This window comes from Rhinopithecus roxellana, chromosome 1 (genome assembly GCF_007565055.1).
Source record: "Rhinopithecus roxellana isolate Shanxi Qingling chromosome 1, ASM756505v1, whole genome shotgun sequence".
Lineage (NCBI taxonomy): Eukaryota > Metazoa > Chordata > Mammalia > Primates > Cercopithecidae > Rhinopithecus > Rhinopithecus roxellana.
Window position 1 is genome coordinate 189,276,187 of NC_044549.1, and position 72,089 is coordinate 189,348,275.

At 37.6% G+C, this 72,089-nt stretch overlaps 1 protein-coding gene across 1 annotated transcript; it reads left to right on the forward strand.

Moving 5' to 3' along the window:
• Positions 1-13,346: 13,346 nt before the first annotated feature.
• SLC25A36 (solute carrier family 25 member 36) lies at positions 13,347-48,488 on the forward strand. The gene is made up of 7 exons (XM_010378259.2): positions 13,347-13,630; positions 28,244-28,408; positions 31,204-31,281; positions 34,804-34,904; positions 42,888-42,954; positions 45,576-45,865; positions 48,112-48,488. The coding sequence occupies exons 1-7, from the start codon at positions 13,590-13,592 to the stop codon at positions 48,303-48,305; spliced, it is 936 nt and encodes a 311-aa protein (XP_010376561.1). The 5' UTR covers positions 13,347-13,589; the 3' UTR covers positions 48,306-48,488.
• Positions 48,489-72,089: the final 23,601 nt, after the last annotated feature.

Below are 72,089 nucleotides of genomic sequence, written 5' to 3' on the forward strand. Positions count from 1 at the left end.
TGTCCTTTTGTGTCTGATTTATTTCACTCGGCATTATGTTTTAGTTTCACCCACATTGTAGCCTGTGTCAGAATTTCCTTTCTTTTTAAGGTTGAATAACATTCCATCGTATGTATGTACAACATATTGTTTATTCACCTGCTGATGGACATGTTGACAAGTTATTTCCTCTCTGAGCTATTGTAAATAACGTTGCTATGAACATTGATGTGCAAGTATCTGTTGGAGGCTGCTTTCAAGTCTTTTGGGTGTAGACCAAGAAGTGGAATTGCTGGGTCATATGGCAATTCTATGTTTAACTTTTTAAGGAAATGTCATACAGTTTTTCACAACAGCTGCACCATTTTACATTCCCAGCAGCAATGTGCACGAGTTTCCAATTTCTCCACATCCTGGTCAATACTCTTGTATCTTCTAGGTTTTTAAAAATATGCACATTTGTTTATAGCCATCCTAATGGGTGTGAAGTAGTATCTCATTGTAGTTTTGATATATGTCTCCCTAATGATTAGTAATGTTAAGCATCTTTTTATTGGCTTATTGCCATTTGTATATCTTCTTTGGATAAATGTGAATTCAAGTCCTTTGCCCATCTTTGGATTGGTTGGTTGTTTGTATTATTTTTTCAATAAAAACAAGGAGTTAATGTTAAAAGCAAGATCTAAATGCCAACAGGGAAGCTGAGTTTCAAAGCAGCGGCTCTTGATGAGGCCCCTAGGTGGGTTCCTAAATGGGAAGCAGGGTACTACTCTATTACCACAGTGTTGAAGAACTAGGTATGTCCACACAAAATTAAAAAGTGTGTTACACCCTCTTCTCAGTGAAATCTATGTATTTCTTTGCAAGGCCTTCCCTCTTTTCTAATACCCTTTTCCTGAAAGATAAGAAAAATCATGTTGGTTAGTTGGTTTGTTTTTCCATGGCTCCTGGGACACTGTCCTGAGAAATACAAGGAAAATGTTGAGTGATTATGGGGAAAATCCATTTTTACAAGTAAAGCTTCTTATCTAGCTCCAGTACTACTTCTGTATGCTTGCCACCATTGTATCTAAGAACCATTAAACATTATTGATTCAACCTCATTCTTGTTGGAAAAAGAAAAAAAATTTTTTTGAATACACAGAGCGGCTGATGGGAGTGGCAGCTCAAAAAGGAGATTAAGTCCGCATTAGGGAACAATTGCCCTCATGACTTTCATCTGGAGCTCAGATCTAAGTGAACAGTTTGTCTTCTTGCGCACCAGTTTCTCATTGTTGGTGGTGGTGGTGGCGGTGATTGTAGGAACTACAGCTTATATTTTCATTCAACGAAGAAAACTATTGAGATGGTGTAGAAGAGAAAGTAAGAGTGCGACTTTGGAACCAAACTGCCCATGTTTCCATCCCAGCTCAGTGACTTTCTAGCTAAGTCACCTTAACAAATCCCCTGACCTCTCAGTTTCCTCATCTATAAAATGGCACCTCATTAGGTTGTAGAGAAGATTAAATACTGGCAAAGGGCTTGCAACAATGCCTCTAAGTGCTACATAAATCTGAAGCACTTTGAGATAATTACCAGCTTGGCACGGAGAGCACCCACAAAAACATTCGCCCAACTGTTGGGATTCCCCTGAGGAGTGGGATTTAGGAAGAGAGGTTGATGGGAGGATTTTAATTTCTATCTCTTACACCTTTATACTCTTTGAATTTATTAGTTTTTACTAAAAGTAAAATGGAAAAAAAATTAAATAACACATGGCTAAGAGAATATGAACAAATATCTTCCAATCTCCCACTAAAATAGTGAAGAAGACATAGAAATAAGGATAAATAATAGAAATAAAATCAATAAAACTTTTAAAAAATAAGGATTTTTTTTTTTTTTTTTGACCCTGGATGCTGACCCAGTGCTAACATTTTACCAGGTACTGCAGGGAAGAAAAAATATCAAGCACAGTTTTTGGCTTTTCTGAAAAGCCACAGGAATTTTCTGAACCCACAAGACCAATAGAGGCCAACGGGTAGGGGTTGGGGAGGATGACATCCGTGGTCCATCTAAGCTCTACTCCACCATAGATAGGTATTAACGACTTTTCTTCGGCTTATTAGCAATTAAAAGTTGAGACCAGTACTAACCTGCAAATCTAGTCCCTTTTACTTCGCAATGAGTTTGCTTGTTTGTTTTAGGCTGGCACTAGGTTGAGAACACCCTGATAGCAAAGATCCGTTTCTTTCTTTATTCAGTAAGAAACTACAACTCCCAGAAGTCCCCTCGGCAGGAATAGGGGGCGGAAGGAGGTGAAGATGAATCTAATACCAAAGCGCTGTCTTAGTCCCACCCACCCTGCCCTAAGGACTTTCTCCTGGAAGCATGTTTGTGCAAGGGGCACAGGCACCAGAAACCTCGCGTTTGTACTGATCTTGAAGGAACCACTTGAAGAAGCACTCTAAACAACACGAACGAGGAGGAAGGTTATAACAGAGTGGGCAGATCACGCTTGCACCTCAGCAACTCAACCCTGGAATCCCAGCAGGAATGACGACTAAGGCAACCACACCCGAGTGGGCGGTCCCCAGGGATACCAGCCAGAATGCGCAGAGGGCACAGTCGACTTCCACGGTGGCTTCTGAATGAGGTTCAAAAGGAACCCGTCACGTTAGGAATTGTCATTGCCCATGGAAATAACTGTTATTGCACATAAGAACTCTGATTCCTTCCTTACCAGTTTCAGACACTTCATTAAGTGTAATTACTATGGCATTCACTATGTCAAAAACATGAGCTACAGCTATTGTCTTAAATGAAATACACCTAAAATGGTGCAGCCACTTTGGAAAAGCTTGGCAGCACCCCAAAAGGTTAAACATAGGGTTATATGACCCAGCAATTCCACTCCTAGGTATATGACCAAGAGAATTGAAAGCATATGCCCATAATAAAGCGTGTACAAGAATGTTCATAGCAGCATTATTCATATAAACGGATAACAAATAAGCAGAAACAATCCAAAGAGCCATCGATTGAGAATGGATAAACTAAATGTGATATATACATATAATGGAATGTTATTCAGTCATAAAAGGGAGTGAAGTACTGAAAAACACTACAACATGAATGAACCTCAAAAACACTATGTTTAGTGAAAGAAATTAGATACAAAAATGCCTCATATTGTGTGATTCATTTGTATGAAATGTCCAGAATAGGCAAAACCAAAGAGTTAGAAAGTAGATTAGGCAGGAGATAAAAGAGGGAAATGGAAGTGACTGCTAAAAGGTACAGGGCAGGCTTTTGGGTGAGAAAAATATTCTGGAATTAGGTAGTAGTGATAGTTGCATAACCTTGAAATATACTAAAAACCACTAAATCATACACTTTAAATTGGTGAATTTTATGTTATGTGAATTGCATTTTGATAAAGCTTGTATAAGAGAGAAATAGCCCTCAAATGTTAATGCAGCATGTTTTTGGAAAGTATGTCCAGGATTGCCCCAATTTTTATTTCTACTTTTCTGTTTTTGACAAATTTTGTCAAGTTTTCCCCTTCTAATGGCAGCTTGTTTACCAACTGAAGCCATGGAGTCAGACAGACTGGTGAATTCAAATTCAAGCTCCCCTTCAATGAACTGGGTAATCATGACCAATTCACTTACTTATTCTAAATTCAGTTTTCTCATGTGAAATTAAGGGGATTATATCACTTATCTCATAGGGTAGTTGTGAAAGTTTAATGAAAAAATGTTATAGCTGGCCATGGTGTTGTGTGCCTATTGTCCTAGCTACTCAGGAGACTGAGGCAGGAGGGTTTTTGCATCCAGGAGTTTGAGGCCAGCCTGGACAACATAGCAATGTAGCAACTCTGGGCAGCAAAGAGAGATCCCATCTCTAAAATAACAAAGGGAATGTTATAAAGTGCTTAAAGCCTGGCACATTAGTAAGTCCCCAATAAATTTCAACTACCATTTTTAAATTTTTGTTTATGAGACAGGGTCTCACTCTGTTGCCCAGGGTGGAGTGAACTAATGCTATCATAGCTTACTGCAGACTCTAACTCAGCCTCCTGTTTTATTTTTTGTAAAGACAGGGGCCTCACTGTATTGCCCAGGGTGGTCTCCAACTCCTTGCCTCAAGCAATCCTTCTGCCTTGGCCTCCCAAAATGCTAGAATTATAAGCATAACCCTATGTTTAACCTGGCCCATTTTTGGAAGGATCTTGAAAAGGTTCACGGAAAATGCATATTATAAAAACAACTATGCATTCCCAGGCAAAATGGCCAAATAGGAACGGCTCTGGTCTGCAGCTCCCAGCAAGACCAAAGCAGAAGGTTGGTGATTTCTGCATTTCCAACTGAGGTATCCGGTTCGTCTCACTGGGCCTGGTTAGACAGTGAGTACAGCCCATGGAGGGTAAGTGAAAGCATGGTGGGGCGTCATCTCACCCAGGAAGCACAAGGGGTTGGGGTACTCCCTCCCCTAGCCAAGGGAAGCCACGTGGGACTGTGCTGTAAGGGACGGTGCACTCTGGACGAGATACTACACTTTTCCTACGGTCTCCACAACGCACAAACCAGAGATTCCCTCGGATGCCTACAGCACAAAGGACCTGCGTTTCAAGCACAAAATTGGGTGGCCGTTGGGGCAGACACCGTGCTAACTGAAGTTTTTTTTTTTTTTTTCATACCCCAGGGGCACCTGGAATGCCAGCAAAATAGAACTGTTCACTCCCCTATAAAGGGAGCTGAAGCCAGGGAGCCAAGTGATCTAGCTCAGCGAATCCCATCCCCATGGAGCCCAGCAAGCTAAGATCCACTGGCTTGAAATTCTCGCTGCCAGCACAGCAGTCAGAAGTCAACATGGGATGCTTCAGCTTGGTGGGGGGAGGGGCATCTGCCATTACTGAGCCTTGAGTAGGCGGTTGGTTTTCCCCTCACAGTGTAAACAAAGCTGTCAGAAGTTCCGACTAGGCAGAGCCCACCACAGCGCTGGAAAGCCACTGTAGCCAGACTGCCTCTCTAGATTCCTCCTCTCTGGGCAGGGCATCTCTGAAAGAAAGGCAGCAGCCCCAGTCAGGAGCTTATAGATAAAACTCCCATCTTGTTGGGGTCCGCGTGTTTCCTAAACAAAGGAATGAACACACAAGACAACACAAGACAAGACAAACATGGCGGCCTCCGCAAACGACAGGCTCCGCTTTATTTTATACAGTTGTTTGTGGAATGTTACCAAGTCACAAGACACATTGTTGTTTTTCTGACCTTTCCCTGACTTTCTGGATTTTCAAGATGTTTACACATAAACAAGCTCCCAGGGTCTGCTGTTTGCAGCTGGCTCCTTTGTCCTCCCTGCAAACAGAAGGAACACCCTGCTTCGTTTGCAAGAGCAGGACTTATCGGGAACGTCTCGTTTGCGAGCACGTAGTCCTCTACACATCTCCCTGGGACAGAGCACCTGGGGGAAGGGGCAGCTGTGGGCACAGCTTCAGCAGACTTAAACATTCCTGCCTGCCAGCTCTGAAGAGAGTGGCAGACTCTGCTAATGGACAGACTGGCTCCTCAAGTGGGCCCCTGACCTCTGAGCGTCCTGACAGGTTGACAATTCCCAGCAGAGGTCAACAGACTCATCATACAGGAGAGCTCCGGCTGGTATCTGTCAAGTGCCCCTCTGGGACGAACCTTTCAGAGGAAGGAGCAGGCAGCAATCTTTGCTGTTCTGCAGCCTCCGCTGGTGATACCCAGGCAAACAGGGTCAGGAGTGCACCCCCAGCAAACTCCAGCAGACCTGCAGAAGAGGAATGTTAGAAGGAAAACTAACAAACAGAAAACAATAGCATCAACATCAAAAAAAAAAAAAAGGACAACCAAGCAAAAACTCCATCCGAAGGTCACCAACAGCAAAGGCCAAAGGTAGATAAATCCTTGAAGACGAGGAAAAACCAGTGCAAAAAGGCTGAAAATGCCAAAAACCAGAATGTCTCTTCTCCTGCAAAGGATCATAACTCCTCACCAGCAAGGGAACAAAACTGGATGGAGAATGAATTTGACGAATTGACAGAAGAAGGCTTCAGAAGGTGGGTAATAACAAACTCCTCTGAGCTAAAGGAGCATGTTCTAACCCAATGCAAGGACGCTAAGAACCTTTTAAAAAGGTTAGAGGAATGGCTAACTAGAATAACCAGTTTAGAGAAGAACATAAATGACCTGATAGAGGTGAAAAACACAACACAAGAACTTTGTGAAGCATACAGATTATCAATAGCCAAATCAATCAAGTGGAAGAAAGGATATCAGAGATTGAAGATCAACTTAATGAAATAAAGCATAAAGACAAAATGAGAGAAAAAAGAATGAAAAGGAACAAACAAAGCCTCCAAGAAATATGGGACTACATGAAAAGACCAAACCTACATTTGATTGGTGTGCCTGAAAGTGACAGGCAGAATGGAACCAAGATGGAAAACACTCTTTAGAATACTATCCAGGAGAATTTCCCCAACCTAGAAAGAGAGGCCAACATTCAAATTCAGGAAATACAGAGACCACCACAAAGATACTCCTCGAGAAGAGCAACCCCAAGACATAAAATTGTCAGATTCACCCAGGCTAAAATGAAGGAAAAAATCTTAAGGGCAGCCAGAGAGAAAGGCTGGGTTACCCACAAAGGGTAGCCCATCAGACTAACAGCAAATCTCTCAGCCAAAACCGTACAAGCCAGAAGAGAGTGGGGACCAATATTCAACATTCTTAAAGAAAAGAATTTTCAACCCAGAATTTCATATCCAGACAAACTAAGCTTCATAAGTGAAGGAGAAATAAAATCCTTTACAGACTAGCAAATGCTGAGGGATTTTGTCACCACCAGGCCTGCCTTACAAGAGCTCCTGAAGGAAGCACTAAATATGGAAAGGAAAAACTGGTACCAGTCACTGCAAAAACAAACCAAAATGTAAAGACAACCAACACTATGAAGAAACTGCATCAACTAATGGGCAAAATAACCAGGTAGCATCTTAGTGACAAGATCAAACTCACACATAACAATATTAACCTTAAACGTAAATAGGCTAAATGTACCAATTAAAAGGCACAGACTGGCAAATTGAATAAAGAGTCAAGAGCCATTGGTATGCTGTATTCAGGAGACCCATCTCATGTGCAAAGACACATGTAGGCTCAAAATAAAGGGATAAAGGAATATTTACCAAGCAAATGGAAAGCAAAAAAAAAAGCAGGGGTTATAATCCTAGTCTCTGATAACACAGACTTTAAACTAACAAAGATCAAAAAAGACACAGAAGGGCATTATGTAATGGTAAAGGGATCATTGCAAGAAAAAGAGCTAACTATCCTAAATATATATGCACTCAATACAGGAGCACCCAGATTCATAAAGTTCTTAGAGACCTACAAAGAGACTTAGACTCCCTCACAATAATAGTGGGAGACTTTAACACCACACTGTCAATATTAGACAGATCAATGAGACAGAAAATTAACAAGGATATGCAGGAGTTGAACTCAGTTCTGGACCAAGTGGACCATCTACAGAACTCTCCACCCCTAAATCAACAGAATACACATTCTTCTCAAGACCACATAGCACTTATTCTAAAATCGACCACATAAAACACTCCTCAGCACATGCAAAAGAATGGACATAATAACAGTCTCTCAGACCACAGAACAATCAAATTAGAACTCAGGATTAAGAAACTCACTCAAAACCACACAACCACATGGAAACTGAACAACCTGCTCCTGAATGACTACTGGGTAAATAACAAAATGAAAGCAGAAATAAATAAGTTCTTTGAAACCAATGAGAACAAAGACACAATGTACCTGAATCGCTGGGACACAGCTAAAGCAGTGTTCAGAGGGAAATTTATAGCACTAAATGCCTACAGAAGGAAGCAGGAAAGATCTAAAATTGATACCCTAACATCACAATATCACAATTAAAAGAACTAGAGAAGCAAGAGCAAAAAAATTCAAAAGCTAGCAGAAGACAAGAAATAACTAAGATCAGAGCACAGCTGAAAGAGATAGAGAAACAAAAAAAAAAACCCCTGAAAAAAATCAATGAATCCAGGAGCTGTTTTGAAAAGATTAACAAAATAGATAGATCGCTAGCCAGACTTATAAAGCAGCAAAGAGAAAAGAATCAAACAGACACAATTAAAAATGATAAAGGGGATATTACCACTGATCCCACACAAATACAATTTCCATCAGAGAATACTATAAATATCTCTATGCAAATAAACTAGAAAATCTAGAAGAAATGAATAAATTCCTGGACCATACACCCTCCCAAGACTAAACCAGGAAGAACTCAAATCCCTGAATAGACCAATAACAAGGTCTGAAACTGCGTCAGTAAGTAATAGCCTACCAACCAAAACAAGCCCAGGACCAGACGGATTCGTAGCCGAATTCCACCAGAGGTACAAAGAGGCACTGTTATCATTCCTTCTGAAACTATTCCAAACAATAGAAAAAAAGAGACTCCTCCTTAACTCATTTAATGAGGCCAGCATCATCCTGATATCAAAACCTGGCAGAGACACCACAAAAAAGAAAATTTCAGGCCAATGTCCCTGATGAACATCGATGTAAAAATCCTCAATAAAATAGAGGCAAACTGAATCCAGCCGCACATTAAAAATTTATCCACCACAATCAAGTTGGTTTCATCCTTTGGATGCAAGGCTGGTTCAACATACGCAAATCAATAAACATAACCCATCACATAAACAGAACCAGTGATAAAAACCACATGATTATCTCAATAGATGCAGAAAGGCCTTTGATAACATTCAACACCCCTTCATGCTAAAAACACTCAATAAACTAGGTATTGATGGAACGTATCTCAAAATAATAAGAGCTATTTATGACAAACTGATAGCCAATATCATACTGAATGGGCAAAACCTGGAAGCATTCCCTTTGAAAACCATCATAAGACAAGGATGCCCTCTCTCAACACTCTTATTAAATGTCGTATTGGATATGCTCTGGCCAGGGGAATCAGGCAAGAGAAAGAAATAAAGGGTATTCAAATAGGAAGAGAGGAAGTCAAATTCTCTCTGTTTGCAGATGACATGACTGTATATTTAGAAAACCCCATCATCTCAGCCCAAAAACTCCTTAAGCTAATAAGCAACTTCAGCAAAGTCTCAGGATATAAAATCAATGTGCAAAAATCACAAGCATTCCTGTACACCAATAATAGAAAAACAGCCAAATCATGAGCAAATTCCAATTCACAACTGCTACAAAGAGAATAAAATACCTAGGAATATAACTTACAAGGGATGTGAAGGACCTCTTCAAGGAGAACTACAAACTACTGCTCAAGGAAATAAGAGAGAACACAAACGAAGGGAAAAATATTCCATGCTCATGGATAGGAAGAATCAATATAGTGAAAATGGCCATATGGCCCAAGGTAATTAATAGATTCAATGCTATTCCCATCAAGCTACCATTGACTGTCTACACAGAATTAGAAAAAACTTCTTTAAATTTCATATGGAACCAAAAAAGAGCCCATATAGCCAAGACAATCCTAAGAAAAAAGAACAAAGCTGGAGGCATCTTGCTACCTGACTTCAAACTATACTACAAGGCTACAGTAACCAAAACAGCATGGTACTGGTACCAAAACAGATATATAGACCATTGGAACAGAACAGAGGCCTCAGAAATAACACCACACATCTACAACCATCTGATCTTTGACAAACCTGACAAAAACAAGCAATGGGGACAGGAGTCCCTATTTAATAAATGATGTTGGGGAAAACTGGCTAGCCATATGCAGAAAACTGGAACTGTACCCCTTCCTTATACCTTATACAAAAATTAACTCAAGATGGATTAAAAATTTAAATATAAGACCTAAAACCATAAAAACCCTAGAAGAAAACCTAGGCAATACCATTCAGGCATAGGCATGGGCAAAGACTTCATGACTAAAACACCAAAAGCAATGGCAACAAAAGCCAAAATTGACAAATGGGATCTCATTAAACTAAAGAGCTTCTGCACAGCAAAAGAAACTATCCAGAGTGAACAGGCAACCTACAGAATGGGAGAATATTTTTGCAATCTATCCATCTGACAAAGGGCTAATATCCAGAATCTCCAAGGAACTTAAACAAATTTATTAAAAAAAAAAAAAATTAGCCGGGTGCAGTGGCTCATGCCTGTAATCCCAGTACTTCGGGAAGCTGACGCAGGTGGATTGCCTGAGGTCAGGAGTTCAAGAACCAGCCTTGCCAACATAATGAAACCCTGTCTCTATTAAAAATACAAAAAAAAAAAAAATTAGCTGGGTGTGGTGGCGGGCACCTGTAATCCCAGTTACTAGGGAGGCTGAGGCAGGAGAACCACTTGAACCCAGGAGGTGGAGGCTGCAGTGAGCTGAGATCGCACCATTGCACTCCAGCCTAGGTAACAAGAGTGAGACTCTGTCTCAAAAACAAAAACAAAAACAAAACAACAACAACCACCCTATCAAAAAATGAATGAAGGATATGAACAGACACTTTTCAAAACAAGACGTTTATGTGGCCAACAAACATATGAAAACAGCTCATCACCACTAGTCATTAGAGAAATGCAAATGCAAACCACAATGAGGTACCATCTCATGCCAGTTAGAATGGCGATCATTAAAAAGCCAGGAAACAACAGATGCTGGAGAGGATGTGGGGAAATAAGAATGCTTTTACGCTGTTGGTGGGAGTGTAAATAAGTTCAACCATTGTGGAAGACGGTGTGGCGATTCCTCAAGGATCTAGAAATACCATTTGACCCAGCAATCCCATTACTGGGTATATACCCAGAGGACTATAAATCATTCTACTATAAAGACACACGCACACATATGTTTATTGCAGCACTATTCACAATAGCAAAGACTTGGAACCAACCCAAATGCCCATCAATGTTAGACTGGATAAAGAAAATGTGGCACATATACACCATGGAATACTATGTGGCCATAAAAAAAGATGAGTTCGTGTCCTTTGGAGGGACATGGATGATGCTGCAAACCATCATTCTCAGCAAACTATCGCAAGAACAGAAAACCAAACGCCCCATGTTCTCACTCACAAGTGAGAGTTGAAAAATGAGAACACATGGGCACAGGGAGGGGAACATCACACTCTGGGGCCTGTTGGGGGTTGAGGGGCAAGGGGATAGATAGCATTAGGAGAAGTACCTAATGTAGATGACGGGTTGATGGGTGCAGCAAACCACCATGGCACATGTATACCTACATAACAAATCTCCACATTCTGCACATGTATCTCAGAACTTAAAGTATATTTTAAAAAAAAAAAAAGGAACTGGTAAGTAGCAAAAAAAATCTCAGAAACTTTTTTACTCTTTCAGTTAAGGATGGAATATACGTAAATTTAAATTTATATAAACATTTTCCCTAACTAAAAAAAAAAAAAAAAAAAAAAAAACTATGTATGAATTTCAAACTTTTTTGCACCAAAAATTCATACTCTCTTGTTATAACGTATGTGAACAAGATCTAGTTTGGGGCACTAAAAAGGATAAGACATCAGCTTGAAAACAGTCCCTATCAGAGCAGCATGAATTGAAGCAAGAACAAAAGCCAAATTTATGGTCAAGATTGGGTGGAAGAATGGGGAAATCAAGGATGCTTTACAAAAGTTTGATGGGGAAAATTCCCCCAACGAAATCTGAAGTTTACAAATGGATAACTTGTTTGCAGAAGGGATGAGATAATATTGAAGAGGAAGCCTGCAGTGGCAAACAATCCACATCGATTTTTGAGGAAAAGATTATTCTTTGGTGTGCCATAATTGAAGAGGACCTGCAATTAACGGCACAAATAATAAACAACACCATAGACATCATCTCAACTGGTTCTACTTATACATTTCTCACTGAAAAACTGAAGTTGAGCAAATTTTCACGTGATGGGTGCAAGACTGTTGCACCCAAATCAGCTGCAGACAAGAGCAGAGCTTTCAATGGAAATTGTAAACAAGTGGGATCAATATATTGAAATATTTCTTTGAAGAATTGTAACAGGAGATCAAACATAGCTTTCCCAGTATAATCCTGAAGCCAAAGCACAATCAAAGCAATAGTTACCAAGAGGTGCAAGTGGTCCAGTCAAATCAAAAGTGGACTGGTCAAGAGCCGAAGTCAGAGCAGCAGCTTTTTGGAATGCTCAAGGTATTTTGCCTGTCGACTTTCTGAAGGGCTGAAGAACAATAACATCTGCTTATTACAGGAGAAAGTGAAGCAAAGCTTTAGTAGAAAAACACCTGCGAAATCTTCACCCGAGAGTCCTTCTCCACCAGGACAATGTTCCTGCTCATTCCTCTTTAAATAAGGGCATTTTTTCCAGGGATTTCGATGGGAAACTATTAGGAGCAGCTTACATTCCTGACCTGGCTCCTTCTGACATATTTTTGTTTTCTAATCGTGAAAAATCTGTAAATGGCACCCATTTTTCTTCAGTTAATAATGTAAAAAAGCCTGCATTTTCATGATTAAATTCCCATAACCCTCAATTCTTTACAGATGGACTAAACAGCTGGTATCATCACTTACCAAAGTGTTTTTAACTTGATGAAGCTTACCTTGATAAACAAAGTTTATATTTTTAAATTGTATCTTTTAATTCCATTTTCTATGAACTTTTACTTTATTATTTTAAAAATAAACCCGAGTGTTTAAATTCTACTTGCCTTTTTTACTTATTACACACCTCGGGAGATTTTTTGCCATATGGAGTAACCTCATCCCTTGTCACGATTGCATAATATTCCATAGTAGGAATGTTCCATGATTTATTTCTTCATTCCCCCACTGATTTCAATTTTCTGCTACTACAAGCATTGTTCATAATTCTGTACTGTTTGTGAGCCTGTACAGGAGTATCCATGCACAAACCTTTTTATGCATTGTGCGAAATGTTACTCTGAGATAGACACCAAGGGAATTGCTGGGTCATAAATCCAATTTTTTCAAAGTAATTCTCTTGTGAACCCGGAACCAAGGCGATTTTTCCCGCCCCGCCAGTTCCCTGTTCAGGAGAGCGCAGCCGTGATTGTCGCGTTCATTCTGGTCCGGGCGCCCCAGGTCTGGCGCCCCAGGTCTCAGGTGCGAGAGGCGCGGTGACCTACCACCCTGCGGGCACGCGCTCTGGCCACGCCTCGTGGCCCCTTTCATTGAAAGAGCCCACGGGGATCACGTGAAAGAGCACTGCAGAGTGCGTGACGTCACGACGCTCAGACCAATGGGAGCCTCTGTTTATGTCGGGGGCCATCAAATAGTCATCTTTCCCCTACCATCCCCCGCCCACCCTCTGTCGCGCTGCGCCGGGTCGCTCTCGGCCTTCGGTGGAGGGCGGCGCGCTTAGGCAGGCGGTGGGGCGGCTAGAGTGCCGCGGGGAGGGCTGTGCCGGTTGCTTTCTGCAGCCGCGTCTCGGCCAGCTCTCCTCGCCGTCCCCTGGGCGCTGTGCGTCTCCAGTCCGGGACCAAAGCCGCCTGCCGTAGCGGGCGGCCAGATCCGCGTCCCGCCTCAGCGCCCGGAGGACATGCGGGAGAGAGAATGAGCCAGAGGGACACGCTGGTGCATCTGTTTGCCGGGGGGTACGGTCCTGGTGGGGCGTGCGCACTGGGGCTGAGGGTGCTGGGGCCGAAGACGCAGGCGAGAGGGGCGAGGGGGGTGAAGGGGGACGAGGGGGGGCAGGGGTGAGGCCTGGGCGGGGAGCAGCCACTGGCCGCGGGTGAGGGGAGAGACCCAGCCCGTGGGTGGCGTAGAGGGCTCCGGTTCGGGGAAGCGGGGGGGTGAGGCTTGGGCCCGAGGGCGAGAGAGGCCCAGGCAGACAAGGTTGAGGGTTTCATAACCCGGGCCGGGAGTGAGGTTTGGGCCTGCGGGGCCTGGAGTGAGACGGAGGCCGAATTCAAGCGTCTCAGGAGATGCCGGCGAGAACTGGGGTCGGCGTTTGATTACCCGACCGCCTCTGGCCCCGGCTGCTCGCCGCAGTCTAGCGGGTGTCGGGGATGCAGGGCTGCTTTGAGTAGCCTGGCTCCGGATTTCGCGTAGGTTGCATGGCCCAAGGGGACGGGGCGGAAAGTGCGGAGGCTGAGGACAAAATGGGCGCCGGAGCCTCCTTCAGCCTTCGCTCCTTGCCGCGCGCTTGGGCCTCCGCACGTCACTCACGCCCCACCTCGGACCTCGGGCAGCTCATTTCCGGGCTCGGCTTTGCAGGGTGGGTGGTAAGGGGCTACGGGATCCAGCGGGGAAGGCGTTGGTATTCTCCCGTGGTTGCTGTGGGGTGTTTCTAGGCCTTGGAAAATTTCTTGCCCGAGCTTTTCCAGGTGGTGAATGGGGTGCAAAGCTTTGCAGTACTTTTGGGGTCAGATTCCTTTCGAGAAAACCACCCCTCTTGTACACCGTTTGCTTTTCTGCTGCTTAGAAGAAAGTAGGAGTGGAGAGAGGTCAGATTTTTTTTGAAGATAGTGTTAATAGTTACTATGTGTGTGCAAGATTAGGACTAAGCCCAAAGTCTTAGTTCCCTGATTGCCAACGTGAGTATTAGAGCTGCTAATTTAGCCTCCTGTTTAGATTTGTTCCTTTATATCATTTGGAGAATCATAGCAATTTTAAGCGTTACTTATTTGGAGGGTTATAAAGAGTTTTCTTATCAAAAATGGCTTCGGTGAATTATGCTGAGACTCCTACCGGCATCTTCTTATACTACAGTTTTTAGATCCACCACTTTTAAGATTATGAAAGAGATATACATGCAGTTCTGTTCACGGTGTCTTGCTTTGAGTTGGACATATGGACTCTATTGAGCCAATGATGGCAATACTTTATTTAGGTTGGCACACTTTCATTCAACAAATATTTATTGTACACCAATTATGGGCCAGCCACTGTTCTGGCATAAAAACAATATTTTTCTATTAATCTGTGAGACCCAGTTTAGGCAATTGGCTTTTCATATTTCTGAAATGTTTGCTGCCAGTAATCAGGCAAATTAAATCTTTTTTAAAAAATTCAGTAGCTGTGTAGATGCTCTTGAAAAAATCTCATGCAAATAATTGAGTTCGCTCGTGTAATTAGATCTATAACACCTGAAGTGAGGAGACCACAGATGTAATCTAGCACTATTTTAATTTGGGTGAAACATAGACACTTTTATTTCAATTGCTTCATCTGTAAAATTAGGAGATTGTATTATATGATCTCGAAAGCACTTCTCTAGCTCCTAACATTTCTATTACTCCGCGTTCAGGATTCATATATCAAGTTTTGTTAAAAATGGGGCATACGTATTATATTTGAAATAAATGTTAGCTTGATTGCACTAATTTTCCACTTCGGATTAGGATCATCATTTTGTTATAAAAACATGTAAATATAGGTTTTCTGGTTTAAGAACAGGAATGGGAGGTTTTTGTAGCATGTAAACACACAGATTAGGAGCTCCACCCCGCCCCCGCCAGTCTAGCATATGTAGTTTATTTAGACTATTAAATGAGATATTAGTATGTAGAATCTGATACAAGGTTGGTGCTCAGTCATATAATTTCTCTTCCTTTGCATTTCGTCTTGATTTTATTTTTATATGTGGTTACGTAAGTGAGTTAAGTAAAACACACCTTATCTATTTAAAGAAAGCCCAGTATATTTTAAAAGAACCATCAGTAACCTGTCACAGTGTATTTAATCTTAGGCAAGGGTTTTCAGAATATGGAGCCTTTGAATTGTTTTTCTGATAAGGAAAATTGTAATATTCAAATATGTTTATCAGAATCCCAGATTTCTAACAGCCTAGTAACTGTATTGTTAAACACCATCACTGGACCTTGGTTCTGGGTGAAATACTGACATGCATAACTCGTGCTTTCTTTAAGACACACTTTGATCCCATTATGCTTTTGCCAGAGTTAATATTCAGAGTTTGTAAGGTCAGTAGTTAGGTTAATTGAGTTTAGGAACCATATCATGGCACCCTGTAAAAAAGATGTAAATATAATTTAATTTTATTTGTACCTCTAATACTGTGTATATATAGAGATGAAAGCAATATGAAATGTATTTTTAAAGACTGATAGAATTATACATTGTCCAGTTATTGTATCAGCGGCATATATATCTACAGAGGCAGCTCATGTTTTTGTATTTGAGGGAGATACTGTCTCATATAGGAGCTATATACCTTCAGACTTTACGTAGATGAAGTTTTTTCTTTGTAGCTTCTATGACAGAGAATTTAATATATGTAGTGAGTAAAATCAAAGATGATCTAAGAACTGTCTGTTTTTATATCCTGGAGCTCATTCATTTGCTCAATCATTATTATTTATTGAAACCCCCATTTTGGTATAATGAATGATATTTGTTAAATTATTTCACCGGTTTTCTTGAAGATCAGGGCAGAAGTAGAATACTTAAAAGTATAATTAATGTGATTTATTTCCCCTTCACTCTGACCATATTTTTATTAGTCTCATTTCCTTAATTTTTACTACCTCTCCTTTTCCTCTGTCTTGCTCTGTTTCAGCTGCTATTACAAAATACCAAAAACTGGTGGCTTATAAATAACAAATATTCCTAACAGTCCTGAAGGTTGGAAGGTTCAAAATTAAAGCAATAACAGGTTCGTTGTCTGATGGTGGTCTGCTTCCTCATAGAAGACACTCTCTTGCTGTATCCTCATGTAGTAGGAGAAGCTAGCCAGGATCTCTGGTGTCTTCTAAAGGTAGTAATCCCAAATGTCAGGGCTACAATCTCATGACCTAATCACCTTGAAAGTGTCTACCGCTTAATACTGTCACCTTGGGATGTGAGTAGAATTTCATCTTATTAACATTAGAGGAGACATTCAGACATCCTCCTCCCCTTTTTTTCCTTCTAAAAATGCATTCTGTTCTTCTTACTAATAGATTGCAAAACTAAGGGAAGTTTCTTATCCTGTTGGATAATATTCTCAAAGAAACCACTTTTCTGTAAATGGATTACTGTAGCAAAGCAGCTACCATTTTTCTGCAAATGGATGAGTGTAGCACAGCATTGTGGGTCAGGGATTCTCCTTCTTGAGACCCTACTTGTGGTCTGAGAGTTTAAAACTATTTTCATAAAAATACTAAGACATAATTATTGGCACAAATGTGTTAACATTTGTCCTGATGGTGCAAAAGCAATGATGGGTAAAACTGCTGATGCCTTAGCATGCATCAAGGCAGTGGCACCAGACTATAGTCATCATATTCACCTCCGGGTACTTGTAATTTTAAAAAAAGCCAATTTTAACTTAAGAATGCTAATTTTATTAAATCGCAACCTTTGAATACCTCTGTATTTAATATTTTGTGTGACAAAATGGGAAATAGGCATAAAGTAACTGCATGCGGAAGTGGGGTTCTGCATTGTTTCAATTGTAGGCTACACTAGCTTCTTTTTTTCATGGAGACCCGTTCTTTCTTAACGATTAATAGACTGACTACTCAGACTAGACATTTTCTCAAAAACTGAAGGAAGCCTTTTTAAGGAAAACCACTGATAGCATTTGTTACCAATGACAAAATTCTAGTTTTCAAACAGAAATTTGAATTTTTGAATTGACCCCTCTCCCCCAGCCTTCCAATACCTAAGGATGTTTCTGATGAGATGGTGATAGTAAGTGTACATTTTTTAATACGTTTAGAATGTTTTGAAAAACCTGCAAACCCAGTGAACCGGTATTTTTCAAATGACCGATATATATGATGTCATAGAGTCAGGCATGGGTAAAAGAGTCATTCAGATTTTAAAATAGACCAGTGGATTTTAATACAACAGTATGAAAAGTTTACTGGTATAGTTCAGATTCTACATTGCAACTAACCTTTAAGAACCTACCGCTTGTCCAGTTTTAATATAGTATTGAAGAATATCGACATTTATCTGAAAAGGGACTGTCTTGTTTAGCAGTTGTTTTCATTAACTAGAAGGCGTTAAGTGCTATGGGGAAAAAGTGGTGCACCTTTAAGGGCTGTGGTGGGAGTGCACTCTAGTACTAAATTGAATGATGATGAATCTTATTGAGAAGATGACATTTGAGTAAAGACTTGGAAGGGAGAGAATTAGCTATACAAAAGGAACTAGCCCCAGTAAGACCCTAGTCCCAGTAAGACCCTAGCCCCAGTAAGAGTGAGAGAATGAGGCAGGTATGGCCAGAATGATAGAGCCTTCTTAGGCCTTTAAAGGACTGTGACCTTTTCTACTGAAATGGGAGGAGTCATCATAGAATTTTTAAAGGCTAATTGGTCTCTGTTAGACTATGCATGGGTCAGGGGCAAAAGTAGGGAGTTGATTTGGCTATTTCAGTAATCCACCTGAGTGATAATGGTGATTCAGACTAGGTCAGGAAGCAATGGACATTGTGAGAAGTGGTTGAATTCTAGCTAGACTTGGAAGGTAAAGATAGTAAGATTTTTGACCTATTGAATGCAGAGTGTAGAAGAAGAGCAAAGAATAACTCCAGGGTTTTTAGTTTGGGCACCTGGAAGGGTGGAATTGCTGTCAACTGAGATGGGCAAGGTTGCAGATGGAACAGAGTTGGCGTAAGGGGAGATCAGAAGTTCCATTTTAGACATGGTAAGTTTGAGAAGTAGAGAGGTCAAGAAGCTGGTTGTTTAAGTGATTGGATGTACTAGCCTGGAGTCCAGGAAAGAGGATTGGACTAGGGATATACATTTAGTAGTCATTGAAACATAAGTGGTGCCATGAGCCTAGTTGAGATCACTAAGGGAGTGAATATAGAGAAGAAGAGACCAAGAACTACCCTCCGGGGACTTCAATAAAAGAGAGCAGGAGAAGAGGAATGAGAAGAAGAGGAATGAAGAGAAGAGGAGGAACCAGCCAAGTAGACTTCATAGTGACTAAAAAAAATATGGTATTCTGAAATCCAAATGAAGCAAATATACAAGATCTAGAAAGGAGTAAATAATCAACTATCCAATGTTGGTGTCATTTAAGATATCTGAAAGCTGTTAACCACTGAATTTAATTGAGGACCTTTGGTGACTTTTTCAGTAATTTCCAGGGCAGGGGAGTAAAAGTAGTAGGAGTAGGAGAGAAATTAGAGACAACAAATAGACAATTTTAAGATTTGCTGTAAAGGGTAGCAAAGAAAGGGGGAAATTTACTTTTACTAAACCTACCACATTCCCTCAGCCTATTTTGTTCCTATAATGGACTTTTTTTTTTCTTTCTCAGTCTCGTATCCTACTATTTTTCCTTAAAATAGTAAGCACTTTGAGGCCCCCAACAAAGGCATTGCTGTTTCTTAAAAGACCTATTTGCACAGAGATTTTCGTTTTTGTTTTTTTAAACCAGTCTTGGTTACACTGTGCCTACCTTTACGAAAACCAAAAAACACTCTAAATAGTGGTAAAGACTGTACAACTACATCTTGGGCTGCATGATACAGCTTGCTTCCATGTTTATCTAAGTTAGCTAAAATTTTCTGTATTACTAGTCTTGATTTTGCTTTATTATCCAAAATAAGAATAACCTGTGAATTTTTTTCTGCATCAGAAACACTTCTTATACTTTAAAAAATGCTGTTTTATTCTGAACCATGCATTGCTGACTTTTCATAAGTTAGTTTTTCAGGTATATAGATGACCATCGCCATTTCAAAAACTTGCATTGTTTCTTTGTCTGAACATTAAAGCTTCAGAGAAAATAGTTACACAAATGTACTACCAGAGATACAATTTTTGGTAAGACTTCCTTAATGATTTGCGTAGAATTTCAGGGACAATCTACATTTTATTATTATGATTATTATTATTATTATTTTGAGATGGACTTTTGCTGTTGTTGCACATGGTGGAGCGCAATGGCACGATCTTGTCTCACTGCAACCTCCACCTTCCAGGTTCAAGCAATTCTCTTGCCTCAGCCTCCCAAGTGGCTGGGATTACAGGTGCCTGCCACCACGCCCAGATAATTTTTTGTATTTTTAGTAGAGACAGGGTTTCACCATGTTGGCCAGGCTGGTCTTGAACTCCTGATCTCAGGCGATCCACCCACCCTGGCCTCCCAAAGGCTGGGATTACAGGCCTGAGCTACTGCGCCCAGTGCAGTCTACGTGTTTTAAGATTGAAAAACTCCTTAAGTTTGGCTAGCATTTTAAAGAAAGTTCATCTTTAGTGAGTGATATTTCTTAATGTAACTAATACCCTAAGTAGAGTATCACTGCAGGCAGAAAAATAAAATATTTTATCCTATTCATCTTGCCTTATAAAGCTAAACACTGTGTACAGTTAACAAAATGAATTCTGAAGTACCTTTTTAAATAATATGCACATACAAATATTGTGGACCTCATCAGAAAATATTTTGTTCATCTGTTACCTTTCCTGTTAAAAACAAGTTTCCTAATCCATACATGCTCAAGAGGTTAATATTGAGGACATATATCTAACAGTGCCTTGGATTTTTTCCAAGTATGGCTAGTAAAAGTCCTTTTAAAGCTAGGGGAGCCAGATCTAGTGGTTCAGCAGCTTGGGACTATCCAGTCGATGGAGTTTTATGTCTGTGTACTGTCTTAGGGATTCATGACTGGGTATGATGGCTGAAATTCATCTGCTTACTATTCATATTCACTTAGTGAACAATTTCTTTCTCCTTTGTCTCCCATCTCCCCACCCTCAACTTTTGATTCCTGTGCTTCAATAACTAGTGTGGGAGAGCACTTTGAGGCCCCCAACAGAGGCCTTTCTTACAAGACCTGTTTGCACAGGGTTGTTTTGTTTTTTTAAAGCAGTTTTGGTTACACTGTGCCTAGCTTCAGAAACAAACAAAAACACTCTAAGTATCTTTTTGCCGCTCCTTTACTCAAGAGGTCCATAAAGGCCCTTAAGGTAGCTAGATGCCCTGGCATGCTAGAATTTTTATCTTCATTATATGCGCTAAGTAGAAACATCATTTGAAAGTTCTTAGACAGTTAAACTCTAAAAAGTTTGGCTTTACTAGCGTCTGCAGTATTACCTAATAGGCTAGAGATGTGTCCACATTCCAGTAAATTACTGAGATGACTTGATAAACTTACTGTACAATTTGGCAAACATGAAAATGAAATAGTTTAAAATGTCTTATAAAATTCTTCAGTGATAACCATATTAGAAAATTTTAAATATTCTATAAGATCAATACATAGCTATGTGATTATTTGACTCACCAAGCGATCTTGGCCTTCTCATATCTTTAAGATATAAGACATTTGCCTATAAAACTTTAAATGAGTGTCGATCCAGGTCGTTTTGCTCTGAACATAAAGAACATGTAGTTACTTCTAATCTGGGTATACCAAGGGTATAGTGACCAGGGGTATAGTGACATTTAAAGAAACTTTTCCTTTCTGAATTTTTGATGTTACAGAGTAATGAACTCGTTCTTCTGCTACAGACTTGGCTATTCTGTCTTTGGAATTCTTTGCCAGTCAAGAAAGCACACAAAACAAACCAGTGACTGTTTTATAGAAATAACTTTGAATTGTAACTTTTTTAAAATAGTAAAGCATCTAGCCTTGAACTGTGTTATTAATAGCAAATTACATTGGCCACAGCTTGCAACTGATGTCATCCACATCACTGGATCAGAGGGAAATAAGACCAGTAATGAGTGCCTGCTTCTACTCCACCATTTTTTCTCTGTTGCTTTTTCTTAGTTTTCAAATTAATATATTATACATCATCTTTCTGTTGTGGTAGATAAGGAGTTAGTTATATTTTACTACTCTCTTGTTTCCCCTTTCTTTACATCCTCTCAATATATAATTTGATACAGTTTTTGTTAAATCAATAGTCAGTGCTGACCTTATTGTGACAATACAAATATTGTTCACTGCAGAGCTAAGTTTAAGTTGTCTATTATGGTGACCTTTCCTTTCTTATGAATAACTTCATTCCTCCCCACTCCCCCACCCACCCCCTTGCCACTGCCGCTGACTGCCCCTGAAGTTAATAATTGCCTCCATTAAAAAATTTTTGCTTAGTTATGTGAATACTCATACTTGAACATTTTTTTTCATGTGGTCAGCTGTGTTCATCTGTTAGTCTTTTTTTTTCCTGGAGACTTCTGTCCCACTGAATTCTGTCATCCTAATCCTATCTTGCTTGTTTTTTTTCCAGGTCTGCCGTTTCACTATCATCTTGGGACTTCTTTCTGTGTCTTGGGTTATTCTGTTCCTGCTTTTGATTCCCTCCCCACCACCATCTTCTTTTAGTTTACTCTCTTAATTTGTGGAAGACATTTTTTAGTTAGCTGTGTAAGAAAAGGGTATACAGTAGACAATTTCTTGAATACTTCTTTGTCGCAGTTGTATAGTTTGGTTTGGTATAGAATTTTAGGATAAGTAATCTGCAGTTGTCGAGAAGCGTGATGCTAATCTGATCACTTTTCCTCTATTATGTGACCTTTTTTCTTTCTGGAAGTTGAAGTCCTTGAAAGATTGCAGTAGTGCATCTTGGTGTGGATTGTTTTTGCATCCTTTGTTCCTGCTAAACTAAGCTCAGAAATGTTGAGTTTGTGTTCTTCAGAGAATTAGCCTTCTGCCTAGGAATATAGTTTTATCGTGTGTGTGTGTGTGTGTGTGTGTGTGTGTGTGTGTGTGTATAAGGCATAGGGAGACACTGGGCATCCTACCTTTGTCGTACAGCCTGTGTGGCAGCAGCCAGTCCTGTTTTCAGTTCTTTGCCTTAATTCCCTCTTGAATACTTGGTGCCCTTAATCATTAGGCCTCCCAGGGATTCTGCAGGGCAAAACTCTGCTGCTTTTTGGTATTTCCCTCTGCAAGCTTTCTTCCTCTTTACTAAGTTGTCTTTCCCATTTGCCTCATTGGTTGAAAACTTGCAGCTGCCGATTTCTCTGGGGCTTTCTGTTCTTCTGGCATATTTCTTTAGACAGTGATATTTTTGACATGGAGAAAAGATAAACCTAATGTAGTTCATCCCAACTGTATTGAAGCAATGGTTGTGTTCTCCACATCAATTCTGATTTCAGTGTGCGTAACAATTATTTTTTAAATTGCAGCAAGAGAAATACCAGAGTGTCACCCATACACTACACACCTATTGCATTCTATAATGTAAAACTGCTTCAGGACAACCTAAGTGCTTGTGCATATACCCACTTATGCCATCCCCTCCTCTCTACAATTTGCTTACTTATTTTTTTGAGGTGGAGTCTTGCTCTGTCACCCAGGCTGGAGTGTGCAGTGGTGCAATCTCAGCTCACTGCAACTTCCACCTCCCAGGTTCAAACAATCCTCCCACCTGAGACTCCCGAGTAACTAGGATTACAGGTGTGCACCACCATGCCCAGGTAATTGTGTGTGTGTGTGTATTTTCAGTAGAGGTGGTGTTTCACCATGTTTGCCAGGCTGGTCTTGAACTCCTGACCTCAAGTGATCCGGCTTCCTCGGCCTCCCAAAGTGCTAGGATGACAGATGTGAGCCACCATGCCTGGCCTTATTTTTTTTTTGTTTTTTAATTTTGTTTTTTGTCGTTGTTGTCGTCATCGTTTTGAGACAGGGTCTCACTCTGTTGCCTAGCTGTGCAATCACAGCTCACTAAAGTCTTGAACTCCCATGTTTAAGCCATCCTCTCACCTTGGCCTCCCAAGTAGCTGGGATTACAGGCATATGCCACTGTACCTGGCTGTTTTTTTCTTTCTCTCTCTCTCTCTTTTTTTTTTTTTTTTTTTTTTTTTTTTTTTTTTTTTTGAGATAGAGTTTCACTCTTGTTGCCCAGACCAGAGTGCAGTGGTACAATCTTGACTCACTGCAACCTCTGCCTCCCGGGTTCAAGCGATTCTACTGCCTCAGCCTCCAGAGTAGCTGGGATTACAGGCGTGCACCACCACACCCAGCTAATTTTTTGTATTATTAGTAGAGACAGGGTTTTACCATGTTGGCCAGGCTGGTCTCGAACTCCTGACCTCAGGTGATCCACCTGTCTCGGCCTCCCACAGTGCTAGGATTACAGGCATGAGCCACCACGCCCAGCCTCTTTCTTTTTTTAAGAGACAGAGTCTCACTGTGTTGCTTAGGCTGGTTTCAAACTCCTGGACTCAAGTGATCCTACCACCTCAGCCTCTGAAAGGGGCTGGGATTACAGGCATCAGCCACCATGCCTGGCCAGTTCAGATTCTCATGTGTTTTACTTGCTGAAGTGTTTTTTAAATATCATAGTATTTACTTTGTCTGTTGGTCTGGCCACAAAATATTCATAATACTTCTATTACAAAATTTCATAGTTACTATTATCAGTAATAGAAATACATAACTACATAGCTACTATTTATTGAGTACTTTTTATGTGCCACTTTACAAAATGCTTTATGTGGATTATATCATCTTTACAACAAGCGTGTGAGGCATAGGTATTGTTTTTACCATTGTTGTTTTGTTTTCGCTGTATAATATTTATTTTCTTGGAACCAGGAATGACTGGGTAGGAATCATGACTTTATGTGCTCATGTTGCTTTTTGTTTGTTTTCGTTTTAATTATAGAATTAATTCATGTTCATTGAATACATTTTTTAGAAGTTATTCATATTCAACAATACTCTTTCTTAGGTTTTACAGAATATAAAATCAAAACATACACATGTTTATTATAGATTTTGGGCCTGTTTGTGGGTTTTATGCTCAATACATTTACAAAGTAAATAAACTAAACTGCTAAAAAGAAATCAGGCAAAGACAAATTGAAATTATTATGGTTTGCCATAATAGATCACTGTTGTAGTGTGAATATGGTATGGACCAACCCACAGGTTCTTCTGAGTTCTGCATTGCATATACTCAAAGTATACTGTGTGATGATGACTCATGTCTTTACCACTTAACCCTCAACTCTTATCATAAGTAAATTGATGGCTTCTATTTAAGATTCTCCTTATGGCCTTACATATAATGAGGTTTTAAGACTATCTCATGGCTGTTTGAAAATATCTTTTCCTTGTTTATTGAGTATTGAGGTTTCTAAGTTCTACTTAATTTTGTTTCAGATTTGCTATAATCCTACTACTTTTTGTCTAATTTTGTTGAAATCTGACCATATAATTGTGGTTTTGACATTTTTTGGGGGGAGGTTAAATTTTTTTAACTGCCTATTTAAAGCTATGAGTGGAGGTTTTTTTGAAATACTAAGATTATTTATGATTGAATGTTTCACATAATATAAATATATTCAGCCCCAGATCATATATTAAGAATTCCTACTAGTTTTCACAGTATTTTTCAAATCAGATTTGTCAGTGTATGGTTTACATACAGTAAAATCTGTGCTTTGTTAAATGTATGCAGTTTATTGACTTTCAGCAGATTTATAAAGTCCTTTAAGCACTACTATAGTCAGGATATTGACTGGGCCCAATGGTTCATGCTTATAATCCCAATACTTTGGAAGCCTGAAGTGGGAGGATTGCTTGAGGCTATCAGTTCAAGACCAGCTTGTGCAACATAGCAAGACACTGTCTCAACAAACAATTAAAAAACTTAGCTGGGCATGGTGGCATGTGCCTGTAGTCCCAGCTGCTAGGGAGGCTGAAGCAGGAGGATTGCTTGAACCCAGGAGTTCAAGGCTACAGTGAGCTATGATCATGCCACTGCACTCCAGCCTTGGTGACAGAGCAAGACCCTATCTCAAAAAAAAGGATATTGAACATTTTTTGTTATTCCAAGAATTCCCCCGTACCCCTTGCAGTCACTTTCTTCCCTCTCCTCTACCCCTTGGAAACCACTGATCTCATTTCTGTTTGTCTCATTTTGCCTTTTCTAGAATATCATAAAAATGTTTGCTTAAGTAGGGATAATTTTTTAATGTCAAAAATAAAAGCCTTTTGTGCCTAGCTTTTTCAGTTAGCATAATGCTTTTGAGATTTATCCAGGTGGTGGCTTTTTACTGCAGAATAGTATTCCATGATATAGGTGTATCACAGTTTGCTTCCATTAGTTGATGGACATTTGGGTTGTTGCCGGTTTTTAGCTACTAATAAATATAGCTATTATAAACATTCATGAACAAGTCTTTTTGTGGACATACCTGTTCATTTCTCTTGGGTCAGTACCCACAAGTGAGATAGGGTTGTGTGGCAGTTTTATGTTTATCTCTGTAAGAAACTGACAAACTGCTTTCTAAAATGTCTATACCATTTTTAATTCCCACTAGTAGTGTAAGAGATTCCCAGTTGTTCAGCGGTTGGCTGTTGATCAGTCTTTTTAATTCTAGCCATTAATAGATGGGCAGTGGTATCTTATAATGGATCTACTTTGCTTTTCCCTGATGACAAAGGATTTTGAGAATTCTATGTGTTTATTTGCATCTATATATGACTATCTGTTAAATCTCTTACTGAATTACATGGTTTTGTTCCTGATTATAAGCACCTTTGCAGGTAATGATTTGCAAATATTTGTTCTCAGTCTGTGGCTTTCGTTTTCTTCTCAGTTTCTTTCATTATCTTAGCAGTTTTGGTTTCTTTCAGAGTATAAGTTTTTAGTTTTGATAAGGTCCAGTTTTTCAGTTTTTTTTCTTTAATTTGTGCTTCTGTTGATCTCCATGTAAGAAGTCTGTGCCTAACACAAAGTTAAAAGATTTTTTTCCAGATGTTTTTTTCCTAGATGTTTTATAGTTTCATCATTTTAAACTTAGGTCTATGATCCATTTTGAGTTAATTTTAAAATGTAGTGTGAGGTAAGGGTTACGTCTTTTATTTTAAGTATGAATGTTCTTTATCTTTTAATAGTTTTGTTGCATAAGTTTTTCACTCATTAGTTGCATACAGTTTGGTTTTATCTTATTTTCTTGGTGGAATATACTAATAAATTAATGAGACATATTTTTATCTTTTAAAATTTCTTTTAAATTCTATTTGGAGTGATACTAACATTGCCATGCCTGCTTTCCTTTTATATATATGTGTGTGTGTGTGTGTGTGTGTGTTTTAATTGTGGAGGTAGAATTGTTTAGTGTTTTATTGCATGGGTTGCTTTTCTTTTTCTTATTTTAATGCCCATTTTGAAGGTCCATATTAACCTGACTCAACTAGCTTTTCTCTTTGACTGCACTAAGAGTTTTTCTGAGCGATTTTCCCTTTTGGTTAGAAAGCCGTTCTAAAGGCTTCACTTCGTAGCTATTAATGTTTTAAGAGGAAGTTATTTTCTACTCTTGTATTTTAAAATAGTAAACTAATAATTACTCAGCCTATATCTTACATACCTTTTAAACAGTTTAATGTCATTAAGAGCTTTTGTTCTTATGGTTCTGGTGATCCGTCCTTTTATTTATGTTGGATTATTCTAACAAGCCTACCTACATTGCACAGATTTCCATGTGTAGGCCTGACAGACATTAATTGTGAGACTCAAATGCCAATTTTTTTCTTTTTTGAGACAGGGTCTCACTCTGTTGCCCAGGCTAGAATGCAGTGGCGTGATCATATTCACTGTAGTCCTGAACTCCTATGCTCAAGCACTTTTCCCACCTCAGCCTCCCGAGTAGCTAGGACTACATGCACACCCCACCACACCTGGCTAATTTTTTAAACAATTTTTTTGTAAAGTGGGGTCTGGCTATGTTGCCAAGGCTGATGTCAAACTGTCCTCATACCATCCTCCTGCCTCCTCCCAAAGCTCTGGGATTACATGTGTGAGCCATGCCTTCAAATGCTGTATTTTTTTGTAGATGAAATACTTTTGAATATTTGGGTATCTAACATAAGAGAACTATATATGTTTAACTATCAGCGAGTTCTTTCGTAATGCTCAGAAGACCATTCAGTTTGAAAGGACAGGAGTTTGAAAGACAGGATATACCTCAAAGAATGGCCTAGATTTTAACGGAGCCACAAGTTATATATACATGAGTACTAAATCAAACCTTAGGACAGTATTTAAAGCCATGATGTGACTTACCAGTACAATTTTAGTAACAGCACCTATCGGTTGAAGTCATCAGCAATTATTCTTGCCAGATAGTTATTAAGCTGTGTTCATTTTAGTTACTGAAGATGTTTGTATGTAATCAAATAATGGAATCTCTTAAAAATTTGTTTAGTCATCTAACATAAAAAATTATAAATTTTAGTATGTTGGCAAAGCTCCAGGTACCCATGAGGATTACAGCTCTGGGCATATGTACTAACTTACGAATTAAGTAGATGAGCTTTGTTCTTTTTTTTTTTTTTTTAGATGTGGTGGTACAGTGGGAGCTATTCTGACATGTCCACTGGAAGTTGTAAAAACACGACTGCAGTCATCTTCTGTGACACTTTATATATCTGAAGTTCAGCTGAACACCATGGCTGGAGCCAGTGTCAACCGAATAGTGTCTCCTGGACCTCTTCATTGCCTAAAGTGAGAGCATATATTCAGCAGTCTTTTTTTAGTTTGCGTTAGTGATTTCCAGATGTTTGTTTACTTTTATTCTGCGACATTTAAAATGATTCTTTATAAACCTATTTACAGAAGTTACTCTGAATTGTACTCATAAGGAGTGATAATCCCTAATAGAGAAGAATAGTTAGATAAGATAAAGTGTAATTTTATTTCCAAATCATGTGCATTTAGAATATTTCTACATTTATCCAGTGGATTTTTTTCTAAAGCTATTGTAAGAATTTTATTTTGGATTACTCATTTACTTTTGAAATGTGATAATGTTTAATGCTAACTCCTTTCGTGTATGTTTTTAATGTTCCAAGTACTCTCACAAGTAAGTATATCCAATTAACGACAATCTGCGATTTTTATGTAACCTAAGTACAACTGAGACAGCAGAGTTCTAATGCTATTCAGGATTTGTTTAACATTTCCTGATGGTTTGGAAAAGATTTGTTTTTACATTTTGCCATACTTCGTTATGTTGCCATTGGATTTGAAATTTCAAAACTATTAAAGTCAGGTTTTGCATGTTTATACTCGTAAATAACTGAATGCCTTTGTGTCTGCCTTATCAGCTCACTGTTTGAACTTAGTTCAGTAGTGTTTATTTTGTAATAGCAAATAAACTCATTCTGTGTATTTACCTTTGTTACTAAAAGGTTTCATCAGCCTTTTCTTTTTTCAAACTTGTTTACATAAGTGCATGAATAGGTAGAATAAAATTGATAACAGTTTTGGATTAAAATGCCGTAATTGGGCTGGGCGTGGTGGCTCACGCCCATAATCCCCGCACTTTGGGAAGCCGAGGTGGGTGGATCATCTGAGGTCAGGAGTTCGAGACCAGCCTGGCCAACATGGTGAAACCCTGTCTGTACTAAAAATACAAAATTAGCCAGGTGTGGTAGTGTGCACCTGTAATCCCAGCTACTCGGGAGGCTGAGGCAGGAGAATCACTTGCACCTGGGAGGCAGGGTTGCAGTGAGCCAAGATCATGCCACTGTATTCCAGCCTGGGTGATACAGTGAGACTCTGTCTCAAAAAAGAAAAAAAAATGCTCTAGTTACAGATAAATATTTCTATCTGATTTATAATAGGAAAAGTATTTTAATACCATGATTTTGATATTTACTACCACAGATTGCCTCTCCTTAAAATTCTTCTTTTGACCTCTGTGATAATACTTTTTAATTCTCTTTTTCAGTGGTTTTGCCTTCTCTTCACAGGAACTTTAGTAATCCTTCTGGGCTGTGTTTTAGTTTCTCCGTTTTTCAGGCCCTCTTTTAAGCTCTTCATATATTAATTTACTTAATCCTCACAGTAACCAATAGAGGGCTACTGTTTTTGTTTTGTTTTGTTTTGTTTTACTGCTGATGAAACTAAGTATGAGAGAAGAGTTATTTCAAGGTCTTAGAGTTATTCATTACCAACATTGGGCTTCATATCTTGAGAAGTCTGGCCACTCAATTCAGGCCTTAAGTTAACCGTTAGACCCAACTACCTTTAAAGAGATCCCTCTTAAGCAGATAGATGTTTGAGAACTACTTGGCCTAGTCTGTTAACTCTGAATTAAAATACCTACTCTTCAGTTTCTGTTCCTTCTCACTGCCAAAACTTCATTTCATAACTTACTCCAAAAAAGCCTTCTGTGACTTACACCTGGCTCTGTTCCTTTCTCTGCTGGGCATATATGTATCTAGGTTGTATAGTATTTGCTTGTTAATATGGTCTGTTAATTTATTTGTTTTGTTGTAATTCTTTTTACCAAAACAGAACAGCAAATTCTACAGTGTCAGGGGCCTCGCCTTCTTTATTCTTATCTACTTACTTTTTCTACTTATAACAGCTAACTATACAGTTAAATACTCAATATAGCAACTGTTAACTGAGTGGCAGGAGAAATAACAGGCCAACCATTCTGGTACCTTAAAGGACATTAGGGTGATAGATTTAGCTACAGCATTTCAGTGGAATGGGGATGAGATAATACTGCAATACTAAGAAGTATTGTCCAATATTGAGTAAAAGACCTGAAAATTAGGAAGGAACTACATTTCTAGTTGGCAGGTAGTTATTAAGCTTTCAATTTGCTGGTGAAGATAGTAAAGTTAAGGAAATCAAAGATAAGAGTAGCATGATCATATGAAAATAATGTAGAACTCTTTATCTTTGTGTCTTAATCTTTCAGGAAAGAATCAACAGATATTTTAATCACTACTACTAAATCTATTATCAGTCTTCAACAATTTATGCTATGCCATGAAAAAAAACAATGTTTTGTGTTTTGTTGTGTTTCCTCTTTTTCTTTTAAATTTTTTTTTTTTTTGGGGGGGGGGACAGAGTTTCACTCTGTCTCTAGGCTAGAGGACAGTGGCACAATCTTGGCTCACTGTAACCTCCGCCTTCCAAGTTCAAGCGATTCTCCTACCTCAGCCTCCTGAGTAGCTGTGATTACAGGCATGCACCACCATGCCCAGCTAATTTCTGTGTTTTTTATTAGCAGTGAGGTTTCATCATGTTGGCCAGGCTGGTCTGAACTCCTGGCCTCAAGGAATCTGCCCGCCTCAGTGTCCAAAGTGCTGAAATTACAAGCATAAGCCACCGTGCCTGGCCACAAATTTTTAATAAATAAGGAAAACCAGAGAAGCATAACATAATACAAATATACTGGATTTAGACTCTAACTTTATTTATACAAAGTAAATCTGGTATAACTTTATTTATACCAGACTTTGAAGGGTATTTCTAATAGAATGTTTTTTCTCTTTCAGGTTGATCTTGGAAAAAGAAGGGCCACGTTCCTTGTTTAGAGGATTAGGCCCCAATTTAGTGGGGGTAGCCCCTTCCAGGTAAAAAAAAAAAAAATTGTTTCAAGTTAAGCAAATTATGGCAATCTCTTTTGTTTCAGCACACCTGGATTTAATCATTTATAGATACAGTTAAATTTATAAATGTGGTTTTCAATGATTATGGGAAGTTAAAATACTTAATTTTCTTTTTAAGAATTACAGATGCTAGTCAGAACAAATTTATATAATAATGTTTGGTGGTAGGAAATGGTACTGGATATTTTGAAGACTAACAGTATTTCAGTGCTATTAGAAATTAACAGTAGTAATATGAATACAAAGGCTATGTTTCATAATATAAGGGAGAAGGTATAGTATTTGCATTAAATTATTGATAGTCTTATACTGGGGAAAATAATAAAGTATCGCATATTATAGCTAGAAGTTTAAGGAACTGTATTTATAGATAAGAGTTTTAAATGTTAAAATTCTATAAACGGAGATTTTTTGGGGGGAGATGGTGTAATCAAAGTTGAAAATTATGAATATATTATATATCTTTATATTGCATTGACTAGGAGATGTAAAATTAGTAATATTTGCAAGATAAATCTGGAAATACCCTCATAGCTAGTGGCAGTATATTGAGTCTTCTGGGGAGATGCTTATGCTCTCATCTGACCATAGGAGTTAGAAGAATTTGGGGCTGCAGGATTGAAAATCTACACAGGGCTAAGGCTGTAAAATACTCCTGATATTTTGAGATAAGTGCTTGGTAGATTTGTGAGTTTAACTAAACCAGCTCCTGCATCTTGAAAAATTTTGACTCTAAGAAAGGTAAGCATTCTTTTAAACAAATATTTTCCTTGGACCAAAAGGCATTTAGGGTATCTTGAATTTTTCTGCTTTTCATAGCTATCCTGCTCTGCACTCCACCTGAAGTTAGTGTTCCTTTCTCACTTTCCACATAGAAATCAAACTTCAAAGAAACAAGATAGAAAAGTAGAACCAAAGGACTAGGAAGGATGTCAGGGCTTAGAACAGGGTTGAAGAACGGGACAAAAAGTCTAAAAACCTGACAATTTGTGTATCGTTGAAGGACAATAAGTGATGTACATGGCCTTTACCATAATAAAAAGGAAGCTATTCAAGGAAGATGCTGAAGAGATGTCAGGGTGATAAGGATAAAGAACTATGGTGTAACAGGTATCAGTAACCGTCCAAAAGGATGGGCATGGCACCATGTGTAGGTGCAAAGGACCGCATAGTAAGATCATTGTGAAGCAGTTTTTATGCAAAGTCAAAAGACAGAGAACAAGCAAAGGAACTAATAACTAAAGGAGCAGCCAAAGGAACTAGCAGTAAGAAAGCGGAAGATCTGGAACTCTTAAAACTAAGTCATTTTTTTGGCTTATGGGACAAACGAAACAGAATGGTTCTGTTACCTACTAAGGAAGCCAGAAGGACATGAAAACATCACTTCATCATTTTTCTCTGACACCATTGCATCTTAGATTGTTAGCCTCTTCCACGACAGAACACTGTACAAAGTTCATATTTAGAGTGAAAATGCTTTCTATATCCAAACCATGTACCAGATCCATGTCTTGTTATTTATTAGGTTTCAACTTTTTATGGGTTCTTTTCTCTCTTTAAGAAAATATCCAAAATTGCATCCTAATTATAAAAAAAGTTAAAAGAAAAAAACACCAAATGCAATGGCTCATGCCTATAATCCATCTTCTTGGGAGGCTGAGGTGGGAGGATCACGTGAGACCAGGAATTCAAAACCAGCCTGGGCAACATAGCAAGACTCTATCTTGTAAAACAAGAACAACAAAAAAAGTATAGCGTAAAGTTTCTACCCTAAACACATCATCTCTCATCCTGTGTACCTTCCCAAACACTCACACTTCTCGTAGATAACCACCATTAATAGACAGTTCCTGTATATTCTTCTAGTAATTTTTCTGGGTTATCATATACATAAAAACATGTATACTTAATATTTATTATGCTTTACATAAACTGAATCATACTAAATGTTTAACCTAATTTAACTTGAAGTTTTTCCATGGATAGTATGTGGGGTTTTTTTTTAATTGTATAGTATTCTATCATTAATAAATATTTGCTTATTATGCATTTAGATTATTTTTAGATTTTCACTGTATAAACAGTGGTTCAGTAAACATACCTCAACCTTTATCTTTGAACACTAGGAAGTATTTTTTTTAGGATGGTTACCTAAAATTAGAATTTCTGAATAAAAGGGCATATGCATATTTAAGACTAGTGAATATTACTAAATTACCTTAGTATAAAAAGGCATACTGGATTTTTATCCCTTATCCATAGCCTTACCAATCCTGGCTACTGTCCATCTTTTTTTAATACTTACCAAATGGACTGAAAGGGATTTTTCCCTGTTTTAATATATATTTATTTAATTTTTGGTATAGTCATACTTTCTTGTCATTTGTCATTTGTCTATCCTGTGAATTGCCTATATGTATTTCATGGCCATTTTCTCATTAGGATTTCTTTTTTTCTTACTGATTTCTAGAAATGCATTGTTTATTCCCCTTCCCAACTTGACATCAAGTGTATCTTATGTTTTTCTTTCTCATAAAGTACGATGTTTCATTTTAAGTTATATTAATTTTCCTTTTTTCTTAAGCACATTAATAAAGGTACAACAGTGAAATTCTCATTTGTATTTGTCTACTCTGATTCTTATTGGATGAGTAATCATCCAATAAGATGGGGAAATAACAGGATATTTCATACAGCAAGCAAATAATTCAAAGCATGGGAAGTTAACATAGAAGAGGTAGTGGGGATGCATAAAATCATAGTCAGTAAGTTAACAATGAGGGAAATAATTAAATTTCACTCAGTGTTTACAAACACTGGAAAACATTCTGACCTGATGGGTCTGATTTCTTTTGTTGGAATTGTTTTGTCTGTTTAAGGATAATGTGAATTACAGTGTGTGTACTATGAATTAGAATATACCACAGTATCTTAAAATTGTTTAGCATATATTTTAATCATTTGGATCTGCTTCACCCTCTTCTCCCCATGAAAAAAATTATATGTTAAGTGCTCATGCCATATCTACTTATCTCCAATAACTATATTTACTTTAGCCTTAGCGCTGCACCAGCCTTACAGCCTTATTCATTCGTTTAGTTTCTAAACATCAAAATCTTAAATACTTTTTGTTTAAATTAGTTGTTATTTTGTTTTTATTTTCTTTTTTTAAAATTTCATTTTTTCTTTTTATCTTTTTGGATACCAAGTTTTAGTGAGTTAAGTGACTGTCAGAGTATTGGATGGGGGTCTGTTTGAGGATGAATGGTAGGAACTTTACATTTGATACTGTCTTTAATGAGTCAATACAAAAAGTACTTCAGAGTATTTATGAAAAGTGTATATATCTAATGTTACATGAGAATGTGGCTAGGACTTTGTTTATGGTTTTTAAATTTCTCCATTCTAAAATTATGAAGATCAATTTATATGTAAGTCTTATGCATTAAGAACATGCTTATTGATAAATCTAAATCTCTATTTTAGAGCAATATACTTTGCTGCTTATTCAAACTGCAAGGAAAAGTTGAATGATGTATTTGATCCTGATTCTACCCAGGTACACATGATTTCAGCGGCAATGGCAGGTATGAATGTATAATATTAAAAAACAAAAAAACTTTTTGAAACCTAGAGGCTTAATATTGAATTATAAGTTTGTAGTGAGAAGTTGATGATTTATGTGCTTTTCATTGATGAGATGATTTTTACATCTATCGATATAAACCAAATTAGGTATACGTAAAATCTGTCATCAGTTGACATTTTTGTAGTTAAGAGTTTCCATGCTAGGGTACAAGTAATATATTTATATTGCCTTGTGTAGTCCACTGAATGTTTAGTGATCATTGTTAACAGTTTTAAGAATCCAACCATAATTACACTGTAAATAAGTTACAGAGCTGTGATTTACTCTTCTCTCCTCAATTTCTGTTAGTGTCTTTTCCCTTTTTGCTGCATGTTTTGGCTTCTGTCTGAAATGTGTCGGCAGTTCTTGGTAAAGTATTCATTTTGTCCTGTGCTCAAATGCTGAAATTTTTGTGAGTGATGATAATTCAGTTACCATGTGTATTTTTAAAAATTGTTTATTCTACATAATTCACACTAGATAGCTCCTGAAATTTAGATACTGGCTATGTGTACATGCTTACTATAGAAATGTTTCCAGGAACTCTCTTTCTGTCATCACTGATAAGTATATATGATTCTGAATTAAAACAACAAGTTTTAGGTCTTTATACTGCCATAAAGATAAACAGTTGGTTTGACCAATCTGGTTCTGGAATCATTTGCTGCTACGCATGTTGGACAAAGCCATGAACTTCGGTTTTCCATAGAAAATTCTCCCTAATATCTGAGATTGATTGCATATTTACTTATATCTCAGATTTTCAAATTATGCTGTAACTTTATAAACTGTAGCTGCTTTCATCAGCTATTGATCAATAAATTGAGTGTCAATTATGTGCTTAATAATGAGTGCCCTAAACTGTTAAACACTTTTGGTTTAAAAATAAATTGAGTCAATTTGACCTATATACTTCATGAAGTAAGTTTGAAATACAAATTTCTGAAAGGTCAATAGCCCTTATCATTATTACAAACTGTTTCTAAGACTTTTTGTATTTAGTAATTGTCGATTGACTCACTGAAGCTTTAAAACTGGAAGGGACAATCTAAAGGTCAAAAGAGTGAAATACAATCATTTACCAATAAGGAGACCTTGGACAAATTATGTAATTTATGTGAACCTCTGTTAGCTTACCCATGGAATGAGTCAAGTGGTCTACATAGATTTGGATTTTGAGAATCAGTTCTTTCATTTAGGGTCATAGAGATTATCTTGTTACAACTAGAATTATTTTTAATGTAATTTTTACAGATGTTGAATATTAATAGATAGAATTTTTCCCCTATGAATTTGGATGTAAGGTAAAGGTTGGTGGCCAGTGACAAACCTTATAACCACTCTATCAGTTTCTTTAAAAATACATTTCTGAATTACCAGTGATTATGTTTTTGGCTTATAACCTCAGATAATTATAAAGAAATATTAATCTTATTTGAAAGAATTGGAGTCTAGAAAGTTAAATGAGCGGTCATTTTAAGTTGATTTTTTTTTTTTTTTTTTTTTTTTTTTTTTTTTGAAACGGAGTCTCGCTGTCTCCCAGGCTGGAGTGCAGTGGCCTGATCTCAGCTCACTGCAAGCTCCGCCTCCAGGATTCCCGCCATTCTCCTTCCTTAGCCTCCCAAGGAGCTAGGACTACAGGCACTCGCCACCGTGCCCGGCTAATTTTTTGTATTTTTTTTTAGTAGAGACGGAGTTTCACTGTGTTAGCCAGGATGATGTCGATCTCCTGACCTCGTGATCCGCCCATCTCAGACTCCCAAAGGGCTGGGATTACAGGCGTGAGCCACTGCACCCGGCCTTAGGTTGATATGTGTTATATCAGTATAGCAAATGTAGAGGTTCAGAATATATTTCCACTGGAACATCTTATTTCATTAGATTATCTCATCAGAATTTATTACTGTATTTGTATCACATTGCAAAGAATTTCAGTAGAATTGTCACTTTGCACTTTTTTCTCAAATGTTTACAAATGTTAACATGTAGTTCGTTTTTATCTATAAATTGATACCATTTCCCAACTTGAATTCATCGAGTTTTGGTAAACTTATAGTCTCATACTTGTTCAGAGGTTATTGCACTGTACACTTATTGTGTAGAAAATACTGCTTGAATTTGTTTGCAGTTACATTGTTCTGAGAACTGTGCTTTCAGAGCTTCTGTGCACTATTAATGAGCATTAACATTTAGCTTTGCAGTTTTATTCATAACTATATGGTTAGTAAAACTTAATGGTCCAATGCAGACTCATTAAAGTAGCCTTTTGCCCCCTTTGTTCTTGAAATAATCTAGACCAGATTACTCTGGGGTTTTTTTAGGATTATTTTTATAGGTCTAAACATGAATGATTTGGGGGTATGAAGTAAAGATAGTTCTGTGAAAAATCATTTTTAGCTGTCTATTCAAGGGAAAAAATGCTAACCTTGTCACTTTAGTACACAAAAACACACTAAAATGGACCATTAATGATACTGCCTGCAAGATTTTAACACACCAGATAGCACATACATTAAGGATTTATAAGGCACTGTACATGATTTTTATTCCAAGTGACCTCTCAATTCATTTTCATTTTGCATTTTATCCATATGAACTCATGTTTAGATACTAAAAATTTATTTTATTAAAAGGACAGTTTAAAGTGGGTCTTTTTATTTGTTGTAGTGCATACTGTAAGAATTTATAAGCCTCTAAAATTGAGCTGTACATTTTCATGCATTAAAAATTTTTTTCAGTTGTGAGAATATTTAATCAAATTAAATAATGTTGACTCTTAATATTTTGCCTGCCGTTTTTTCCTCCTACACATGACCTTTGACAGACTCAGTATATCTCAGCTATTGAGGGTATCTGTTTTGTTGCCTGTATATTTTGTTTAAATTAAGTTGTATATTCCTCTGTATACACCTAGGCACAGATGTATGCAAAAAAATTTATTAAATTACTTCTTTCTTTATAGTAATTCCCAATTTTTAAAAGATTTTATCTGGCATGTATATACTTTTATATAGAACATTATAAACGTAAAGGAAATGAATTCTGATTTTGATTGGATTATACATTCAGTTACTTCTCAGTTTTTAAAATACTAGTAATGTAATCATTGAAAGTTTCCTACATATGTAGTGGGTTTTATTTGCTTACAGCATACACTGTTATTTTTCAATTTATGTTTTTCTATTAGACTTAAACTTCATTATAATAAAGGCTTTTACTCATTAAATACAGGTATTGTCTTACATTTATGAAATATTTTTGAACAATATTTTATTTGTCCATGGCAGTTAATTCAGCCAGATGGATGGTTGGACAGATGTTTTGTGTGTTTGTGTGTAAACATTCTTCCTGTTTTTTGTTTTGTAGAACACAAGAAATTAAATACAAAATAATGCAAAATATTTCATAAGTATGGATGTGCAATATTACTGGCCATAGTGCAAAAGGTGAAAGGTACTATTGTAGCAACGTATACTTTATTTTATTAAAAATTTATATAAATAGCTCCAAAATGAAGTTACTTGAATATTCTGTTGGGTTTTTTTTTTTTAAGATTTACTAAGTAGGCTGATTGTTAAAGAATAGAAATTGTGTTTTCACCTCCTTAATCATAATAGATAATAGTGGTAGGAAAATGGGAGATGATGATCCCCTCTAAATATTCCCTTTTGACAAGGTTAGCATTTTTTCTTTAAGGCAGAATTGATCTTCTTTTAGGTAAGTATTTAGATTCTGAAACTGCTGCAGATGGTAGGATTTTCAGTACTCGGTACATTTTTTTAAATGGCCCATTTTGATATTCCTTTCTTTTTTTTAACTTAAAATTTTCAAAAAAGTTAGATCTCACAGTAAATATTTCTCAAATCCTTCCAATGGGATTCAATTTGTACACATGTTTCTGATGAGGTCACTGCTTGTTGTTATGATACAGAAAAGCCTGTGTCTATTTTAGGCATTTACTGTACATTTCTCCCGAGAAAAGAGTGAGATCGTGTCATCTCATGCTCCCCATCCGCAGGTCACTTCCTGTAGAAATATGGACTAACTTAAACCTCGTGAGTACTGATCTGAGCATCTCTTGCAGCCTGTAGTATAAGAAACGCACCCTGGGATTTTATAATAGCTGTGGAATTAGGAGGCGGGAAATTAACTTTTATTTCCTGAATTTGTGTGTGCATTGCGTATTTTATAAAGCCTAAGTCTGATTCCTTTATAATATTCCTTCTAGAAGGAAGAATGAGGTATTTTTCAATCGTCATGTAATAAAAGCCTGGGGTCTTCAGCTTGGCGGTAACAGCCTTGACCTCCAAAGAATGTGATAACAATATATAGCTGTAAATGGTATTATACTGTCTTAAAAGTTTTAGATAAAATCACAGTTCTCTTTGCTTAGCATAACATATTTAAAAGCCTAATACAATGCTTTCCATTCTTTTTTGTCTGTTGATACTTGGCTTTCTTAGAACTCTTTTGAAAAAAAAAATTAATATCATTACTTTGCAAATAAATGCAGGATAAGTATATATGGGATCTTAGCTGTTTTAGTTTTAATTACTTTTAAAAGTGGTGTTAATACATTTAGGAGGTTAGGTGGGCTTTGTTCTTACAGAAGTTAGTTGAAATAAAAAGTACTGAAAACGCAACACTACAGGTATCACTCACTTAATGAAATCAACATTTTCAGCAAGTTTAAGCAGAATTTTTCTGTTAATCTGGTTTTTAATTGGTCAACACTGTCAAATGGAATCTTACTTAGATAAAGCAAAACTTTTAAAGTAGCATTTAAAAAAAATTTTTAAGCTTTCTAACATGCTAATCACCCTACTAACAGTATGGCCAATATATTGGCACTTTGCTTTTACTGACTGTGGAGCAATATTAGTTCTTCTTACCTTACAAATGGATCCCTCATGTCATCTTAAGTTCATTTTCATGTTTCACTAGGTGCTCAGAGTCTTAATATAAATTAGCATATTATCAAAATGTCACAAAATTAAAATGCAAAATAAAAAGTAATAAGCAATTTCTAAATTTCAGGGGCACTATTCCCAGTATCTTTGTGTGTGTTTGTCTTATAAGTAATGGGAAGATATGTTTAGCTTGGGCTAACCTCAAATTGCCTTACCATATTTAATGCTAAGTTACGATAAATTTTTGTTTTTTTCCGTTGGCTTCATTTCTTAGATTATTAGATGTAATTATCCTAGTAATGTCTATTTAGTTTGTTAAAGTGTCTTTGGTTAGGAGAAAGTAATAGCATAAAACTCAAGGACCTGAGTTTTAAGCGGTAAAGGGCTAATAGCTGAAACTCTGTGGATTGTGCCTAGTTTCTTTATCTAACCCAATGGTTTGCTGGCATTTAGGTTAGTGTCTTTATTAAGAGCTAGCTCTCACTGGGAGAGTTGAGCCAAAGCAACCATAGTAAACATAGCGTACTGATAATAGCAATTACATAGGGATAAGATAACATTCTCTCACTTACCTAAATTTTAATGTGGCCTGTTACATAGGTTAATTTGTGCTTGGAAATGAATTTTAGTTAAGTGAGAAATACCTGTTGTTTGCTTTGTGACATTATAGTAATATGTACAGAGAATAATTTAAAATTATAATTTATGGGTCTTTAAAAAGTTTTGTTCCTAACAACATTTATAAAAATTTATTGTACTATTGTAAAGTTTTTTATATATGGGTTTTTTTCCAGCCTCAAATTCTTTTGTGACTTGGAAGAGTATTATGGACAGAAGCTTGGGTATTTAAAGTTTGTTTTTAGAAATAGAACTTTTATTTAAAAAAAAAAAAACTTAGGTGCTCATCTTCTTTTCAAATAAGTATAATAAGATGAATGAGAATTTTTACCTAGTTCGGCTGGTTTTAAAAAGTTTGATGTAAAGATTCCCAGTTTTAAGCTTTTAAAATTCAGTAAAAAGCAAATAGTTTTTCTTAAGATTTCTATAAAATGATTAATAAAAATCATTGTGAGTAATGCAGAATATTTTGTTGGTTTATGCTGCTTAGCAGCTTTTTACTTACAAACCCTTAAATTTGCTGTACAGACATTTAGCTAATACAAATATTTAAGTTTACAAAACAAGAATCATTAAATTGGAGTTTGACCAGAATATTGATGTCTGATTGCTTTAAAATATAATTTGAATATCCTAGCCTTTTCATGTAGAAAAATGAGGTTCAAAAGAAGAGAAAAATAATACTCTATAACTTTATTCTCAGTTAAGCTAGAACCATGCAAGAAAAATATTTAAACTGATCTGATAGTTTCATGTTTTTCTTTTACCAAGAATATATGCATGAAAACAACCTTTTATATAAAAAGATGTTCCTGGCAACCTGCTCAACATTTTAAATTTTATCAATTTAGTACCTGCTGATGCGTCTAAAATTGCTGGTCCCATTCTAGTTTTATACTTACGTATGTAGTATTAAAAGCACTTAAGAGAAATGTAGACTATATAATCTTTACAAAAGTGGTAAAGGAATTATTTAAACTGAATATTTATTCCATTTATCTTGCTTGCTAAATAGATTTAATTGGAGCATCCATCTGTGTAATATCTGGCTATTTCTACAATGTTAAAACAGTGGCTTAAGGAAGGAAAATTTGAGTTAGCCAGTTACTGACATAGAAAAGAACCCCGTGAGACCAAATTCAGCTTTGTAAACAATTTAATATAATTATTTTGCATATGTAGATATACCTTTGAAAGCCAAGAAGGGTTTATGATTGGATCTGTACTATATTAATTTAAAAACAAATTATTCTTAAGTATATTGTAGCATTTCTGTTCCTGTAAGTACTTTACTCATCTTAAATGTACTGATCATTAGCCACCTTTATAAAAATAATGTGCCTGACCTGCTAGTATTTGATAGAAATATTAAAACAGTTAAGATCCTTAAACATTTCTGCATATGTTTTTATTGAATAAATGTAACTTAACGTAAGTAGTTCTATGAAGTCTGTGTAAATTATAAACCCTGTTTTGTGTAGATGAAGCAATCTTTATAAGTTTCTGTCATCAAGATTGTATTTTGTGTGCTATTTTTCCATAGCTAGGAAGGTGGCAAGTAAAGCATATGCACTATCCTAGAAACATACTGTTCCAGGTAGATCTTAATTTACTACCTGGAATGAGCCATCTTAGGTGACCACCATTCTGCACCAATACTTAGTACATAATACTTTAGTTTTAAAGTAAACTAGAGCTGTCTTCTACCCTGAGTTTCTTCCATGTTGTCTATAAAAGTAAGAGGGAACTTCCAATTTGTAACTTTTTGAACTTTTGAGTTTTTATATATGTTTAAGTAGATGAAGATAGGCCTGTCCTAGTAACCCTAACAAAAACCTTACTCTGATACGGTTATTTTAACAGTATTAGTAAGTATATACGTAGAAAGTATTCATGGGGCCAAACAACAGTCTTTCCCACTATATAATCAACTGAAGGTCAAAATATTGGTAAAATTTGACATTTATGTAGAATTCATTTTGAATGTAGTGATTTGGAATGCTAATCAAACCCCAGGTAACTGTTTTTTTAGCTGGTTTTTAGGATCCCAGGTGCATGCTTTTTAGCCGTAGAATACACAAAATGTCTCTATGTTTGTAGAGATGGATTTCTGAATTCAGCTTAGACAGTAGAAAGCACCCTAAAGGATATTCTAAGTAGGTTGGGAAAGCAATTTATATTCATTTTGATTTTAAAAGAATCTGTTAGTTTAGGACAGAATTTGAGAATTCATATAGATTGGAAGTGAAGACAAATGTTTGTCGTATGGATTTGTAAAATGAAAAGTGTAACATACATAAATTAGTAGTTTATATACATTTTCTTTAATATAGATTTATCTAATTTTTAAAACCTTAAAGTTAATAGTGTATTCTTCATTTTTACCAGAGTTCATTTTAAACATGTTTGTTTAGGTTTTACTGCAATCACAGCAACCAACCCCATTTGGCTTATAAAGACTCGGTTACAACTTGATGCAAGGTATGTTAATTCCTTAAAATAAAATTGGTTACAGTGGATTTAACTACTTTTTTCCTACAAATTTTTTCTTTCTTTTGCTGCTGAATTTGTTGTCGTAGTTTTGAAACTTGGGTCTGCCATCAGAAAAAAGATAATGTAAGAGTTGACAATATGAGCTTTTCCAGGTGAAAAAAGTGTATTATTAAAATGTGTTGTTTTGTTTTGTTTGAAAAAGAGTGGCTAGAAAGATTCCGTAGAGAAACAGAAAGGAAAGAAAGAGATAGATTAACCTAACCCAAAAGGTAATACTTTCCCTACATAGGTACTTATAATTGGCCTAGGCTAGAACCCTAGGCTGACAAAATAGTTCTCATATATCATCTGTTACCACTGACCACTTTATAATAGCAAGATTCATTCATTCAACAAATCTATATTAGCAGATACTGCTGTGTCTTAGAGATGCACCAGGAAATAGTGGGGACTAATTTTAAGTGGAATAATCAAGGAAAGGTTTTTTGAACCCATTTAAAGCAGAGGAACCAATCAGTGCAAACCTCAGAGGTTCTAAAGTGTAGGGCCTTTGGTGTTCTGGGAACTGAGAGTAGGCCAAAAGCAGTGCTGCATAGGGTCTTGCCATTTCAACTCTCCTATTGGCTTTAGAATAGACTCTTAAGTAGCAAGATGGTCCTATCTTATATGTTACAATAATAATATTAATGGTTTTAAACTATTTTAGACTTTCAGTCTGGAGTAGGTTCTGTGTATAACATGTTTTTACTGTTTTTATATTTTGGTGTTTGGGAAATAGTGGTATGTCCTATAGGCTTTAAGTCAAACTGATCTAACTCATCATTAACGATTATGCCTGCTTAAATATCTGTTTTCCATCTTCTGTCATGTTGAACTATATACTGTTTGGAAACTTGAAATATCTGTTTAATCTGAAATAGATCTTTTAATAAAATCTTAAGTGTTGTAGTAAAACTCCAAGTTTATTTCTTAAAGCCACATATCTGAAAAGTAATGGTAGCTAAGACTTATTCCAAAGGTTAGAAAGTACAAGATGCTAGTCCACATTATTCTATTGTAAACTACCAGGGTTAGGTTTCACTGTGTTTAGCGTTGCTCTATAAGGAATCCAGGAAAAGCATGACTTAAAACTCTTTAGTATTATTTTTTTCCACTTGTAACACAAGCTAGCACAATTCTTAGGCTTGCAGGGTTGGGGAGTTAGATAGGGGTGGGGTGATAATGAGAGGTTGACTTGAGGATTCTAGTTTATAAGGCTGAGGGCTGGGTGCAGTGGCTCATACTGGTAATCCCAGCACTTTGGGAGGCCAAGGCAGGAGGATTGCCTGAGGCCAGGAGTTTAAGAACAGTCTGGGCAATACTGCAAGACTTAATCTCTACAAAAAAAAAATGCATGCCTGTAGTCCTAGCTACCTGGGAGGCTGAGATGGGAGGGTTGCTTGAGCCCAGGAGTTTGAGACTGCAGTGAACCATGATTGCACCATGGAGACTCCATCTGTTAAAAAAGAAAAAAAAGAAAAATCAATAAAAAAAAATAAAAATAGGGCTGATATGTCACCTTTCAGGATTTGTATCTCTTTTAACTTGTGAGGAAGGATCTTTAATGGCAGCAACTAGTTACAGTTGGTTTGTGGATCATTTATCTAATAGGTATTCAATATCTAAAGACAATCCATTCATAAAACTGGTGGTGTCTGTAGGTAATTAAGTGGGTGTTGTGGTGGTGGTTTTATTTTATGTCAGAAAGTTAGGTATAATTTATAAATAGGTAAATTTTCCCTTTTTTTATAGGTAGCATATAAACCTGTCTCTTTATAGATAAGGTCCTGTTGGGGGAATCAGTATAAGGTAACAAATATTGTTAAAACTCAAAATTACATGCATATGTGTAGGAGAAGATGTTGTATTCTGTAAGAGTAGGTGCTGCCCCCTTAGGCAGAACTAAGGACATTGTCTTAGGCAGAGTACTGAATGAATACTTTATAACACTACAGGTTCTCATTTACTAGTCACCAGGGAGACTGATATGGCCATTGCCTTTAAATGATCATAGGGAATTTGACTTACATTCACCCCATCACCTCTTAGGTAGAATATGAGTGGGGTTGAAAGAGAATCCCTCAGGTGCCCAGAATTTTAGTTCATCATACTACTTGCTTTATGATATTCTATCATCATTAGTGTCTCAGTCATTCTATTTGTGTTACTAAATGCAAAGGAAATTCAGTTTACTTAGAACTGGAATTAATACAATGTGAGGATTTTTGTTTGCTTTGTTTTGTTTTTGTCTTGAGCTGCAGTCAGGGTGTCCAGTTCCTAAAGGATTTTATTGCTTATCCCTGCCACGTGAACCCCAATGAGGACACGAGACTGAAGATTCAATGTAGTGCATTTTGCATTCAGTAAAATAAACTATTTACATATCACTCATTTCATATGACAAATTTGAGACAAAAGAATAGGAAATCTAAAATATGAACTTTTTTTCTAATTTAATTCTTCATGAGTTAAAGAAGGCCATTCTTTATTATTAGAGTGACATATTTTACTATATTTTACTTACTTTATTTTAAAAACCTATCAGTAAGATGTTTCTTTTTGCTTTTCAGGAACCGTGGGGAAAAGCGAATGGGTGCTTTTGAATGTGTTCGTAAAGTGTATCAGACAGATGGACTAAAAGGATTTTATAGGGGCATGTCTGCTTCGTATGCTGGTATATCAGAGACTGTTATCCATTTTGTTATTTATGAAAGTATAAAACAAAAACTACTGGAATATAAGACTGCTTCTACAATGGAAAATGATGAAGAATCTGTGAAAGAAGCATCAGATTTTGTGGGAATGATGCTAGCTGCTGCCACCTCAAAAACTTGTGCCACAACTATAGCATATCCACATGGTAAGAAGAGATGTCTATTAAATCAGAAATATTTTCCCACCCCAGCCAACAGCTCACTTATTAAAGCATTTATAATTTTACTGCATTCTGGTATAACAAAATACAATTCTTGAGAGTTCATAATGAGATTAAATCTGGTTAAGTAACGTAGGCTCTATTAATAGGTCAGTGTTATGCTATCAAATAGCATGGTGATGATTAGCATGAGCTCTGAAGTCAGTCAAATTCCAGCCTTACTCACTTCAGCTTGGTGACTTTTGGGCAAGTTTCTGATTTTTGAAAAGAGCATATATGTAGGCGCTATAGTAGATAGTTTACATACATTACTAATCTACGTAAAAATTGTCTAAAGTACTTATTTTCCCTGTTTTGCTACAACATAACCAGAATTGTTCTCCTTTTCAAATGGAATACTGAAAAGAAATGTAAACATGAAATAACTTGCTCAAGGTCACATACCTACTTAATGCTGAAGCCCAAATTTGAATTAAAGTCTGCAATCCCAAAGACCAAGCTATTTTACATTATTTCATGTTGGCAAATAAGTATATTAATATTTCTGTATTTAAATTTTATAATAGCCTTTTTCATTGATAGCTAGATAAATCACTTAATAATTTATCTGCTACATGCTGAGGTTTTTTGGTAGCTTTTTTGGTTGTTTTATTTTAAGCATAGCTTTTGATTTTTGCATGTTTAAGATTTGTTTTTTAATGTAAGCGCTTCATTTTTGTTAACTTACACTGATTAATATTTACCGTGTCCATTGTATATCATATCAGGAAAAATGAGACAGGCCTAGAAAGTGCACATTTGCTCTAATAGTAATTTATGAAACCAACTCTTTAACCAGGTTGGACTATGAATTTATCTCAGTTTCCTGAAGGAATTTCCTGACTTTTCTAAAAGAAGTCAAAATATGACAGTATCAGCAATATTGTTTAGATACTGACCTGTGGGGTGGGTTAGGATGGTGGCCTGCTAAGGTGTAAGGAATAGAGTTTTGGGGTTTAAGCAGACTTTTCCCTTGAAGTGAGATGATGTCATTACAGGAAGAGGGTACAGTTGATAAACAAGATAAGTTAGTCTTTTTTTTTTTTTTTTTTTTTTGGTAGAATGTCACTGTGTCACCCAGGTTTGAGTGCAGCCACATGATCATAGCTCACTGCAACCTTGAACTCCAAGGCTCAATTAATCCTCCTGCCCCAGCCTCCTAAGTAGCTGGGACTATGGGCTCAGGCCACTATGCCCAGCTAATTTTTTAATTTTTAGTAGAGAAATAATCTCTGGTTCCCCAGTCTGGTCTCAAACTCGTGGGCTCAAGCGATTCTCCCACCTCGGCCTCACAGAATGCTATAGGATTACAGACATGAGCCACCACACCTGGTCAAATAGGACATTTTGGAGTTAAATATATAAATGGCACGAATCTTTAAGACAGAACAGATTTCAAGTAAATAGTGACAATTGCTGTGGGTTGCTTTAGATTATTTCCCCAGGCCCATCTGGAATACTTTGTTGAAAAAATTTGAGAAATAGTGGATGTAAAAAAAGTAGTTACATAGGAACCTCTGAATTCTTGTCCCAGCTTCTACCCACAACTGGCCAGAATCTCTCAGTAGCTCTGATTTCTCATCTTTTAAAATGAGGAAAAATTGGACTGACTAATCTTTAAAGTTCATTCAGCTCTTAAAAATTTATGATTTTTGCTTACTTGATTCCCAGACTTGGATTTATAGCTGGCAGCTAGTGTTTGGAACATTGTCAGCTTCTTTGTCCACATGATGTTTCACACTCATGTGTGGACTGTTTTGAATAGATTAATAATGCTATTGTTTCTTTGTGTTATTCATGTTAAATCTTTTCTGCTTGTTTCTCACTGTATCCTTTTTATATTCATCCTGGATGCCATCTCTTTACTGCTTCTTCACCTTTTCCTCCTTCTTGTATCTATTCTTCCTTTTATCTGTTTAGCATACAACTGATACTTCTCTTATTATATTGTGTCTTTTTACATTCAAAGACTGTAAAGTCTTATAATTAATGTGCATGATTTGGGCCATATTAGAAGTTTGATGTTACTATAATGAGACTGGTTTCAATAAGCTACACATTAGAAGCTACTCCTTTTTTATCCTGAGCTTACACTTATAGACTGATAAATGGGATATGCTCAGTTATAATTAGAAGAGTGTAAAGATATCAATAATGTTTAAGTAAAATGATTTTATTTCTTTCCTAAACAGAAGTTGTAAGAACAAGACTACGTGAAGAGGGAACAAAATACAGATCTTTTTTTCAGACACTAGCTTTGCTCGTTCAAGAAGAAGGTTATGGGTCTCTTTACCGTGGTCTGACAACTCATCTAGTGAGACAGATTCCAAACACAGCCATTATGATGGCCACCTATGAATTGGTGGTTTACCTACTCAATGGATAGCAGCATGAGGGCTGCTGTACTACAAAAAAAGAAGACCAAAAGATGACAGTGGACCATGGAATATGGAAGCCAGCATGGCAGACAGAAGAAAAATAGTTTGGGAACATGTAACTATTCTAAGTGGAAGTTTTGTTGTAGGAATTATAGTAATCACACCACATTTCTTGGCCTTTCAGTAATGTGGAGGAAAAAAAAAAAAAACCTCAGAACCTCCAAGGAAATGCCTTTAGAAGCACTCCTCTCTCAAAATTGCCATTCTCTCTACCATGTCCACCAGACACAGCTGGGTTTTGTTGATTTATGGCAGTCTTTTAAACAAAGCCATCTTTAATTTTACATACTGTATTGTAACTATCCAAAGATAGTATTGGCAGTCATAAATCTATAACTTCTGGCTTTTGTTAATTCCAGTAAAATCACAACAATGACAATGAGATCGTCAGTATTATTTTCACATTTCCCTGAGAGGACCTGGCACAATATTTTATATTTAATTATTTGGCAGTAGTCACTGTTTTTGACAACCAATGAAAGAGCGTCTAAATATCTTGTATATTTTTTAGCATCAAAGTGTTTCAGTTTCCACTGCTAACAGGTGCTTGATGTTTAGCCTAATGTGGATATTTACATTGTTAACATACCAAACACACATGGTAATAGTTTGGGACAAAATAACTAGTAAATTGTTGATTCTTGGCTGTTTCGCTGACTGCGGCATGTCCTCATGTCTTCTTTAATTTTGTGATACATGAATGAATGCATTTATCTTTCAGTGACTTACTAGTTATGAACTTGAATTATCACCTGTTTGTCATACTTAAGTTATTTACATAAAGTATAAAAGATTTTTCACTTTTAAATCTTTCCCTACTTGCTTTCACATTAAGAATTTGAACTTTTGGGTTTTTTCCAGGTCTATATATGATAGATTACATTTATTTTGTAGAGAAAATAGTAATTGAAAGTTTTGCCATTTTAAGTTGACATTAATATTTGGGACAGTATAAATATTACAAGGGCGCCATTGCTATCTGCTTTAGCAGGTAGTGACATTAATTGACTTCTAGTTTTGTGTAAATAAACAAACTGCTTTTGACAAGAAATTTATTCTGTCCTAGTTTCCTGAGTGGTAAATCATAGAAAGATTCAAGTTCATTTGGGTTAAATGTGCTAACAGGATGTAGCTTTTAAATTTTGCTATTGAGTCAGCTGTACCTTTTAATACTCTAAATGTGTTACATGTATGGCCCTTATAAAGATGTTTGCTGTAATTCTGTTAAAAGACTTCGCCTATGCTATTCTGGTGTATAAAAACTGCCACGATTGGACGCCAGTGTGGTACTCATTTCAGTACCTGAACTGTACATTTTGTGCAATGGCTTTATCTAAAAGAATGACTCTTTGTGAAAGCACTTTGTGGCCTTTTGGGGGCGGGGGTGGTGAGAGAGTAGGAGAGAATACCATGTTAAGATTAAAAAAAAAAAAATTGATCATGTATTAGGCAGAAACAGTGTTCATAACATTTTTCTGGGTTTTAAGTATGTTGTTTTGGAGATCCTTAATATAAATGTTTTAGGTATTCTGTGTACCCTGTTGTGCCCCCAACGTTATAGATACTGCAACGTGTCATTGCAAGCTTTCTCTGCTGTCACCAATGAAACATAGTGCCCTGTTAAATTCCCCCATTTTAACTTCCTTGTGGTCAACAGTAACTGGATGTTTTTGAGGTGCTCAATTGGAATAAAAATATTCCAATCTATTTGGAGACCAAAGGCAAAATCAGTTTTCTTACCTTTGGAATTATTCATACCTTTTATGGTAAATTTCAGCTTTGACACATATTATGAGGAACATACCAAAAATAGGTTCGTAACAAATCTGTAGAGAAGGTCTGAATCTATCGTGTTTGCCTTTTCAGGTGCCATTTCTACTGCCTAATACAGTGCCATTTGCCTTGTGAAGACCCATAAACATTCATTGTGTTGAATGTAAGATAGAGACTCTCCCTAGTCTTACTGATCTCAGTACCCCACAAATGATTAAGAATGATATGAAAACCAGCAGCTAAGGAACATCTTATTTAGTTGTAGCATATTCATAACAAGTGTCCTTCAAGGATGAACATATATTCTCTTTCTATTTGTATTTAGCAAGTAAAACTTGTGTTGACCTTTAGTGCATTATATTCAGCTTTTGAAAGTATTATGTATGTACTGGAAAGAAAAGAAATCTTAGAGTCTTGGACATTGTTTATTTGTGCAACAACTAGAAAGGAGCAATGAGGTTTATTTCAGTTGTATTTTTCCCTAAGCACAATCTGCCATAGTTTATGTATGACAGAGATAATTCAGAAAGGAAAACTATATATAAAAGTTGTATATAAAGTTTGTCTCTGAAATATTTCTTTGAAGTTTTTAAAAAATTGACTCATGTTTAAAAACAAAAACATTCAAAGCATTGGACTTTTTTTTCCATCTGTTTATCATGACATTTTATTTCTGGTGTAGAGGTAGTCCACATTGTTTAGATTGTATGTACTTTTAAATTTCAAAATTCAAATCTAAAGAATTCGCAGTTGTGATTTCGGGATACCATGCAGTGCTTTTAATCCCAAGAAAAAAAATCTATCACCGAAAGTTGGCTTGATTCTCATTATGTAACTTTGTAGAACCATCCTTTCTAGATGGGTCTCCCACAGTGGATTTGTAACTTTGAAGTCAGGATAGAATATCATTAGATTATCTGTGGAATAGCATTACTATGTTAGGACCAGCAGAATTTGGGTTGGTAAAAATAATGTTTATTATTGGATTACAAACATTTCCGCATTTTAAGATTGGTTTTAAATCACTAAAAATATTTATTCAGATTTGAAGGATTTAAGTGCTAAAAATCAATCAATCCATTTCTTGCTCTTCAAGAATTGTCAAGGCCGGGCGCGGTGGCTGAAGCCTGTAATCCCAGCACTTTGGGAGGCCGAGACGGGCGGATCACGAGGTCAGGAGATCGAGACCATCCTGGCTAACACAGTGAAACCCCGTCTCTACTAAAAAATACAAAAAACTAGCCAGGCGAGGTGGCAGGCGCCTGTAGTCCCAGCTACTCGGGAGGCTGAGGCAGGAGAATGGCGTAAACCTGGGAGGCAGAGCTTGCAGTGAGCTGAGATCCCGCCACTGCACTCCAGCCTGGGCGACAGAGCCAGACTCCGTCTCAAAGAAAAAAAAAAAAAAGAATTGTCCATGCCTGCCTTTTGTTGTTTACATGCTCTTCTGCCCAGACTGTTAGTAATCTAGGGACCCCCTTTGGAACTGATAAATACAGTTCAGCCTTTTCTCCTCAAATAGCTAATGACTTTAACATTCCTGAGAATATAGGTATTTCTGAATGATTTAAATTTGAGGAATTTTAATACATAAAATACAGTGTACAAACTTTCTGCCCACTCAGATCTCTTCTCCATCATGTGCTTACATTTCCCATTAACCTACACACTGATTTTTATGCTACTCCTTGTAGAAACAAAATTCTAGTTTGACTCAGTTTTTGTGTTTATAAACTTTTGGAATGTATACCCCCGTGTATGTGAACAATTATGACCTATCAGTCATAGCTAAATAGTGAACCTCAAAAGTGTTAACTTTGGACTATTCATGTGAGGTTTGGTATCTTGCATTTATGTACATGGCTGTAAATTATGTGCATTTACTCTGTATTTATGTTACCTAGCTGACTTTTACTTGAATTGTTCAAATTTTAAAAATTAAAATACGCTTATGAAAATATGGTGACTTTTTCTATAATACATCAACATTTTATTGAGAATATAGTCACACTTTTTTGGATTATCCTATGTGTGGAACAAAAATCCATTGCCATTTTCAGGTTAAGTATTAGGCTCATTTGATTCAGTCAGCAAACCTTATCTTGAACACTTTGTATCTGTTAGACTAGTGATGTCTAAAGGAACCAAAAGGTCAAGTAATCCAACTCCCTTGTAGTGTAGAAAGAAATCTTGCGTATCTTCCACAGGTTTATTTACTTTTATCCAAAGCTTTTCATGTTTTAATTTCAGCCTTTGTGAAAGTTGATATGAAAAATACAGAGGTGAGAACTTGTTAGAATAACCAAATGAATCCACATATATTAGATCAAAATACAGATGACACAGATAAAATGCTATGTAGTGCCTACTCTCTTTACATTTTGTCTATTAGGTTTTCCTGAATTGTAGTTAACATCAAACATTGTCCAGTCTTGTAGATGAAGAAACCAGGACAAAATATCTTTTGTATTTCAACCTTAACATAAATCTGAAATTGTTGGCTTTAATAGTACTCTGCACTGAAGGCACTGGCAAAATAATGGTTAAGATTGAGCACAACCGTTGCAAGTTGTGTGTGTGTGTGTGTGTGTGTTACCGAACATTGGGAGCCGTGATAGAGGAAGTAATTTGTGAGTTCATGATTTCTTAAGGTTCTAGTGTAACATCTATGCAACTGATAAAACTCAGGCAAGCAAAATGTAATTAAATGTCTCCCCCCCCCCCCCGCCTTTTTTTTTTTTTTTTTTTTTGATAGGGAGTTTCACTCTTACCGCCCATGCTGGAGTGCAATGACGTGATCTCAGGTCACTGCAACCTCTGCCTCCCGGGTTCAAGCGATTCTCCTGCCTCAGCCTGACTTCCCTTTTGTGTATTTTCACACTGTATAGACCAGCTGACTGCCTTAATATGTATTGAATCAATTCAAGATTTATGTTCATAGAGTGCTGTGTTTATACAGTGGTTTCATGTGATTTCTTAATAGCCCATAGATCCAGTAACGTACAGAGGAATATTAGTCAAAACTGGACTCTTAACTTGAGTGCTGTGAATCTTAGTCCTGTGTTTTTTTATTTACTACACTAGGTTATTCACCAGCACTTGACACTAGGATGATGTTTTAGAAACTTCATTTGAAAGGAAAGATGGATAGAAGTTGGCTCTGAATGAAACATTAGGAAGTAATCAGAAACAGAGTTGAATACATAAGAACGGTATGAACTGTCTTAGAAGCTAACGTGTATAGGCCTTAGATTATATCCTGAGGCCAGTGGGGAACCTCTCAAAGTTTTTTTTCTCCCAAAGAATGATTAGCAACATCCTAGAAAATCGGACTTAACAGATACTAGTTTGTCTTACGTAAGTTGCTGTTAATCATACTGTCTATGAGCTTCAGGAGTGTCAGAACATGATCTGTGTTCTCTGAAACTATTAATTCTTTTAGCAAAATCTGGTTGCATGGAGAAAATGGCATTTTTAAGCTTTGAAACGGATACTAATTTTCCAGGCTGATATGGGCAGGGGCATTCTTTGTTGAAGGTCAAAGTGTTTCAGCCCAAGTAAGGAAAAATAACCCATTTTCTTTTGTTCTTATCTCCTAGGAATTAACTCAAAAGGTGTAAATTTCTTGAGATTTTAAAACCTGGGGTAGACCACGATTCCAAACCTAATCTAACTCAGGAGCTTACCAAATGCAACCAAACAATTTACTACTAGACCCCTGATTCTCTGTTTCCAGGTCCCCTCCCTGCTCTTCCAATGCACTGCAGAATTCTTCCTTGAGTCTTTCATTGTCAAGGATAAACAGCCCTAACATTCTTCAACCATTACTTCTGAATCTTAATTTTTAAGGTTCTCTAATATGATCAATCTCCTTAGTATGAACTTAACTGAGGTGTTTTAGAGGCCCAGACTATTTGATCTATACCTTCCTAAATTAGATACTGATTCTTAGGGTGTGTTTTTTTTGTTTTCCTAACTTGCAAAAATTGTACTGGAGCAATTGAGCATCAATATGAATTAAAATGAAGCATTATTTCACCCCCTTGATCCAATCCCCTCCCACCAGAACCCCCACTTATAACACTGGATATTACATTTCAATATGAGATTTGGGCAGGGACACATCCAAACTGTCACTGTACATTTAAGATTTGTTCATGTTAAACATTTTTAACTTAATAATGCAAAATAAAAGCATAAACTAGGTACTTACCTCTTTAAAGTGCTTTACCCAGAAGACAGCAAAGAGATAAGAAGAGAACTATATGGAAGAAAAGTTAGGTATCATGGAGAATGGGATGAGCATGTCTAATGTACTTCTAATCAGAGTTCCAGAGTAAACAGAGAGGATGGAGAAGATACAATATTTTAAAAGGTAATTGGAGGCCAGGCACGGTGGCTCGCGCCTGTAATCCCAGCACTTTGGGAGGCCGAGGCAGGCGGATCACTTGTGGTCAGGAGTTCGAGACCAGCCTGGCCAACATGGTGAAACCCTGTCTCTACTAAAAATACAAAAACTAGCCAGGTGTGGTGGCAGGCCCCTGTAATCCCAGCTACTCGGGAGGCTGAGGCAGGAGAATCGCTTGACCTCGGGAGGCGGAGGTTGCAGTGAGCCAAGATTGCACCACTGCACTCCAGCCTAGGCAGCAAAGGGAGACTCCGTCTCAAAAAAAAAAAAGGTAATTGGAAAACTTTAGCATTGATGATAAACATGAATCCATAGCTCCATGAATCACAATGCATTCTAAATAAGATTAAAACATGCCTATAAACATTGTAGTGAAATGGAAGAATATGAAAACAAAGTGAAGATACTGATTTCTGCTACCTGGATGATGGGTTAGGAATGACGGTGAAATAAATTTCAGAAAAATTAAAACAGTTTGCCACTAGCAGCAGCTCAAAGCTCACCAAAGGAAATCCTGTTCTATACCACTGTAGGATGACTATGGTTAGCAATAATAGATAGTTTCAAATAGCTAGAAGGAGGAATATTAAATGTTTCCAAAACAAATGATAAATGTTTGAGATTATGGATATGCTAATTACCCTCATCTGATTACTATACATTGCATGTAACAAAACATCACTATGTAGCCCTTGAATATTTTTTAAAATTAAATTTTTAAAGATGTCCGAAAACCAGAAAGGATGTACTTTAGGCAGAAGGAATGTGATATCAGAAGAACTAAGATGGAGGAAAAAAAGGCAAACAAAACAGGTGGGCAAGTGCAAAAGGTGATTTACCATATAAAAAGTAATAAGTAAAATATACACAATAGGCTGAGTCCGGTGGCTGACGCCTGTAATCCCAGCACTTTGGGAGGCTGAGGCGAGAGGATCACCTGAGGTCAGGAGTTCGAGACCAGCCTGGCCAACGTGGTGAAATGCTGTCTCTACTAAAAATACAAAAATTAGCCGGGCATGGTGGCACATGCCTGTAATCCCAGCTACTCAGGAGGCTGAGGCAGGAGAATTGCTTGAACCCAGGAGATGGAGGTTGCATTGAGCCAAGATCGCACCACTGCACTCCAGCCTGGACCACAGAGCAAGACTCTGTCTCGGAGGAAAAAAAAAAAAAGATACATATACACACACACACACACACACACACACACACACACACACACACATATACATATATATGTACACACACAATATAGTGTATGACAATTTTATGAAAGTAAAGAGGGAGAGATGGAATTAAAGTGTTCTACAAAGCATTGTGTTATCCAGGAAGAAGATGAAGACTAATTTTAATTTTTGTTAAGCATACATATTGTAATAAGTAGGGTAACCATAAAAGAACATAAATAGTGTAACTAGTATACTTGTAGAAGGAGAAAACATGAAAGAATTCTTTTTTAAAAATCAGTTCAAAGGAAGGCCACAAAGGAGAAACCATGAAATTACACAGTTTTAAATCCAAATCTATCAGTACCATTGACTCTTGAACAACACAGGTTTGAACTGCAAGGGTTTGCTAATACACAGATTGTTTTCAATAAATATATTGAAACATTTTTTGGAGATTTGTAACAATTTGGGGAAAAAAACCTCACAAACTATGTAGCCTAGAGGTAACAAAAAAATTAAGAAAAAGTTTCATTTGTGTTCCATGACAGAGCCATATATGCAGACACAGAAGGAGCCTAGAAATCAAAGAATGAGGCAAACAAATCCAGTTTGTCAGTATAGGGCGATTGGTTTAGAGAACTTACCAACAGAAGCATGGTCTTGGGCCGTTGCAAGACAGGTAGAGCTTTGCTGTTACCCTCAGCCCCAGGGCTTTATACCATCGAAAAAGGGAGTACATGCTCTGTGCAAAACAGTTAGAGGCCACCCTCCAGAAAAGGCAAGAATCCTGTGTGCATCATAGCCTATAATTTGTGCAATAACATTAAGGTTGCTTTGATCTAAAGGCAAGATTTAGTGAGTACATGCTCTTACATTAAGGATAGTAAAGTAGAAATCAGGAGGGATTCACGAGACTGGGGTCAATCATAAGTCAACAAGATGGATTAGCATCCAAGATGGCGTCACTTTTGTCTCCACAGTATGTGATGAATGCATAAAATAATTGTAGATACTACTTTATCATTTACTATCATGGAATATATACAAATCTATTTTTAAAAGTCAAAATTTATCAAAATTTATGCTCACAAACAAACCATACATGGTGCCATTCACAGTCAAGAGCAATGTAAGCAAATGTAAACAGGCAGTATTATAACCATACAAAATTAACCAGTACATACTTTACTACTGTAATAATTTTATAGCCACCTCTTGTTGCTATTGTGGCAAGCCCAAATATTGCAAGTATCCATTTAAAATGCCATGTGACATGACGCTAATCATCTCTGATGAGCAGTTCCTGTCTCTAGTAAATTGTTCATTGCAGTAAAAAGTGGTGTCTCTTGCTTCTCAGGTATTTTTTGTAGTGTTTAGTGCAATACCATAAACCTTGAGTAACACCATTAGACTCATGTAAAATACAACTATAAGTGTTGGAAGTGCTCCCAAGAAGCAGAGAAACGCATGACATTACAAGAAAAAGTTTAATTGCTTGATGTGTGCTATAGATTGAGGTCCGCAGCTGCATTGGCCTGCCATTCAAGATAAATTAATCTAGCTAAGGACCATTATACAAAAAGAAAAATTTGTGAAGCCATGGCTGTGGCTACACCAGCAGGTGTGAAAACCTGGCACTTTTTTCTGAAATACGTTTTTATCTCATTGCAAATGCAGCTTTTATGTGAGGCAGGATGGCTATTAAAAAGGCATTACCTATAGACTAATATGATTTGAGAAAAGGTGAAGTCATTATATGGCAACTTAAAAGAAAAGAGAGGGGTCTAAAGCTGGAGAATGTAATGCCAGCAAAGGATGGTTTGATAATTTTGGAAGATATTTGGCTTTAAAATTGTCAAGATAACAGAAGAAGCAGCTTCTGCCAACCGAGAGACAGTACACACATTCCCAGAAACCATTAGGAAAATCATTGAGGAGAAAGGATAGCTGCCTACACAGGTTTTTGTTTTGTGTTGTTTTCATTTTTGTTTTTTAGAGAGTGGGTCTTGCTTTGTCGCTTAGGCTGGAGTGCAATGGTGCAATTATGGCTCACTGTAACCTTAAACTTCTGGGCTCAAGCAATTCTATCACCTCAGCCTTTCAAGTATTAGGACCATAGGCACACATGACCAGGCCTAGCTAATTTTTCTTCTTTTGTTTTTTTGTAGAGACAGGGTCTTGCTATGTAACCCAGGCTTTGAACAGGTTTTTAATGCAGACCAAAGTGCCCTATTCTGGGGGGGAGGTGGGGGATATTCCACAAAAGACATTAATTAGTAAGGAAGGGAAGTGAGCACCAGAATTTAAGGCTGGAAGGGGTAGGCTAACTACTGATGTGTACAAATGTAGTCAGGTTTATGATCAGGACTGTCCTTACCTATAAAAGCTGCTAACTCCCAAGCCTTAAAGGGAAAAGTTAAAAATCAGCTGCCAGTCTTTTGGTTGTACAAGAAGAAGGCCTGGACAAGAAGAACCCTTTTTCTGAATTGGTTCCATCAGTGCTCTGTCCCTGAATTCAGGAAGTACCTTGTCAATAAGGGACTGTCTTTTTTTATTTTATCTTTTTTTTTTTTTTTTTTTTTCTTTTAAGTTCTGGAATAGGCCGGGCATGGTGGCTCAAGCCTGTAATCCCAGCACTTTGGGAGGCCGAGATGGGCGGATCACGAGGTCAGGAGTTTGAGACCATCCTGGCTAACGCAGTGAAACCCCGTCTCTACTAAAAAATACAAAAAAAGCTAGCCGGGCGAGGTGGCGGGTGCCTGTAGTCCCAGCTACTCGGGAGGCTGAGACAGGAGAATGGCGTAAACCCGGGAGGCGGAGCTTGCAGTGAGCTGAGATCCGGCCACTGCACTCCAGCCTGGGTGACAGAGGGAGACTCCATCTCAAAAAAAAAAAAAGTTCTGGGATACATGTGCAGAACGTGCAGGTTTGTTGCATAGGTATACATGTGCCATGGTGGTTTGCTGCACCTGTCAACCCATCATCTAGGTTTTAAGCTCCACATGCATTAGGTATTTGTCCTAATGTTCTCCCTCCCCTTGCCCCCCATTCCCCAGGGACTGCCTTTTAAAGCTCTTATGATATTGGATAATGCCTCTGGGCACCACGAGTTCAACCCCATGAATTCAATACCAAGGGTATCAAAGTGGTCTACCTGCCCCAAACACGATGTCTCTAAATCAGCCACTGACCACCAGATCATCAGAGATCTCGGGGTCATAAGGTTTGAGGTTAAACACAGTATTCTGTGGAAGGGATTGTCAATGCTGTGGAAGAGAACCCTGAGAGAGAGAAAATCATGAAAGTCTGGAAGGATTACACTATTGAAAATGCCATTGCTGTTGCCGTATTCTTAGATTGTTTCAGGTATTTGGGCCCTATGACATATTTTTTATAGACATCAAGTTTCCAAGACCATCTAATTAAGACAATCCATTTAGATTGTCTTATTACTTGAAACAGGAAATTCCTGCTGGAGAAAACTGTGTCCAGATCTTGTGCATGAATTCGGAGGATTCATGACAGAGCCAATCACAGATATCATGAAATATACTGTGGCTGTGGGCAAAACAGATAGGGGCTGAAGAGTTTTAAGATACAGATTTTGGAGAAATTCAAGAGCGAATAGACACCATGCCAGACGAATTAAGAGAAGGTGACTTGACAGAGATAAGTGCTTCCAAACCAGTGCCAGATGGTAAGGATGAAGATGTAGAGGAGGCAGTGACAGAAAACAACTTGACATTAAGCAATCTGGCAGAAGGATTCTGATTATTCAAGACTATTTTTGACTTCTTTCACAACATGGAACTTTCTATGATATCAGCAATGAAGCCAAAGCAAAAGGTGAAAGGAGAATTTGTACCTGATATAGTTAGGATATTTGTGTCCTCCAAACCACAATTTAATCGCTAGTGTTGAAGGTGAGGCCTAATGAGAGGTGTTTGGGAAATAGGGACCCTTCCCTCATGAATGACTTGGTGCCCTCCCCGCAGCAACGACTGAGTTCTCATTTCATTACGTCATGAGAGCTTGTTGTTTAAAAGAGTGTGAGGCCGGGCGCGGTGGCTCAAGCCTGTAATCCCAGCACTTTGGGAGGCCGAGACGGGCGGATCACGAGGTCAGGAGATCGAGACCATCCTGGCTAACATGGTGAAACCCCGTCTCTACTAAAAAATACAAAAACTAGCCGGGCGAGGTGGCGGGCGCCTGTAGTCCCAGCTATTCGGGAGGCTGAGGCAGGAGAATGGCTGGAACCCGGGAGGCGGAGCTTGCAGTGAGCTGAGATCCGGCCACTGCACTCCAGCCTGGGCGACAGAGTGAGACTCCGTCTCAAAAAAAATAAATAAATAAATAAAAAATAAAAGAGTGTGGCATCCCTCACCTTACTTTCTCTTGCGCACTCGCTCTCTCGCTCTCTCGCTCTCTCTCTCTCTCTCTCTCGTTCTCACCATGTGGCACACTGGCCCCGCTTCCCCTTCGACCATAATTGGAAGTTTCCTGAGGCCCTCACCAGAAGCAGATGCTGGTTCCACGCTTCCTGTACAGTCTGCAGGACCATAAACATATAAACCTTGTTTTCTTTATAGATTACACAGCTCAGATATTCCTTTACAGGAACGCAAAATGGACTAAGTGTCATACAGAAACATTTTTAGAGAAATGAAAAAGCAAAAATGCCAGACAGAAATTATGATGTACTTCTATAGAGTTTATACTGAGTGTGCCAGTCTCTCCTGCTTCCCCTTTTATTCCCCCTCTTGTGCCTCTGACACCTGAGACAAGAGGGGCAAGACCAGCCCCTCTTCTTTCTCCTCCTCCTCATACTCAACATCAAAATGACAAGGATAAAGACCTTTATGTTGATCTGCTTTCACTTAATTGTAAATTTATTTTCTCTTCCTTATGATTTTCTTTTCTCTTACTTTATTTTTAAAATATAGTATATAATATTTAACATATGAAATGTGTGTTAATCAACTGTTTATGTTATTGGTAAATCTTCTAGTCGACAATAGATTATAAGTACTTTAGTTTGGGGGAGTCAAAAGTTACACGTGGATGTTTAACTGTGTGGGGGGTCGGTGCCCCTAACCTCAACATTGTTCAAGGGCCAAACTATAGTTACATTAAGTGGGAATGGACCAAATGTTCTGATTTAAAGATTATCAGACAGGATTTTGAAACTACAACAACCAACAAACTATTTGTAAGAGACATGGCTAAAACCTAAAGGTATGCTAAAGTTGAAAATAAAGGAATGAAGAGGATAAGCTGTGAAAACATTACCCAAAGGAAAACAGTCATATTACTCTCAAATAAAACTCACTTTAAGGAAAGAAAGCATTACTAAAATTCAAGAAGGTTACCTCATGATACACAAAAGATTTATTTCACTAAAGATATAATTATTAAAAATTTTCATGTATTTAAAAAATGTCCACAGTGTATAGAGTCAAAAATGAGATAGAAAAGAACCATAAGAATTGAAAGAACCACAAGAAGAACCTCAACCACAAGAATTGAAAGAACCTCAACAAATTCCAAAGTATTATAATCATACAGAGGTTTGTTCTCTGACCACAATACAACTAAGCTGGAAATCAACAAGGAGATAATTAAAGAACCACATATGTTTTGAAATTGAAGAACCACATATGTTTGGAAATTGAAGAACCACATATGTTTGGAAATTGAAGAACCACATATGTTTAGAAATTAAGACATTCTTCTAGATGACCCATAGGTCAGATAACTCAAGTGAAACAAATACTTTGAACTGAATGATAGTAAAAATTCTAAATGTCAAAACTGGTGAGATGCAGCTTGTATTAGGGTTCTCCAGAGAAACAGGACCAATGGTATATATTAGGAAAGTGGTTCACATGATTATGGAGACTGACTGATTCACATGATTATGGAGACCCAGGAGAGGCAGTGCTGGAGTTTCAGTTCCAAGGCTGGCATGCATGAGGCCCAGCAAGAGCTCATGTTTCCGCCTGAGTCTGAAGGCAGGGAAAAACTAACGTTCCAATTTGATGGCAGTCAGGCAGGTGGAGTGTTCTTACCTTGCCTTTTATTCAGGCCTTCAACTGATTGGATGAGGCCCACCCACATTAGGAAGGCCAGTTTGCTTTACTCAGTCTACTGATCTAAATGTTAATCTCAGCCAGGCGTGGTGGCTTATGTCTGTAATCCCAGCACTTTGGGAGGCCAAGGTGGGCAGATCACTTGAGGAGGAGTTTGAGACCAGCCTGGCCAACACGGTGAAACCCCATCTCTACTAAAAATATAAAAAAGTTAGCTGGACATGGTGGTGCACACCTGTAGTCTCACTACTCAGGAGGCTGAGGCTGGAGAATCGCTTGAACCCAGAAGGTGGAGGTTGCAGTGAGCCGATATTGTACCACTGCACTCCAGCCTGGGTGACAAAGTGAGACTCCATATGAAAAATAAATAAATGTGAATCTCATCCAAAACACCCTCACAAACACACCCAGAATAATTTTTGGCCAAATATCTGGGCACACCCTGTGGCCCAGTCAAGGTTAACCATGAGACAGCTTAAGTAGTCTTCAGAAAAACAATTCAAAATTTAAGCCTGCATATTAGAAAAGGAAAAAGGCTGAAAATTAATGAGATGAGTATTATTTAGTTAGGGCTAGTTAGAGCACAGTAGTTTAGAGACATAAATGCATAGTGGTTCAACATGGTAGACATTTATTTCTTCCTCATTTAGTAGTCTTGGACAGAGGAACAAGTGTTCTTCTCCAGCAGCCTTTCAGGGACTCGGCTGCCTGAGGCTCTGCTATTCTCCACATGTGCCTTCTAAGGTTGCACTGGGGCTGTGGTTCTCAAACTTTAGCATGTATCCAAAACACCTGGAGGGACGTTTAAACACTGATTGCTGGGTGTTACCCCCAGAGTTTGATTTAGGAGGTCCAAGAGTATGGCCCATGAATTTGCATTTCTAATAGGTTCATGGGTGCTGCTGCTGCTATTGGTTCAAGGACCACACTTTAGATTATCTATCTCTAAGTCAGCTGAAAAGAGAATGATCGTAGGGGAGCATATAACTTCTGCTCACATTTTACCGGCTAGAAACCAGTCAGATGGCCACACCTACTGGCAAGGGAGGCTGGCAAATACCCAGTAGCTGTTGGTTCATGAAGAAAAGGAAACAATTATTACTGCTGTGTCTTCCAAATGGTGACTTTCTATTTCCACATTCCTTCTATATTTATTCATTGGAATTCTATTATAAGGAAGAATAGTGTCTTCACCCAATTTATTTATTTATGCAATTATTTATTACTTTCTTTATAGAGATGTGGTCTCACTACATTGCCCAGGTTGGTCTTGGCCTCAAGTGACCCTTGAGCCCATCTCACCTCAGGCTCCCAATGTGCTGGGATTACAGATGTGAACCACCACACCCAGCCCAATTATTTATTTATACCACTATGGTGGTTATTCTATTTATTCTGTGTGTGATAATCTACTGATTTTTTTTTATATTATATTATTATTTATTTATTTAGAGACAGGGTCTCATTTCTGTCACCCAGGCTGGAGAGCAGGGGCACAATCATGGCTCACTGCAGCCTGGATCCCCTAGGCTCACGTGATGCAGAGTCCTGCCTCAGCCTCCCGAGTAGCTGGGACTACAGGCGCCCGCCACCACGCCCAGCTAATTTTTTGTAATTTTTTTTTTTAGTAGAGACGGGGTTTTGCCGTGTTAGCCAGGATGGTCTTGATCTCCTGACCTCGTGATCCGCCCGCCTCAGCCTCCCAAAGTGCTAGGATTACAGGCGAGAGCCACTGCGCCCAGCCTAATCTACTGATTATTACTTGTTCTTTTGTTCAAATTGTTCCAGAGTTAGCCACTAGGATCTACTTCAAGTTTTCTTCTGTCTCATTTTAACATACCTTCACTATTTTTGTGTGTTTTCTTTCTTTCTGGCACCGCAAGATGTTTCACATTCATCTTGTACTTGCCTATTCCAGCCAAGGAATCAGACATTTCTGCAAGCATCACTAGTTGCTTTCGTTGGAGGATGCTGTTTAGAAACAATATCTAAGAACCAGGTGTAATCATTGTTCATGGGGTATCATGGCTTCTAGGCCGTCTCAGCAACAGAACCAATATATACACATACATGTATATGTCTATATCTATAGCCATATATCTATATGTATATAGCTGTGTATCTAGTACCATGAGTTCATACTAATACATTCTATTCTAAACCAGCACCACAGTGTTCACTCTAACAGTCTCCTTTCCTTTATTTGTAACTTCTTTCTCTGACAGTGAGAAACCTGGTTCTCATTGTTCATGGTGAGTCCTAGAATACACAGAAAGCCATTTAAAAATTGTAAATTTCACTCCTCTGAAAAACAAATTTACAAAGTAGAGTACAATATTGTGCACTTTATAGTCAAAACACTGTTTTCCAAAGTTACTTAGAATTGTTCTTTCTTCTCTGCCCTCTTCAGTTTGGTCACATTGAACACCCATTTTATTTATTTATTTTCTTCAACATTTATTTATTTATTTAATTATTTATTTATTTATTTATTTATTTATTGAGACAGAATCTCACTCTGTCACCCAGGTTGGAGTGCAGTGGCACAATCTCCGCTCACTGCAAGCTCTGCCTCCCGGGTTCATACCATTCTCCTGCCTCAGCCTTCCGAGGAGCTGGGACTACAGGAGCCTGCCACCACACCTGGCTAATTTTTTTTGTAATTTTAGTAGAGACAGGTTTCACTGTGTGAGCTGTGATGGTCTCGATCTCCTGACCTTGTGATCTGCCCTCCTCAGCCTCCCAAAGTGCTGGGATTACAGGCATGAGCCACGGCGCCCAGCCTAGCTTTTATTTTAAGCTCAGGGATACATGAGCAGGGTATGCAGGTTTGTTACATAGGTAAACATGCGCCATGGTGGTTTGCTGCACAGATCAACCCATTCCCTAAGCATTAAGCTATTAAGCCCAGCATTCATTAGCTATTCTTCCTGATGCTCTGTCTCCCTGCCCCGTCCCTCGACTGGCCCCAGTGTGTGTTGTTCCCCGCCATGTGTCCATGTGTTCTCATCATTCAGCTCCCACTTATAAGTGAGAACATGCAGAAGCACCCATTTTAAATACAGATACACAGAGAGATTAGAATTAAATAAAAGGATGAAAAGAGATATACCATGCAAACACTAAGCATAAGAAGCTAAGTGGCTATATTAACATCACATAAAGCAGACATACTCCTAAGCAAAAGCTTACATCTGAAAGTAAAAATAGACAAATCTGTAACTATTATTGGAAATATCAACACTCCTGTCTTAATAAGTGGTAGAACAAATAGACAAAAAGTCTGTAAAGATATAGAAGATTTGAACAATAGTATCAACCAACTTGATCTAATTGGCATTTATAGAATACTCCATCTAATAAAGCAAAAAGCTTTCTTTTCAATGCATATGGTACGTTCACCAACATAGACTATATACTGGGTCATAAAAGAAGTCTCAATAAATGTAAAAGGATTTAAATAATACAGACTATTATTTAAAGTAGAATTAAATCAGAAATTAGTAGCAGAAAAATACCTGAAATATCCTTCCTAATATTCTGAAGTTAAACAGCATACTTCTAAATAATCCATGGGTAAAAGAAGAAATCACAAGAATATTTAGAAAATACTTTGAACTGAATGATCACGAAAACACCATATCAAAATTTGTGGGATGCATTTAAAGTTGTGCTTTAAAGGGAAATAAATGGCTTTAATGGTTAAAATAGAAAAGCATGAAATCAAAGATCTAAGCTCCCACCTTGAAACACTAGAAAAAGAAAAGCTAATTTATCCCTAGGTACAAAAAAGGAAATAATAAAGGTAATAATAAATAAATCAATAAAATAAAAAGTACAAAACATTCACGACACTAAAAGCTGATTTTTTGAAAGATTAATAAAGTTGATACAACCCTAGCTAGACTGATAAAAAGAGTAAGACAGGCTGGGCATGGCGGCTCACAACTGTAATGCCAACACTTTGGGGGCCAAGGTGGGAGGATCACTTGAGTCCAGGAGTTTGAGACCATCCTAAGCATACAGTGAAACCTCATTTCTACAAAAAATTTAAAAGCTAGCTGGGCATGGTGGCATGTGCCTGTAGTCCCAGCTACTTGGGAAGCTGAGGTAGAGGGATCACTTGAGTCCAAGAAAGTTGAGGCTGCAGTGAGCTGACATTGCACCACTGCATTCCAGACAGAGTGAGACCCTGTCTAAAAAAAAAAAAAAAAAAAAAAGACTAAGACACAAGTTAGCAATATCATAAATAAAACAGAGACAAATACTACCAATGCTACAAATACTGAAATAATAAGATAATAAGCAAACATGAAGATCTTTATGCCAATACATGCAACAACTTAGAGGAAAAGAACGGATTTCTTGGAACGGTGATCTATCTGATGCCTTTCCCTGTCCACTATAGTCCAGATGCACCTCTCCAGTGTATTTTGGAAGATCTGAACAACACTATCAACTGGTATTCCAGTGGAAAGCTCTTCCTTAAGGAAACTTAAGAGGAAAACTGCAGCTGATCTTGAAGCTACAACTATACGCATTGCTTCCCTCTTCCCCAGGTTATTTTAGATTTCCCCCACTCTCAGGTCATGCTTATGCTGGTCTTAGTGGTTCATATGATGACATGATGCAGATGCTTATCTCTGCAGTGTCTCAATGTCTGGTCACCATACCCTTCTCAGGGCAAGTCTGCTGCACTTGCCTAGCTACCATCAAAACTGGGAAAGTGAATACCAGGAAGGATCCAAGTGGATCTCCTCGTTCCCCTTTATTCCTCCCTGCCCTCATTGTGCAGCAGAAAACCCTAAGTTTCTCCTAATGATGCGTGTCAATTCTTTTTGATAAAATGAAGACCCCTATTCTTGCCTGCTGGCCATGAAGAACTTGACATGCCTAGGTGGCAGATGCAGCTTATGATTCAAGTGGGCTCTTGGCTTAAGTGTTCCTCTCTTTGGGGACCCAGACCTCTAAGTTTGCTGAGTCCAGAGTGGCAAGAAGATGAAATTCACCAGCTAGAGGTGATAAGTGGAATCACCTCTTTGGACCCATGCATTCCTCCTTTTGGGGATGCAGATCCACCTAATAGTTTTTGGTTTGTATACAACATCCTGGAGGATAGTGTCCCATCTTTTTTATTCAGTGTCATCTGTGAACTGGAACTTCAGCTGTACCTTCAGCAGGCCATTGCAAGGTTATGAGATCCGAAGCTTTTGGGTGGTAAATGTGATATAAACAGTAGATCCTGTGATCACAGGCCTGCTCCTACACCACCTTCTGTGGAAAGTGGGCCCCCTGGTCTGATGTTATGTGCCAACGAGTCATATTTTCTGTAAGTTCTCAGATGGAGGTGCTGTCAGGAAAGGCAAACCCATATGTAAAATATATGTCCAGTTCTGTCCAGACAAATATTTGGCCCTTCCCTAATGCAAAAGGCCAGATAGAGTCAACTTCCCACTTCCTAGCTGCCGGGTCCCCTCAAGGAATGGTGTCATGTCTGGGGCTTAGCACTGGTCTCTGTTACTGGAAGGCTGGCCACTTGGTGGCAGCAATAGCTTGATCAGCCTCTACGGGTGGAAGCCCATTCTGCTGGGCCCAGGCAGCGCCTTCATCTCTTTCTGCTGGGCCCAGGCAGGGCCTTCATCTCTGCCACTGTGGTGACTTTGTTATTGTGCCACTTGCCAGCACTAGAGTAGGCATTTAAGATTTTCAGAAGCATCAACCCAGATGACTCTGTCACATGTGCCTCATTGTTTCCCAATCACAGCTCTGTCCTGGGCATAGCAGACCTACGTTGGTTGGGAATTCAATCTTTGGAGCTGGACTGCTCTGATGATTAGATCCTAGGCCTGGTCCTTAGTCTCCTTGCCCTTCTGCTGCAGAGATGAGCCCTTCTTTGTGTGCTGCTAAGGAAGCCCCCCTGGCTTTCACACTCGGCTTTCAATGACCTGCTAATCACTCCACCATTTGTTAATTCTTTCTAGACCTGTGATAGAGCTTAACAATAGCCACCCAATGCCAATACCTCTAGATACTAGTTTCCCCTGGTTTTTCAAATGCTTGATATGTTTTTACCACTTAGTGCATTTGCCTTTGCAGTTTCAGCTATGGAATAGAAACCTTGCACCAGTTGTCTATCTCTACTTGGACCATATCTCACTCCCTTTACCTTTTTACTCCCTCTTGCCTGGAATGCTGTCATCATGCTTGAGGTCAAGCAACTTGTGACAAGGTAGTCACAAGCACACAGGACGTGACTAAGCATCAAGACAAAGAAATCATCCCAGATAGCAATGTGAAGCAACGGTACCACTCTAGGCAACCAACCTTTGATCTTACCATTATACAACAAAAATGAAACCAGCTTAAGCCACTAGAATTTTTATTTCTGTTTCAAAAATATGTAACTCATCTTAACTGTGTTGATTATCAAAATACTATACTAAGCATTTTTTAAATTTAGATGAAATTAACAAGTTCATGAGAATCACTTACCAAATTAATTAACACTGTCTTGTGAAGAGAAATTTAATCTGTGGTTTAAAATTTTCTCATAGCACACCCAGAAATCCTAGAGTTTAACCATCAAGTCTCATCAACCACGTATGGAACAGATCATTGCAAATGTACATATACTTTTCCAGAAAACAGAAAATAATAGTACACTCTCTAATTCATTTTTTTGATTATTATATCTTGATTGCAAAAGCAGGCAATGAGAGGGCAGTATGAAAAATTACAGACCAATCTCATTCATGAACTTGATAGGCTCAAAACAAATGGAATTTATTGATGGCCTTTTTAAAAATATAATAAATTTATAATTAAATTGGGTTAATCCCAGCAATACAAGGTTAGTTAACATTTAAAAAATTATCACTGTAAAATTTTCACATCAGCGGATTAGTGAAGAAAAAACCACATGATCCTCACAGGTGTGGAAAAAGCATTTAGTGAAATGTTATATTCATTTGAGATAAAACTCTTTGCAAACTAGAAATAGAAGGAGAATTATTTAACCTGGTAGAAAATATCTTCAATAAACCTATAGTAAACATCATACTTAAAGTGATATGTTACAGTAGTTTCTTCAAAATCAAGAACAAATCAAGAATGCCTGCTTTTATCACTTTTATTCAATATCATAATTAGGGTCCTAGCCAGAAACAATTAAAAAGGAAGAAATGAAGCTATTATGATCATCAGTATAGAAAACAGAAAAGAATCCATAGGTAAATTATTAGAATTAATATATGTTTAACAATGTTCCTGGATATATAGAAAACACTATATTTTATAGTAGGCAAGAAACAAAATACAAATTTTAAATAATGCCTTTTTTATGCAACCACGAAAAATCATATAGCTGAACATAAAGCTCAGAAAATATAGGAAGAAAATGTGAAAAAAAAAAAACTCTTTTGGAAAACTTTTGAAGAAGTCCCAAATAATTGGATAGGAATTGTTATAGTTAGAAAAACTTGGTATTAGAATGATGCCAATTGTGTCTAATAGACCTACTAGTTCTACAAAATTGAAGCTCAATAACTTTTTCTTAGAATTTGTTAAAATAATTCCAAAATGTACATGGTAGAACAAAGGACTAGCATAGCCTAGATGCTTCCAAAGAAGAAGAATAGGATATAGTAACATTATTATTATAATGTTAGAGTAATTAAGACAGTATGGTTTTGGTACAGGGATATACAACTAGAATAATGAAACAGAAGACAGAGCCCAGAAACAGAGACACACCTATGAAGAAGCATGACTGTGTCAGAGACAACATTGCAAATCAGTGAGATGGCTCGACCATCCAACAAAATAGTGCTGTTTCAAAGTTATCCATATGAAAAAAATATAATTAAATATTCATATCCAGTTGATGGATACCTCATACTCTACTAAAAGAAGCCATTTCAGATGGATTAGCCTTAAACATGAGAGGCTAAACTTTTACAACTGTAAGAAAATATAGGAGAAAGTCTATAAACGAGTGAGAGAAAGGGCTTTCTTAAGCAAATTATTAAAAGTGCTTTAAAAAGATATTAAAAATGATTGATAAATGAGCCTACGTTAAACTTCAAAACTTTTTTTCCTCAAAGTACTCCAAAAAGAATGAAAATAAAATTCAAAAACCGGAAAAATATATTTTCCACACAGATGACTGATGAGAGATAGAAATAGAATATATAAAGAGTATCTATGAATCAATAAGTTAAAGACAATCCAGTAAAAACCTGGCCAAAAGTCATAAGTATTTCACAGGAGAATAAAACCTGATATGCAATAAACATGTTAAAAAATGGTCATGTTAATAGTATGATAATTAGGAAATTGCAAATTAAAATCATAATGAGATGTCATGTTGCAACTATTAAAAAGGCAAAAGGTAATAATTCAGACAATATCAAATGGATATGGAACAAAGAAATGTTTATGTACTCTAGCTGGGAGTGTTAAGTGGTATCAGCATTTTGGGAAAAAATCTTCACTATATTATAAAGTTGAAAATACTTATAAGGTATAAACTGGCACTTTCACCCCTAGGCCTATAATTCCCCGGATAAATCCTGACTCCCCTGTTCTAGAAGTCACAGAGCATGTTCATAGCAGCCTGGCTGAAACAGCAAAACTCTGAAAGCATTTTGAGAGTCCATGCACAGGAGTATGAGGAAATACATCACATAAGTGAAAATGAACTACATCATCAATGTGGCTCAATCTCAGGAACTTAATTTTGAATAAGAAAAACAAGTCACAGAAGCATACCAATGACATGATTCTGTTGATGTAAAGTACAAAATCTGGCAAAACTCAACAAAATTTTTTTAGGCAAACAAACATCCATGTCAAAATGATAAAACCAAGGGAATGATAAACACAAAATTCTAGATGATGGTTACCTTTGTCAGAAGAAAATATTTTTCTTATCTATCACTGCATAACAAATTACCCTGATACTCAATAACTTAACAGGTATTTATCATCTCATAGTTTCTATGGATCACGAATCTGGGTTTTCCACCTCCGAAAGGAACTCTTATAGGTTGCAAGGTGTCACCTGGGGCTGCAGGCAACTCAAGACTCTACTGGAAAGAAACCACTTCCAGGCTCACTCACATGATTGTTCCTCATGAGCTGTTGGACTGAGGGTCTCAGATCCTTGATAGCTTTTGGCCAAAGCCCACCCTCAGTTTCGTGCCATGGCACTGGCTTTATTAGAGTGGGTGAGCGATGGAGAAAAAGGCAGACCAGAAAGAAGCCAGAGTCTTTTATAACCTCATCTCAGGATGAAAACCTATTGCTTTTGCCATATTCTATTCATTACAAGCAAGTTACTAGGTCCAGCCCACACTCAAGGGGGCGGAATTACCCAAGTGTATTCCAGGAGGCAGAAATTACTGAGAGCCCTTTTAAAAGCTGCCTACCTCATATCTGTGTGTGTGTGTGTGTGTGTGTGTGTGTGTGTATTCTGTATTAAATATTTTATAATAACAAAACCTCCCCAGTAGCTCTCCAGGAACTTCAGGATCAAAAAAGCAGGTAACCCCATGCTAAGAGACTCAGTTTCGTGACCTGGCCCTGTTTTCTCTTCCTTCCTCCCCTGTCTCTCCCATCAGACAATTGACTTAAGTTTCCCAAATAGGCAAGGCTGTTAAGCCTCCAAGCATTTTCCCATGCTACACTCCACCTAAAGTGTCCTCACTTACCTTCTCCACTCATCTGATGAACAAGCATCCCATCTCCCAGAAAGCCTTCTCTGCCCCTGTTCCTCATCTTCCCCCACCCTCAGGCCTGTGCTGGGTTCTGCTGATCTCTTGGTAGCTTGGGCATTCACTCCCTTCCACTCTGGGCTCTTGAAGAGTAGGGCCCTGCCTCCCTGTTTTGCCTCCCTGGTACCAGGCCCAGAACCGGACACATGAACCACTGTCAGTGAAACTGCTCCGACTGAATGATGGGATATTGATACTTCTGCAGCAATGCGTAGTCATAGCAAGGGGGTAAATTGAGGCCATAAACAGCCTTATGGCGGTTCAGGTGGGGCTTTGTTGCCAAATAAGTTATTTTAAAAACTCAGTTTTCAGAGCTTTTGACCTTCAGAATTTTAGAGAAGGGATTGTGGTTGCTTGAAATATCCAGCATTATTGTAAGGTTTTTTTAAGTTAGACTTTTTGTTTTGTGAAAAACATTCAAACCCACAAAAAGCTTCTAGGGTATTGCACTTAATTTCCATACATCCTTTATTTCTTCCACTTTTATTTATTTATTATTTGACACATAATAATTGTACATGTT

What these genes read in the sequence shown, in the direction of transcription:
- SLC25A36 (XM_010378259.2), top strand. Translation starts at nt 13,590, where the DNA reads ATGAGCCAGAGGGACACGCTGGTGCATCTGTTTGCCGGGGG. An exon ending in GTGGGGGTAGCCCCTTCCAG is followed by an intron (nt 31,282 to 34,803) that starts GTAAAAAAAAAA and finishes TCTCTATTTTAG; the next exon opens with AGCAATATACTTTGCTGCTT. An exon ending in CGGTTACAACTTGATGCAAG is followed by an intron (nt 42,955 to 45,575) that starts GTATGTTAATTC and finishes TTTGCTTTTCAG; the next exon opens with GAACCGTGGGGAAAAGCGAA.